General features: G+C 43.0%; 9 protein-coding genes and 1 pseudogene across 19 annotated transcripts in view; 2 read left to right on the top strand and 8 right to left on the bottom strand.

Moving 5' to 3' along the window:
* Positions 1-929: 929 nt before the first annotated feature.
* Positions 930-12954, bottom strand: LOC134033949 (macrophage mannose receptor 1-like). Its single transcript, XM_062478236.1, has 12 exons — positions 12510-12954; positions 12245-12364; positions 10489-10893; positions 9024-9169; positions 8477-8580; positions 7971-8133; positions 4491-4704; positions 3995-4090; positions 3649-3885; positions 2344-2480; positions 1863-1966; positions 930-1513 (listed from the first exon to the last, which is right to left on the bottom strand). The coding sequence occupies exons 1-12, from the start codon at positions 12820-12822 to the stop codon at positions 1348-1350; spliced, it is 2205 nt and encodes a 734-aa protein (XP_062334220.1). The 5' UTR covers positions 12823-12954; the 3' UTR covers positions 930-1347.
* A 2130-nt stretch (positions 12955-15084) lies between these two features.
* Positions 15085-19650, bottom strand: LOC134034159 (4-galactosyl-N-acetylglucosaminide 3-alpha-L-fucosyltransferase 9-like). 5 transcript variants are annotated; one of them, XM_062478527.1, is made up of 4 exons: positions 19441-19650; positions 19187-19240; positions 18347-18450; positions 15085-17562 (listed from the first exon to the last, which is right to left on the bottom strand). In XM_062478527.1, exons 3-4 carry the CDS (start codon positions 18390-18392, stop codon positions 16475-16477), a joined length of 1134 nt encoding a protein of 377 aa, XP_062334511.1. In that variant the 5' UTR covers positions 18393-18450; positions 19187-19240; positions 19441-19650; the 3' UTR covers positions 15085-16474. The 5 variants fall into 5 exon arrangements, with proteins under 5 accessions (XP_062334511.1, XP_062334510.1, XP_062334512.1 ...); XM_062478526.1 differs by having other exon boundaries at positions 19187-19650; XM_062478528.1 differs by lacking the exons at positions 19187-19240; positions 19441-19650 and adding an exon at positions 18811-19107 and having other exon boundaries at positions 18347-18468.
* A 419-nt stretch (positions 19651-20069) lies between these two features.
* LOC134033951 (4-galactosyl-N-acetylglucosaminide 3-alpha-L-fucosyltransferase 9-like) lies at positions 20070-22420 on the bottom strand (annotated as a pseudogene).
* On the bottom strand, positions 21841-30983 carry LOC134033422 (4-galactosyl-N-acetylglucosaminide 3-alpha-L-fucosyltransferase 9-like). 4 transcript variants are annotated; one of them, XM_062477565.1, is made up of 3 exons: positions 25981-26161; positions 25699-25869; positions 21841-25357 (listed from the first exon to the last, which is right to left on the bottom strand). In XM_062477565.1, the coding sequence occupies exon 3, from the start codon at positions 25311-25313 to the stop codon at positions 24216-24218; it is 1098 nt and encodes a 365-aa protein (XP_062333549.1). In that variant the 5' UTR covers positions 25314-25357; positions 25699-25869; positions 25981-26161; the 3' UTR covers positions 21841-24215. The 4 variants fall into 4 exon arrangements, with proteins under 4 accessions (XP_062333549.1, XP_062333551.1, XP_062333548.1 ...); XM_062477567.1 differs by lacking the exons at positions 25699-25869; positions 25981-26161 and adding an exon at positions 30968-30983 and having other exon boundaries at positions 21841-25468; XM_062477564.1 differs by lacking the exon at positions 25699-25869.
* Positions 29160-31591, bottom strand: LOC134033420 (4-galactosyl-N-acetylglucosaminide 3-alpha-L-fucosyltransferase 9-like). 2 transcript variants are annotated; one of them, XM_062477562.1, is made up of 3 exons: positions 31477-31531; positions 31018-31224; positions 29160-30708 (listed from the first exon to the last, which is right to left on the bottom strand). In XM_062477562.1, the coding sequence occupies exon 3, from the start codon at positions 30662-30664 to the stop codon at positions 29567-29569; it is 1098 nt and encodes a 365-aa protein (XP_062333546.1). In that variant the 5' UTR covers positions 30665-30708; positions 31018-31224; positions 31477-31531; the 3' UTR covers positions 29160-29566. The 2 variants fall into 2 exon arrangements, with proteins under 2 accessions (XP_062333546.1, XP_062333547.1); XM_062477563.1 differs by lacking the exon at positions 31018-31224 and having other exon boundaries at positions 31477-31591.
* Positions 31592-37832: 6241 nt separating this feature from the next.
* Positions 37833-41831, top strand: LOC134034353 (CD209 antigen-like protein B). Of its 2 annotated transcripts, XM_062478873.1 has the most exons (6): positions 37833-38357; positions 38569-38670; positions 38821-39183; positions 40350-40486; positions 40925-41028; positions 41378-41831. In XM_062478873.1, exons 1-6 carry the CDS (start codon positions 37946-37948, stop codon positions 41541-41543), a joined length of 1284 nt encoding a protein of 427 aa, XP_062334857.1. In that variant the 5' UTR covers positions 37833-37945; the 3' UTR covers positions 41544-41831. The 2 variants fall into 2 exon arrangements, 1 of the variants encoding a protein (XP_062334857.1); XR_009932223.1 differs by lacking the exon at positions 40350-40486 and having other exon boundaries at positions 41378-41516.
* A 1279-nt stretch (positions 41832-43110) lies between these two features.
* Positions 43111-51720, bottom strand: LOC134034325 (von Willebrand factor A domain-containing protein 7-like). Its single transcript, XM_062478812.1, has 17 exons — positions 51626-51720; positions 50297-50513; positions 49989-50190; positions 49661-49746; positions 49441-49534; positions 48891-49019; positions 48404-48590; positions 47845-48014; positions 47079-47191; positions 46818-46934; positions 46375-46581; positions 46101-46233; positions 45827-45976; positions 45560-45652; positions 45160-45434; positions 44734-45033; positions 43111-44605 (listed from the first exon to the last, which is right to left on the bottom strand). Exons 2-17 carry the CDS (start codon positions 50486-50488, stop codon positions 44141-44143), a joined length of 2913 nt encoding a protein of 970 aa, XP_062334796.1. The 5' UTR covers positions 50489-50513; positions 51626-51720; the 3' UTR covers positions 43111-44140.
* Positions 51721-56635: 4915 nt separating this feature from the next.
* On the top strand, positions 56636-57829 carry LOC134033952 (erythroblast NAD(P)(+)--arginine ADP-ribosyltransferase-like). Its single transcript, XM_062478239.1, has 2 exons — positions 56636-56737; positions 56925-57829. The coding sequence occupies exons 1-2, from the start codon at positions 56636-56638 to the stop codon at positions 57732-57734; spliced, it is 912 nt and encodes a 303-aa protein (XP_062334223.1). The 3' UTR covers positions 57735-57829.
* Positions 57830-57934: 105 nt separating this feature from the next.
* Positions 57935-59966, bottom strand: xpa (xeroderma pigmentosum, complementation group A). The gene is made up of 5 exons (XM_062478922.1): positions 59448-59966; positions 59058-59163; positions 58730-58895; positions 58422-58539; positions 57935-58237 (listed from the first exon to the last, which is right to left on the bottom strand). Exons 1-5 carry the CDS (start codon positions 59734-59736, stop codon positions 58083-58085), a joined length of 834 nt encoding a protein of 277 aa, XP_062334906.1. The 5' UTR covers positions 59737-59966; the 3' UTR covers positions 57935-58082.
* Positions 59967-61227: 1261 nt separating this feature from the next.
* The window catches only part of slc24a2 (solute carrier family 24 member 2), a 17409-nt gene continuing 10734 nt past the window's right edge, over positions 61228-67902 (bottom strand). The window contains exons 3-10 of one of the 2 annotated variants that reach the window (XM_062478843.1): positions 67550-67585; positions 66960-67068; positions 66543-66623; positions 66233-66306; positions 65944-66078; positions 65192-65281; positions 63950-64116; positions 61228-63774 (exon numbers count right to left, since the gene is read on the bottom strand). In XM_062478843.1, coding sequence (XP_062334827.1) covers positions 63525-63774; positions 63950-64116; positions 65192-65281; positions 65944-66078; positions 66233-66306; positions 66543-66623; positions 66960-67068; positions 67550-67585 — 942 coding nt within the window. In that variant the 3' untranslated portion in view covers positions 61228-63524. Of the gene's footprint in view, positions 63775-63949; positions 64117-65191; positions 65282-65943; positions 66079-66232; positions 66307-66542; positions 66624-66950; positions 67069-67549; positions 67586-67902 lie in introns of both variants that reach the window. The other variant, XM_062478842.1, reaches the window with a different exon arrangement.

The raw sequence follows: 67902 nt of genomic DNA on the forward strand, positions 1-67902 counted from the left end.
TTGTTGTGGTTGTGCAAAGACGTGTTACTGTACCAAAATCAGAACAAAAGATATTAAAGAATCATATTGAAGCTGGATCTCGGTTTAGTTTTAAAAAGACGTATGACGCAGTATCCAGACGAAGAGGCCTAAAGCACGTGACTTCAACGTAGATGAGTGACACTTAACCAAACCTGGAACTTTGTAGTGAGTTCACACAAAGTGCACAGCAAGAATGTTTCACCAAATTAAGAGTGAGTGAATCCCGCCCCCACAATAAATAAGTGTCAATGTTTGTTGTCTGAGTTCATCTGTGTCAGAGTAGAGCTCACAAATATTGGATCTTAAGAAGCATGTAGAGGGAGAGGACCTGGTGATCATAAACAGCATGGAGGAACAGGTGAGAGCTGGAGAGAGGGAGCGAGAGGGAGAGGGAGGGATAGAGGGAGGGAGCAAAAGGTAGAGGGAGAGAGAGGGAGAGGGAACAGGAAGAGAGAATGTTTCACAAACTCATCTTCTTTGATGTCACTGCTTTAGGGCTCTTCGTCTTGATACTAGAACTCAGTCTGCAGACAAGTGTTTCCTCATGTTTCATGTGCAGGTAAATGAAAACACCACTCTCACTGTCCCTAAACCTATACAAATGGCACCTGGTGAGGTTCCATAACAGGAGAGGTTTAAACATATAAAAAATGTACAGTAGATCTCAGCTCAGTCCTCATCAATCAGCCAGTTAAAACGACTGCTACCGTGATCCATAGCTAGCACTAAGCTCAGTAGCAGCAGTGTAACAAGCTAATGCTGGTGTGCTACCTCAGAGCTGGATGACTTGCAGTCAGGTAGTCAGTATTTCCCACATTGCCCCAGAGTCACTGAGCAGGGTCTGGTACACGACTGATGTCATAGAGACACACTGAAATGCAGGGTCAATGATGAGTCCAGACAACATGACCAAAGGACTCTTTTATTTTATAAATGAATGTTGCTGGGAAGCTACAAACAGTTTAAGCCTATGCAACTCATTATTACATCATCTACTCTGTTAGCCAATAGGGAGTGAAAGCTCATTATCACAGTTAATTCACTCATACGGCTATGACAGGTATTATAGACCTGACAATAATGTACCAGGAGCATTACTGTAAATGCATGAATAGATAGATTAGATAGATGGTTAGATTAGATAGTCAGTCAGACAGACGGACGGATAGACAGATGGTTCACTATATAAAATCCTGGGAGGAAAATGTAAGATTAATTCCAGCCAGATACATGAATTACAGAAGACAGCAGGTACATAAACACACGTTATATATAGTGTAAGTATAGTTAAATAACAATACAAAACCCCACTGTGAATCTCCACTATTAGATCCCTTTCTCACAGACCCAGAACATTTTAAATTCACATTTGTAATCATTCCATGTTCTAGGAGGAGGAACATCAGAAGGTGAGTAGTATATCTCAGCACAGTCCTCACCAACACTGCCTGGTGTGTTAGCGTCATTATCAGGCTGAGAGGGCCACCAGTACCTACAGGGTTAAATAACAACACACAACCAGACAGTCACACACTGAGGTCCACATCTGGGTCATACAGTATTGGAAACCATTCTAAATCTGTTCAATTAGAGCTGTATATGTAAATACTATAGACTGTATACAGCCAATAGTGTGTGGACACCCATCAGCATGCTGACAGCCAGACGTTGTGTCCTTGGGCAATGCACTTCACCCTACTTGCCTCGGGGGAATGTCCCTGTACTTACTGTAAGTTGCTCTGGATAAGAGCGTCTGCTAAATGACTAAATGTAAATGTAATTTCAATCCAAAAAAATGTTTTCTGTTAATCCAGAAACTACAGAAAGAGTAGTTCTCTTACGTGGGTGTGGTCAGTGGAGTTCCGTCCACCCAGATAAAGTTCCCTTCTGTTACTGTGTCAGTCAGACCGATCCACACTCTCTTGTTGAGTTTATTGAGGAAATCCTGTCATGGAAGAGGATTAAGGAGCAGTTTTATTACCTTAATTTTGAATTTGACCTCATCCTGTACATTTCTGTTGTTCTCAGTCTTTCTTATTTTCCATTCCCCTCTTCCCCTCTTCCCCTCTTCCCCTCTTCCCCTCTTCCCCTCTTCCCCTCTTTCCCTCTTTCCCTCTTCCCCTCTCTCTCTCTCTCTCTCTCTCTCTCTCTCTCTCTCTCTCTCTCTCTCTCTCTCTCTCTCTCTCTCTCCCTCTCCCTCTCCCTCTCCCTCTCCCTCTCTCTCTCTCTCTCTCTCTCTCTCTCTCTCTCTCTCTCTCTCTCTCTCTCTCTCTCTCTCTCTCTCTCTCTCTCTCTCTCTCTCTCTCTCTCTCTCTCTCTCACCTGTTCCTCTAGGCTGTTTATGATCACCAGGTCTGCTCCTCTCCCTCTACAGTCCTGTCTGCTGTCAGACCAGGTTTTCTGCTCAGTAGAGACGTAGTAAAAGCTGCAGCCAAACCTGCTCCATCCATCTTGGCCCTCTGTTTGATGTCATTACAACACAGAATTGATATTTAGTTTTCATTATTTACAGTAGTAACAGCTACAACCAATCTTCAACCAATCTTCTGTGAGCCATCAAGAGAGTGCAGAACGTGTTTGTCCGTGTAATTTAACATGTGTTTGAACATCTTCTCAAAATTGCCATTATAGTAACAACAGCTTGCAGGCTACTCACAAACCCAAGGCGACAGGTGAACGATGCATGGCAGTTTATTAGCAACTCCTCAATCTTGTAATAATAACTCTTTCTTGTAAGTCGCTTTGGATAAAAGCGTCTGCTAAATGACAAAATGTAAATGTGAGTACTAATCCAAAAAGAATGTTCAAAGAAATCCTTTTTTAGTTGTTGACAAAAACTAATTTAAACCTCTGCGTTCAGGATGTTATTCCCAACAGAATAAACGTTTTAGTTCCAAACTAAAACAGATTCCTTTAGCACTATAACCTTTCACTAATCATGTTGTTATGATACTAATGCAAATGCGCAGTAACCAATTACAGACACTTTGAAATCCACAAATCAAATCATGTGTAGAATATAAACACCTTACCTTAAATAGCCTACACAATTATTACTGAATTATTTGTTACCTATCGAAATAGAATAATCAATATAAAAATACCAATATTCTTAACCAAAACTATGAACCAAATATGGTTCATAGATCAATTACCTGAAACATTATTCAGATGAATCTGGCTCTTACACATTCACTCTCTCTCTCTTATTTATTCTGTCACTCGCTCTGCACTAAACCTGACCGGCTCAGCGTGGCAGCTGTGATTTGGAGTGCGGTTTTGACATTCACTTTGTTGCACCTTCCAACACATCTACACACACACGTCTCACACACACACGTCTCACACACACACATCTCACACACTCACACACACATCTCTCACACACTCCCAAACACTTGCTTTTGGTTAATCATTTCTGTCAGTAACAAAATACTTTTTCCTTTGAAATCCACTTTTGTGACAACCTAGAGCCAGATGTGACAAACACAAAGAGTTATAAAATCATTACAATAGCAATTGTTATATAGTTCACCGTATCACATTAACAACAACATTTATTTCATACAGCTTACAATTATACAGTATAAATTAAACATTTGTGTAAAATTGTGCTTATGGACTTACCGCACAGCCTCCTCTTAAGGTCATCTCTCTCTCTGGTCAGGTTGGTGTTAATGGTGTTCAGCCGGTCTCTCTCTCTGGTCAGGATGGTGTTACTCGTCTGTAACTGGTCTCTCACTCTGGTCAGGTTGGTGTAACTGGTGTTCAGTTGGTCTCTCTCTCTGGTCAGGTTGGTGTTACTGGTCTGTAGTTGGTCTCTCTCCATTGTCTTTATAGTTTTGTCTTCATTAACTCTGGTGTCTGTTATGGAATGAGAGAGAATCATTCCTAATGTTACAGTCATCTACAAATATATAAATATATAATTACAATTAATAATGTTTGTATTTTATTTACTAGAAGCACTCACAGATGACTCCCAGTGCTATGATCCCAGCCAGTAGGAGAGCACACAGCAGCCCCAGACACACTGCTGCAGCTCTCCACGATGAACTCAAAGGAACAACTGAAAACCACAAGGTTCATGTTTTGCTATAAAAAAGTAGGATGCAGCTGATTCATTTATGTTCACAATCAAAATGTCACCTTATATATAATGTCCACCAGTGACTAACCTGTACTGCACTATAAGCTACAGAGGAGGGTAAGTTAGTGCCACTAGTAGACTAGGCATCTGACCTTAACAACTATTGCGTTAAAAACTGTTAGCGGGGAAATGTAAAAACAGCTATGTAATGATAAAGAGTTGTCAATGTAAAACAAAGGACTTATTTAAAAACATGTGATGTGGAAAGATGTAGATGGTTTGTGAGTGTGTTTTTACGTTGAAGTTAATAATAACAAACAAAACTTAGATCTTAGCTATACTGGTATGTGAGTATTTGTTAGGAGTGTGTGTGTGTTACCTGGTCCTGGTCCTTTTTGGATGGTCATGATCGCTACTTTATCATTAGGGTCATTAAAGCTTTCATTTACATAAATATCTTCTCCCATATTGTCTTCTCCCCCAATGCTAAATGGGTTTTCATACACAGAGTCTTCATTGGCGTACGTAGCGTTTCCAGACGTGTCCATGCTGTGAGTGTCTGATGGAACCTGTCTGAAAGACAAGTCGTTTTTCTAAGAGTCTTCTTCCCTATGGTAATGTCACCTGCTTGTTAGTTAGAGCCCTTTAGAATGAAAAATGTTCAGCACATCTTTCCGTGTTAAAAATAGGTATTGGTTCACCAGGAAATGTGCAGCATGTTTTTGACGACGCCAGAGATTTGACTACTGGTCTGTTATGTGGAGTTGTAGTCTGTTAGGTGTGGGAGGGAAGTGGAAAAAGAGGAATATAATGTTTGGTATTCATCCTTTGTCAACTGTGTCGTTTGACCAGTATGCAAAGCCAGATGTGAACAAATTTATGTAACTAACCATGTAAGTCTCTTACAGTGACTATGTAAGAGGCGCATGACGAAAGAATAGTATGATTAGAAGTATATTAGACAAGACTATACATATATACGAGTATAATACACATTTTTCTTTAATTTAGTTGGAGCTGCTCTAACATAGCTGTCCCACCCACATTTGAAAACAAACCTTTACCCCTTCATGAATCCATGTACCGATGAAAAGGTAGTCTTTTGAACGATTGGATTTCCCTACTTCAAGGATAAAGAAATATTGCATGGTGTATTATACCAGACTTTGGGGCCTTCTCTTGAGCCTGGGTAGGGTGTTTGTGTGAACCACCTTGTTGTGGTTATTTTACAGTGAAAACAGCCTTGACACAGTCCCAGGCCTAAGTCTCACTCACTCAGAGTGACATCATTATTCTTGGCCTCCTGTTCTTCACGTTTATCAGATTATCAGTTTGCCCGTAGTTTTCTCATTCTTTATATTTGTTTTCAAAAATGGGAAAATATCTTTAAAAGATATCTGAATGTGGAGTGACAACACTTGTGCTGTGTAGACTCCATATTCCTCTTGATTTATCAGGTTACCGAGCCCTGTTTCCCTGTTCTGCAAAATATGTAAAATAAGTAGCAGCTTTGTGACAAAGGTTTGTACGTGACACTTTTGTTTACTCCTCAGTGGATATAAGGGTGTCCAGAGTAAATGCTGCAGCAATAACAACCATCACTTCACCTATACATTACCATAGAGAGTTAAACCTACATGAGCAGGAATATAAAGATGCTTTATTTCTACAACATGCTGCACTGAGCTCTGAGATAGTCAGCTAGCTGCTAATCAGAAAACTCATGAAATGCATGAGGAAGTGATTTGACATGTATTGGGTTGCTGGTCTGAGATCAAATTTGATTAAGGGAAATACCCCCAGCACGCAGGACTGACTGTGGTGACACTGAGTATTTAGGATTGTTTGTGCAACCTACGAACCAAGTACAGAACTTTACTTTACAAGCTTCAATCATGTCGCTCATAGAGACAGTAATGACAAACACTTGCAGTTGCCTTTGTTGTGTGAAAGAAATGTTGGTACAATGAATGTGTTTTAAAAGAAGTTTACAGTTGGCTAAAAAGCTTGATACAATATATGTTGATTCAACTCCATTTGGTAGAGATGCCATTTGCAGTTTTATGACACCTAACTAGGAGACGTGAAGTCTAAGAGATGGGAAGTCTGGGTGACCTGGGAGAGTTCTTGTCACCTGGGGGGAAGAGACAGTTCTGAAGACAATGTGGATTCAACTGTATTGTTCTTAGGGAGTTAACCAATAACAAAAGAGATTTGGTATAGCTGCATGTCTGTAGGATGGACCAATGACTTTTGAGAACTGTCGTATCTATAAAATGGTCTGTTGAAGAATGTTTTTGGGGGGTTCAGGGCCATCCGCTGGGTAGTGCTGGTGGGCTGGATTCTTCCGGTTCCATTCTAGAATGCTAGATGGAGCTGTGGAATTGTCTTTGTGATATTGTCTTAAGTTTGTGTGTCGATGATGTTATGTTGGTAACGTTATTATGTTTACATCATACGTCAAATACACATTAACTCTGTACTTCACCCGACTTCATCTTCATCTTTAAAACTTCCACGACAGTTTAAGTCATTTCTGGGTCATGACTGAGACCAGGTATAAGCTGCAACTATTTACATGAAGATCCTTTGTTTTCATCAGGTAATTGCTAATGACGTGATGCTGTTATGGGGATAGATCTGTTGTATGGGAAACAGTCTACTTTTCGAAACATAGAGCTACTTTTCGATTAGAATTAGCACTCATCATTACACAATATAGGCCTAGGCTTCTGTGGGGTAGGCTACAGTAGGAAGTAGGAACACATATGAATGAACAATACACGAGAAAACATAATAAGGCAATAGCTGATGTACTGATTGTGATTAGCATAAAAATACAAAATCTCTGATTTCTCCCACAATCAATGAGACAAACAGTTTAAGCCACTGTAACTCATTATATAATCTATTCTGTTAGCCATTAGGAAGTCAAAAGTAATTATTAAGTAAACCATCTGGTCAAGCCTAGGGTCAGATAATTTGTCTCCTTGCCGGAAAGCATTAAACTATTGTACTTTCTTTGAATCCAACGACTCCATGCATTACTTGATAAAGAAATTATCTTAACTGCTGAAATAGGCAGCAAGATCAGGGCACCTCTCCCATGGACCGGCCCATCTCTGTAAGAAGGGGCAGGTAAGTTTGTACTGTAAACAGGTGAGCTACAACGTACTAACTAAGCAGGTTAGCAGTCCAATGCAAGCAATAAGAAACTTAACATTGTATTTGATACTTTAGGCTATTAAACTTTTAAAGGTCTTTTAATTGACCTCAATGTACGATCACAGACTTTGTGACGTCACCTCAACCTTTAGGTGTGTTTGACTTCATGCAGCGCCGGCGGCGGCAACAGCCGGCTGACTTGAAGTAGCCAATCGCATTCCCTGCTTCAAGTCAGCCGGCTGCCGGTGCCGCCGGGCGCTGCATGAAGTCAAACACACCTATTGTCTCCAACTGGTGTCTCGCCGTGAGTTTGAACTCCCGAGAGTTGAACCAGGAAATATCGGCAAATGTTTTGAATGTTTGGAACGCACTGATAGTGGTGTATGATAGACCAAAAGACTCTTTTATTTTATAAATGAATGTTGCTGGGAAGCTACAAACAGTTTAAGCCTATACAACTCATTATTACATCATCTACTCTGTTAGCCAATAGGGAGTGAAAGCTCATTATCACAGTTAATTCACTCATACGGCTATGACAGGTATTATAGACCTGACAATAATGTACCAGGAGCATTACTGTAAATGCATGAATAGAGAGATTACATAGATGGACGGATTAGTCAGACAGATGGATGGATAGACAGTGTAGTTAAATAACAATACAAAACCCCACCGTGAATCTCCATTATTAGATCCCTTTCTCACAGACCCAGTAATTACGAAATTCACATTTGTTATCATTCCATGTTCTAGGAGGAGGAACTTCCGAAGGTGCGTAGTATATCTCAGCACAGTCCTCACCAACACTGCCTGGTGTGTTAGCGTAATTATCAGGCTGAGAGGCCCACCAGTACCTACAGGGTTAAATAACAACACACAACCAGACAGTCACACACTGAGGTCCACATCTAGGTCATACAGTATTGGAAACCATTCTAAATCTGTTCAATTAGAGCTGTATATGTAAATACTATAGACTGTATACAGCCAATAGTGTGTGGACACCCATCAGCATGCTGACAGCCAGACGTTGTGTCCTTGGGCAAGGCACTTCACCCTACTTGCCTCGGGGGAATGTCCCTGTACTTACTGTAAGTTGCTCTGGATAAGAGCGTCTGCTAAATGACTAAATGTAATTTCAATCCAAAAAAATGTTTTCTGTTAATCCAGAAACTACAGAAAGAGTTGTTCTCTTACGTGGGTGTGGTCAGTGGAGTTCCGTCCACCCAGATAAAGTTCCCTTCTGTTACTGTGTCAGTCAGACCGATCCACACGTTCTTGTTGAGGTTATTGAGGAAATCCTGTCATGGAAGAGGATTAAGGAGCAGTTTTATTACCTTAATTTTGAATTTGACCTCATCCTGTACATTTCTGTTGTTCTCAGTCTTTCTTATTTTCCATTCCCCTCTTCCCCTCTTCCCCTCTTCCCCTCTTCCCCTCTTCCCCTCTTCCCCTCTCTCTCTCTCTCTCTCTCTCTCTCTCTCTCTCTCTCTCTCTCTCTCTCTCTCTCTCTCTCTCTCTCTCTCTCTCCCTCCCTCTTCCTCTCCCCCTCTCTCTCTCTCTCTCTCTCTCTCTCTCTCTCTCTCTCTCTCTCTCTCTCTCTCTCTCTCTCTCTCTCTCTCTCTCTCTCCCTCCCTCTTCCTCTTCCTCTCTCTCTCTCTCTCTCTCTCTCTCTCTCTCTCTCTCTCTCTCTCTCTCTCTCTCTCTCTCTCTCACTGTCACTCTCACTCTCTCACTCTCTCACCTGTTCCTCTGGGCTGTTAATGATCACCAGGTCTGCTCCTCTGTCTCTACAGTCCTGTCTGCTGTCAGCCCAGTTATTTTTCCCAGTAGAGACGTAGTAACAGCTGCAGCCAAACTTCTGCCAGCCAGCAGTACAGGAAGTGACATCTGAAAACACAACAGTAAGAGAACATTTAGACATTTAAACACTGTTTAGACAGTACTAGTTCATACTTTCCAACCTAAAGTTTAAACGGACGCAAATGAAATGTAACATAGTAACAGCTGCAGCCAAACCTGCTCCATCCATCTTGGCCCTCTGTTTGATGTCATTACAACACAGAATTGATATTTAGTTTTCAATATTTACAGTAGTAACAGCTACAACCAATCTTCAACCAATCTTCTGTGAGCCATCAAGAGAGTGCAGAACGCGTTTGTCCGTGTAATTTAACATGTGTTTGAACATCTTCTCAAAATTGCCATTATAGTAACAACAGCTTGCAGGCTACTCACAAACCCAAGGCGACAGGTGAACGATGCATGGCAGTTTATTAGCAACTCCTCAATCTTGTAATAATAACTGTTTCTTGTAAGTCGCTTTGGATAAAAGCGTCTGCTAAATGACTAAATGTAAATGTGAGTACTAATCCAAAAAGAATGTTCAAAGAAATCCTTTTTTAGTTGTTGACAAAAACTAATTTAAACCTCTGCGTTCAGGATGTTATTCCCAACAGAATAAACGTTTTAGTTCCAAACTAAAACAGATTCCTTTAGCACTATAACCTTTCACTAATCATGTTGTTATGATACTAATGCAAATGCGCAGTAACCAATTACAGACACTTTGAAATCCACAAATCAAATCATGTGTAGAATATAAACACCTTACCTTAAATAGCCTACACAATTATTACTGAATTATTTGTTACCTATCGAAATAGAATAATCAATATAAAAATACCAATATTCTTAACCAAAACTATGAACCAAATATGGTTCATAGATCAATTACCTGAAACATTATTCAGATGAATCTGGCTCTTACACATTCACTCTCTCTCTCTTATTTATTCTGTCACTCGCTCTGCACTAAACCTGACCGGCTCAGCGTGGCAGCTGTGATTTGGAGTGCGGTTTTGACATTCACTTTGTTGCACCTTCCAACACATCTACACACACACGTCTCACACACACACGTCTCACACACACACATCTCACACACTCACACACACATCTCTCACACACTCCCAAACACTTGCTTTTGGTTAATCATTTCTGTCAGTAACAAAATACTTTTTCCTTTGAAATCCACTTTTGTGACAACCTAGAGCCAGATGTGACAAACACAAAGAGTTATAAAATCATTACAATAGCAATTGTTCTATAGTTCACCGCATCACATTAACAACAACATTTATTTCATACAGCTTACAATTATACAGTATAAATTAAACATTTGTGTAAAATTGTGCTTATGGACTTACCGCACAGCCTCCTCTTAAGGTCATCTCTCTCTCTGGTCAGGATGGTGTTACTGGTGTTCAGCTGGTCTCTCTCTCTGGTCAGGTTGGTGTTACTGGCGTTCAGCTGGTCTCTCACTCTGGTCAGGTTCGCGTAACTGGTGTTCAGCTGGTCTCTCTCTCTGGTCAGGATGGTGTTACTGGCGTTCAGCTGGTCTCTCACTCTGGTCAGGTTCGCGTAACTGGTGTTCAGCTGGTCTCTCTCTCTGGTCAGGATGGTGTTACTGGTCTGTAGTTGGTCTCTCTCTCTGGTCAGGTTGGTGTTACTGGCGTTCAGCTGGTCTCTCTCTCTGGTCAGGATAGTGTTACTGGTCTGTAGTTTCTTACTCTTCATAGTCTGTATGATGTTCTCATCACTAAAACTGGTGTCTGTTATGGAATGAGAGAGAATAACGCTGAATGTTACAGTCATCTGCAGAAACGATTGACATGATTTGTTGAACAGTGCCACAAACATAGTACATACATTTACAATACAGTTTTTCTCGATTGCTAAAACACTAAACCCCATTCTCTGAATCAAATGTTCAGCGAACTAAACCAATTTGTCAAATCAGACACTCTTTTGGCAAAACTCTAAACACATTCTCATTCACTAAACACATTTTGCACTGTGATGCACTTGTGCCGCAAAATGGTAAACACAAGCGGCAAACAGTAAACATAACTACAACACAGTTGTCATCTGTAAAACACAATGACTCAAAATTGTTCACACTTGTTTCTAATGGTGGTTTGGGACAATGTCAGCTTTCACCATGGTGTCCGTATTCGAGAATAGTTCAACATCAACCAGCATTTTCTACTGTAAATGTTTGCCTTCCATCATACAGCCCTTTTCTCAACCCAATTGAAGAGTTTTTCTCTGTGTGGCGGTTAAAGGTCTATGACCGAAACCCATATACCAGGGTAAATCTCCTACAGGAAATGGAATTGGCCTGTGGTGACATAGGTGTGGAGTGTTTTCAAGGCTGGATCCAGCACACCAGAGGGGTTTTACCACGTTTTCTTTGTTCCTTGTTGACAGTAGTAAGTTGTGATGGTTACTGTAATATTTTCAAATCAAATCAAATGTACAGTATTTGTATGGCCCTTTTTACAAGCAATGTCACAGAGGGTTTTACATACGCCGATAGAACTGCCCCTCAGCCAACCTAAACCCTCAAGGAAGACAAGGAGAAACTCCCAGAAAAACTCACTAGAGGAAATAAAATGTAAGAAACCTTGGGAGGAGCAATTCAGTGAGGGATCCCCTCCTCCAGAGACAGTTGGTGAAAGAGATGTGCAGAACATAGGCTAAACATTAGTGTCAATGGGTGTTGAAACACCAAAATCCAGTGTTTCAAAATCCAAAATCCATTTTCTTTATTGCTACGTGAATGCATTTACTGCGTATACATAAACAAATTTGTCTTTACATGGCCTGGATGCTGTGTTCTCCATTTTTTTGTGTTGTTGTGTCTAATTATTGCTCCATAGTCTTTATATTTTGATTTGCTGTGTTTATGATCTGAATGCCTTGTTTGATTTTGAGCACAAGTGAAATGGTTTAGGGGCGAGTGTTTGATTTTGCCAGAAGAGTCAGAGGTTTTGGAAATCGAGTTTGAATATTTGGTTTTGTGTTTACAGTTTTGAGAAAATGGTTGACTGTTTCAAAAAATGTGTTTTCGCAATCGAGAGAAAAACTGTAAATGATGTATGTTTACTTAAACGTACTCACTCTTGACTCCCAGTGCTATGACCCCAGCCAGTATGAAAAGACACAGCAGCCCCAGACACACTGCTGCAACTCTGTAGATTCTCTTCTCTGGACGCTCAGCATCTGAACACAGTGGGGACACTGTGTGTGTGTGTGTTTGTGAAAGGATGAGAGAAATAAATGTGAGGTAATCCTAAAGGCTACAGTTGTATATGACTATACAGTACGTGTTTGTGATCATATATGTATGTCATTTGTGTGTGTGTGTGTTTGGTGTGTGTTTTACCTGAGAGCTGATCTTCTGCTGTGTTCTCTGCTGTAGGGTTGTCAGCCTTTGAGCAGAGGTTGTGACCTCTGAGGGTGTCAGCACTAACGTAGATGTCCACCATCCTCTCCTCCATCTCCCCCCTGTCTGACATCACCTTCTGGGTCATGTCTATATTAGCATACATGTCATCCGACTTCACCTTCTGGGTCATGTCTGGTGTAGCGTAGATGTCCTCTGACTTCACCTTCTGGGTCATGTCTGGTTTGGCGTAGATGTCCTCTGACTTCACCTTCTGGGTCATGTCTGGTTTGGCGTAGATGTCATCCGACATGTTTGCTGTATTCCTGTCTTCCCTGATTATATATTTTAGGCAGGTTGTAGTTTAGATTATTATCTAGAAACCCTACAACTACAGTATCAGAGCTGCAGTTTAATGTCCACTGTCACAGACAGACTTGTCATCTGTGCCGTCAGTCTGTATGTGTGTGTGAGGAACCTAGAGAGACTATTTGGTTACCGTATTATATTTTCACCTTGCATGCAAGCAGAGGGATATTTTGAAGAGGAAGGCGAGTGCATGTTTTGCATGTATATGTAAATATATGTATATTCAATGCTCAAAAAAATGTAAGGAACAGTTTTTTTTATCAGGGTATGAATTGCAGTTCTCTGATAATTATCTGGTCAGTTAAGTAGCAGAGGGGGTTGTTAATCAGTTTCTGCTGCATTGGTGTTGATGGAATTAACAAAAAGTGCACTAAATGAGACGACCCCCAAAACAGGACTGGTTTCGCATGTGGAGGCCATTTCAAGTTTCTCCCTCTTGATCTCTTTGACTGGTTTTCCACTAGTGTTGGCTTTAGCTAGAGTCATTATCACTACTGGGAGCATGAGGCGATTTCTTAACCCTACAGAAGTTGCACAGATTGTCCAACTCCTCCAGGATGGCACATCCATGCGTGCCGTTGCAAGGAGATGTGATGTGTCTCCCAGCACAATCTCCAGAACATGGAAGAGATTCCAGGAGACAGGCAGTTACTCTAGGAGAGCTGGAAAGGGCCGTAGAAGGTCCTCAACCCATCAGCAGGGCCGATATCTGCTGCTTTGTGCAAGGAGGAACAGGTTGAGCACTGCCCGAGCCCTACAGAATGACCTCCAGCTGGCCACTGGTGTGAATGTCTCTGCCCAAACAATCAGAAACAGACTTCATGAGGGTGGCTTCAGGGCGCGACGTCCTGTAGTGTGCCCTGTGCTCACTGCCCAGCACCGTGGAGCTCACTTGGCATTTGCTATAGAACACCAGAACTGGCATGTCCGCCACTGGCGACCTGTGCTTTTCACAGATGAGAGCAGGTTCACCCTGAGCACCTGTGATAGACGTGAAAGGGTCTGGAGAAGCCAAGGAGAATGCTCTGCTGCCTGCAACATCTTTCAGCATGACCGGTTTGGTGGTGGGTCAGTGATGGTCTGGGGATGCATATCCATGGAGGGACGTACAGACCCCTACAGGCTAGAGAACGGCAGTCTGACTGCCATTAGGTATCTGGATGAAATCCTTGAACCCAGACCCTACGCTGGTGCAGTAGGTCCTGGGTTCCCCCTGATGCACGACAATGCCCGGCTTCATGTGGCAAGAGTATGCAGGCAGAACCTGGAGGATGAAGGAATCGATACAATTGAATGGCTGTCACGATCACCTGACCTAAACCCGATAGAACACCTCTGGGACATTATGTTTCGGTCCTCAGACGCCGCCAGATTGCTCCTCAGACTTTACAGGAGCTCACTGATGCCCTTCGACAGATCTGGGAGGACATCCCACAAGACACCATCCGTCGTCTCATTAGGAGCATGCCGCAAAGTTGGCAAGCATGCATACAAGTACGCGGGGGCCCATAGGCAGAAATCCCGGGGGGGACAGGGGGGACACGACCCCCCCCATCCTGGGAAAAATATAAATTGTCCCCCCCAATAAATCACTTTAAACATAACTATGTAATTTCAATAATATTAATAATACGCAATGAAAGCGCTTTGCTGATTATGGACACAATGGCGCTTTTGTATGTGCTGTGTTACAGCAGTAATTTTGATGTCCCCCTCAGGAATCTTGAGAAAATGTCATATAAATGACATAAATGTCATAATTGTCCCCCCCAAAGTTGATAGCAGATTTTCGCCAATGTGGGGGCCACACAAGATATTGAGAAGCATTTTGAGTTGCAGAAATGGAATTTTGGCAAAATGGACTAGCCTGCCACCTAATCTTTTCACTGATTTTCGGAGTGTCTGTAAAATTAAGCCCTCTCTAGGCTGAAAACTTGTATTTCTATCAAAGATGTGGCATCCTTTCATTCCTAAGACATTCAACTGTCAATATCAGTATAGATATCCAACATAATTTTTTTTCACATAGAGATCTGATGTGTTTTCAAAGTGTTCCTTAAATTTTTTTGAGCAGTGTATGTAAGCACTCACGTTATTTTCTGTTTTAAGATAGCCAGTCATCTATTCTCCTCCACAGTTGTATTCATTGTAAGGATATTACATACAAGATCAATCCAAGGTTTAAATATAATTTTATTGTGGGTAAAAATGGTTGCAATTCCTAAACGTATCACATGATATACAATTTTGTTCAGCCCCTTGAATAAAAGCTGAATGTCTGCACTTCAATTGCATCTTGGCTGTTTAATTTCAAATCCGTTACTGTGGCATACAGAGCCAAAATTATGAAAATTACGTCACTGTCCAAATATACTCCAGACTTAACTGTATGCCCACAGTGACCTTACAATGTTATGACAGCAGTTTTTATTTCGCTTGTCGTTGCTGTGTGCGTGTGCGTCTGTGGGTGCGTGCATGTGCGTCTTGTGTCCTAGTTTGTGAAGAGCCAGACATCCCTCCCTCACAGAGACCTGGACGGTGTCCTGCTCATGGCTGAGGAGAACGACAAGCAAAACGAACACTGCTGTCACAACATTGTAAGGTCACTGTGAGCAATCACCATTATCTTTTCAAAACATGGATGTGGATGTTAAACTGCAGCTCTGATACTGTAGTTGTTGTGCTGTAGTGTTCCAACCCGTTTTCCAATTTCCAACACTGAGAATCCATCTTGGTGCAAATTTGGCCCCTTAAACAGCTCTGTTCCTGCATCCTAGGTCAGGGGACGGTTATGACTGGAACAATCCTCCAGGGGGCGCTAGTGGTCAATGCCACCATGGAGATCCTTGCACTCAAGTTAAAGCCAATCAGAATCAGAATCAGAATGAGTTTTATTCGCCATGAAAGTTTGCACAGACAAGGAATTTGCTTTGGCAGGAAGGTGCAAACATTAAACATATAGGAATCAAAAATGTAAATGAGGACTAACTATACTAAGGGTACATAACTAGAAAACTAAGGGTACATCACTAGCAATGGAATTAGATTAAAATAAACTATACAATAAAATATAAGTTGCAGTAATTTACAATATAAAAATACAAATATTACAAAAAATACAAATGGTACAGGTTTCAGTTTTTTCACATCTATTCATTTAGCAGACACTTTTATCCAAAGCGACTTCCAAGAGAGAGCTTTACAAAAGTGCATAGGTCACTGATCATAACAACAAGATAGCCCAAAACATTGCGGGTAGCCAAAACATGAAGCATACATTGTGAAAAAAACAAAAAAGACCAAAGGGAAGAACCATAAGAGCATGCAGTTAAACAAGTTACAATTAAACAACATAAACCACAAAAGTGCAAGAGTGTACCTGTAGAAATGCAAGAAATAATAATATAGTTCACAGCGAGTACAATAATTTAAATCAGTTACAACTAACCAACAAGAGCAACAAGTCCCTCCATAAGAGTCATTGTGTTCCTAGAGGAAACTAACATCAGGTCCAGCAAATCCTTCTTAAGTACTGTTGTACTCCCGGAACAAGTGCGTCTTGAGCGTTTTTCCTTGCTAGGGATGAAAGTAACAGTTTAACCGAAATACCACTTGTAAATATCGGGAACAACCCTGTACTCTCTGTGTCTTCCCACATGGTCACAGGCATAGCAGATGGCCTGGAGGAATTTTCGGTTCTGTTTAATCAGGTGAGGCCTAGCAGAGTAATACTGACGCCAATTGAAATAGCGCATATAGGCCTCATCATTCTTGTCCAACTGCAGGAGGAAGTCAGCCAAAGCTTTTGCCTCAGGAAAGTCATTTACATGGATGAAGGAATCCCCTGGTATAAAGCTCTCATAGTTCTGTCGGGAGGGACCCAATACAACAGGTACTGTTCCTGCTGCTAGTGGTCCATTCAGCTTCTCTGTGATGTAGTCTTTGTCAACAGAGTTCTCAAAGGAAAGGTAGAATTTGCAGCTTGCGATGGTTGAGAAATAATCTTTATATTTTAAGAAACTACCAAACACCTTGCCAAACACATCCACCTTAATGTGTTTCACAAGCTCCCTGTAGTAACTATACATCATCTTTGTCCCAGTGTGAGAGTCATTGTTGCTCACAATCCAGCAGATCATTCGTTCTTTCTTGGGCAGCGCAAAGTCATCTCTGGTCTTTTTAGACAACTTCCAGTGAACAGGGATGTCTGCATCCTGTCGGTAGTTTAAAGTCTCATTAAAAAGGTTCTCGATACCTGGAACTTTCTGTGTGTTTGTTGGTGATTCCACATGAAACCAAATCCACTTTTGAAATGAGGGTCTCGGTGAGGGGGGAAGATTTGATGCATTGTGGTTTATGGCTCTGTGAAAGATGAGCACTGCATCAGCTTCACTGTACAGGGTCCTATTGTCTGTAAGGTTGCAACCGTCAATGTTGAAGAACGTTTTGCAGTCCTTAAAATCAAACCTATCATTTTCAGGCCAGAACCAAAGCAGCAAGATCGGTTTATTTGCCATTGAGTAAGCTGTGTTCTTAACTGAGTAAGAAGGCTGGCGCTGACAAGGTAACATTGGAGACGTCTTATAGTACATGGAAAACAGTGTTATGAACCCTCCAATAATTAATAACACATAAACTATGTTGCTTGAAATTCCAGAGGTGGCAGTATTCAGCATTTTGAGATCTGCAAAAAGATAAACATGTTTTAAGTTTCCCGACATTAAAGATGAAAAATAACATGTACATCTCATTTGATGGGTGCATTAATAAATGTATTGTATACTGTATACAGCATGCAAACAAACAAGTTATCTATAGGCTTTGTTTGTGATACAGCAGTCAAGGAGTCTGCGTTTTGGGATGAAAGTGCACGAGAACTTTACTTGGAAATAAACAAGATACAGAACAAAGGGCAAACGCAACACGGCCATGGATAACAAAACAAAGAATAAGAGACTTCACAACGAGGTCAGAGACAACTCAGCTTATATAGCCATCCTAATAAGTAAACACAAACAGGTGCGTCTAATATTCTGGTGACGCAGATCGGCGCTCAGACGCATTTTACACTGTTCAGGTTATTCAGGTTACACTTGCTGTTTTAACATTTTTACTTCATCCCCACCTCGCACGTGATCCTCTCCCCACACATTTCCTCTCCTCGCCATGGACATGGACAGGAAACATGGACATTACCCTTGTAATTCTCTGACTAAATTATAACCCCATTTGACCCATAATTTAATGGTTTAACTGATTTTAATGGGTTATGATTTAGTTGGAGAATAACATTTTTGGAAGTAGGCTACACTCTTTTTTTAAACTTTTCAATTTTAGGCTATAGTCTTTTGCCAGTGTGTTGTAATTTCTCTAAGCATAACGTTCTTTCAATCAACAAATCAGGGTCTTTGGTTAAGATAAAAATGGAAGGAGAAATAAATTAAATGGGGGGAAAAAAATTGAAATACCGTTCGTACTCCAACAAATTAGTTGAGTGTACTTCCTGTCAACCATGTGCAATGTGCCGCGATCCTCACTTCATTAGCGTGTCCCCTCAGTGAAATCAATATGCGTTTTCTCTGGCACGTCTCTGTGTTGGTTACACAAAATAAGACGAACAGGTTACCCTACCTAACTTCATTTACCGTATTTCTTCGATTAAACGGCGCCCTCAAATAAACGCAAACGTTATTTAATTGGTTAACTTAAAACACTGTATTTATTACACAAGTAGGCCTAAATCACAAGTGTAGGCCTACTATAATTCCCTCTTGCTACAGGTTTATTTGAAGCTTCTTCTCCACCGTGAAAATTAACCCACAGTATAAGTAGAAAATAAAGACCACATTAGCTTAATATGAACATACAATGACATGCGCAGCATGTAAATAACGTTCACCAAAGTAAAATACAGACACAAACATAGGCCTACCTCGTTGGCTACATGCTGTACACAAGGGAATAGAGGTTTCCTTAGATCGCTAACTTCTACACAATGTAGACACACGCGGCTTCAATTTTACACTATAAGCTTTGTGTTTGACCTATTCTTTGTTTGTCTATGGCCGCACTGCAGCTACAATGAACAAAATCTATCTTACTAATTAAACACCGCCTTCGAATAAACACCGCCCTCGAATAAACGCCGCACCAAAAATTATCATCGTGTAATAAACGCCGCGCCGTTTAATCGAAGAAATACGGTACTTTCAAATTACGCTTCACATAGGCTACCTTGTCGTTTCAAGCGCTGCACCAGAAGAACAAATAATTGTTTAAGTAGCCTACAAATTTCAATTAGGCCAAAGAAAACATTCAAAACCGGTAACCATTGAGCTCCAAGTGAAAAGCTCCGAGGTGAACTGTGAAAATAAAGATTTTTGAATAAAACTTAATTTAGCCTATACTTTTTATAATTTACAGATGAAACGATATTACGGACCTATGTAAGAGTTTGTCAATACGGATTGAAATACAAAACAAAGCTGGTACGAATACAAAACGAATGGCCACAAGGTAGACTACACGGACCCTAAACCCGATGCGAAATCTCAAAATGTACTTCAATGTGATGCTTTCTTTCGCTGCTTTCTTTTCCCGATGTAGCCTTGCTTGCGTCTTGACTCGTGAGTTGAAATATTCTCTCCTTGTTCTCGATTAGAAAAATGCGATAAAGGATGTCTTAAATGACCCGAAGCAGCACAAGGGTTAATAAACGCTTCTTTGAACAAGAATAATTAAATGTCAATCTGTGTCAAACTGCAAAGGATAGTGAATCATATTTTAGGGTGGCACCCGGGGTGGCCAATCATCAGAGGTGTCCATTGCCAACCAGACTCCCCTGTACGTAGCCCAAGTAACCTGCATCTATTTAAATTGTGACAAGGCCGTAATCAATATATATTGGGGGGGACACATCTCTGGTCAAATCTGGTCAAAATGTCCCCCCCAATATAGTGATATAAAAATATAAATACAAATGTAAATGTACGACAGGCAACCACGCACGATGTCCGAAATTATCATTACAAAATTAATTCGTCCCCCCCAATGTTGACTCCATGGCTACGGCCTTGAATTGTGATATCTAGGAACACAACAGTCTTTCTAATTCTAAAGGAATAACCATACACCTTATATCATCACACATGACACAGAAATTGTATCACATGCAGCTTATTTTTAGATTAATTTTTTATTTACATGTAAGTAGGTTAAGTTTTTAATTCCATAAAAAAAACTTTGTATTTATACATTTTGTAAACATTTGAATACATGTTATATTCAACATTAAATGACAGTTCATGGGATTTCATTAATGTAAATTTCATAAAATGTAAACAATTTCAAAACTGCAGTAGTGGAAGAACAAAACAGTGTTATTTTGTGAAATTATGTTATTACAAATGAATTTGTCACATGTAAAACAGCAATTATTAAATCATTGAAAGTACCACTTGTACAGATCATTACTAACACTGTAATGTTTGTCTCTTAGCATGTAATCACAGGCTAAACAAATGGGTCGGATGAACTCCTCATGTGGAGATAAGAGGTGAGGTTTTGCACTGAGGTACCTCCTCCATTGGAAGTAACGCATGTACATCTCATCATTCTTATCTAACTGGGTAAGGAAGTCAGCAAGACCCTTCACATCAGGAAAGTCATTAACGTGTATGAATGAATCAGCAGGAATAAACTCCTCATAGTTCTGTCTGGGTGGGCCTAGTACTACTGGTACAGTGCCTGCTACCAGAGGTCCATTCACCTTCTCTGTGATGTAGTCCTTGTGAACTGAGTTTTCAAATGACAGATAAAACTTACAGCTAGCAATGGTCGAGTAATAGTCCTCATTTCCCAAATGAACCCCTGTGAAAGCAGCACCATAAACATTCACATTTATATGTTTAACAAGCTCCTGGTAAAAGCTTGCTCTTGTACCTGTTCCGGTACTTGGATTATTGTTAGTCACGATCCAGCAAACCAGTTTATTTTTCTCAGGCAGCTTAAAATCCTTTTGTGACTCATTTCGCACAGTGATGTCAGCATCTCGTCTGTAGCTCAATGTCAGGTTGAACAGGTTGAACAAGCCTGGAATCCTTTTTGTATTTGTTGGTGATTCAACGTGAAACCAGATCCATTTCTGAAAAGGGGGACGTGGAGATGGGGGAAGGTTTTTCAAGTCCCAACTAATATGTTTGTGATACACAATAACCCCATCTGCTCTGCTGTACAGGGATCTGTCGGCCGTCAACTCAACTCACAGCTATCAATGTTAAAGTATTTCTTACAGCCCTTAAAGTCAGGGAGTCAGGTGGCTGAGCGGTTAGGGAATCGGGCTAGTAATCTGAAGGTTGCCGGTTCGATTCCAGGCCGTGCAAAATGACGTTGTGTCCTTGGGCAAGGCACTTCACCCTACTTGCCTCGGGGGAATGTCCCTGTACTTACTGTAAGTCGCTCTGGATAAGAGCGTGTGTGACTAAATGACTAAATGTAAATATAAATGTAAAGTCAAACGTTATTCCCTCGGGCCAGAACCACAGAAGCACAAGAGGTTTGACTTCCTCCTCAGGGTGCCAGACACCTTCGTCCTGTTGCAAGTCAAGCTGTCTGGATGCACATTCAGAATGTCCAGGCTCAAAGTAAATGTGTCATTATGTCAAATAATAATTTTTTTGAATTGAAATAAAACATGAAACAAATTATATTCAAGCCAAAGTCACTTTATAAATGAATTTTATTTCTGTCAGATATGGAATGGGATTGTATGTCAAGTAGGCCAACCACAGGGCTAAATATTTATTTTATGAGACCAGTCAGTGATGCATTGTAAAGACTGACATTTTCGTCATCAAAGATTAACATGAATTATATTTACCAATCAAAACATGTTGTAAAGAGATACTTTGATACATTTACTTCACCAACCTTCCAGAAAATTGCAAATATACTTTTTAAATATATTTACATGATGAAAAACAGTAAAATATTGTGTGCTACATTTAGTCATTTAGCAGACGCTCTTATCCAGAGCGACTTACATTAAGTACAGGGACATTCCCCCGAGGCAAGTAGGGTGAAGTGTCTTGCCCAAGGACACAACGTCAGTTGGCATGACCGGGAATCGAACTGGCAACCTTCGGATTACTAGCCCGATTCCCTCACCGCTCAGCCACCTGACTCCCTCAGGTGCTGATCAATTGATAAAAGCAAACATCTTACTTACCACTGGAAACTGTTAAGGAGTAGCGTCACACATATGTGATTCTGAACATTCCAACCGACTATTTTCCGATAGACAAAAACTATATGACAAACGCTATAGTATGGCTTCAAAATGTACAATTAGGAGGCTAACAAGTAACACTAGCAGGTAGTAGCATTGCTACGAGTATTATGCTAGGTTGCTAGGTAACGGAAGCTAACTAAAACTAGCTAGCTTCCGTTTTGGAAAAATACCTCACTCCTTAAAAGGTTAAGGATGACCGCTTGGTTCCTTGTACGGAGTTTGAATTACAGAACACAAGCACCTCCTCAAACATGCTAGGACCGGTCGTACTCGTAAAACAGTTAGTGAAACCTGACACTCAAGGAGCAAAACAGAAGCGAGGCATTTTGCATTTTGTGTGTGCAATTGTTGGATTTGTGTGTTACCGTAAGTTTTGGAAAGAAGAGCACACGTAAAAAAAATGTGTGTAAGCTTGTGTAAGCTCTACTTTCCCTCTTTCCTAAGTCGGGCTGTCATATGGTTTCAGTTCGATTAGCACTGAGTCCCCCACTCAAGGGCTCACACTGACTTTACTGTAATGACTTTAATCACAATCTGCACAATGACACCATTGCCACATTGCAATTTGCATTATTTGTATCTTTTGTACTATTTGTATTTTTTGTACTATCTGTATTTTTAGATTGTAAATTATGGCTACTTTATATTTTATTCTAAATCCCCTTAGTATTAGCTAGACTTTGTTCCTTTTGTATAGTTAGACCACATATTTAAGTTTTAAGATTCGTATATGTTTAATGTATGCACCTTCCTGCCAAAGTAAATTCCTTGTCTGTGCAAACTTTCATGGCGATTAAAACCCTTTCTGATTCTTATTCTGATCCTGTTCTCTAAGAAACCTGGAGCTTCCTGGGGTGTCCCCTATGCAAGCCGTTTCTAACCACATCCTATGCAGGCAGTTTCTAGTAAATCCTATGCAAACAGTTTCTAGCTGTCATACCTCTGTATGACATAGGCCACCTGTCTAAACATTTATTCAAGGCATTTCCTAACACATCTTAACTGCATATGCAAGCAATTTCTAAACACACCCTATGCAAATGCATATATTATTTGTAAGCATTTCCTTTAATCATTTCTCCAAGGTTCATTCAAACGAAGGCTTCTTATGGATCCTTCGACAGCTGGAGAGACAGAGTCCGGCCCAGCTGCTTTGCGGGGGTTCTGCCTCTTGAAAAGTCTGTTAACTTCTCTCTCTTGAATGGAGAGAGTCATCACTGTGGTGGTGGTGGTGGTGGGGGCTCTAGGGTGGGGAGGTGCAGTTCAGGACAGTCCAATTGTCTTTCAAATCTGCAGTAGAACTCGTTCAGGTTGTTGGACAGGCGAGAGTCGTTAACGGTGTGGGGGGCTCTGGGCTTGTAGTTGGTCTGCCTGAGCCCTCTCCAGACATAAGCAGAGTCGTTAGCAGAGAATTTGTGTTTTAGTCTCTGAGTACAGCCGTTTAGCCTCTCTCACCGCCTTGCTAAACCTGTTCTTCGACTCCTTGAATCTGTCTCTATCCCCACTCCTAAATGCTTGCTCCTTCACCAACCTCAACTTTCTAAGTTTAGCAGAGAACCAGGGTTTGTCGTTGTTGTAGCTCACCCTGGTGCGTGTTGGAATACAGCAGTCCTCACAGAAGCTGATGTACGACGTCACAGTCTCTGTGAGTTCATCCAGACTATTGGTAGCAGTCCTGAACATATCCCAGTCAGTACAGTCCAAGCACGCCCGCAGATCCTCCATAGCCTCACTGGTCCACTGTTTTGATGTCCTCACAGCAGGTTTGAAAATTGTATCACATTAATTATATCACATGCAGCTTCTTTTTTTATTTGCTTTTATTTAAGTAGGTTAGGTTTTTAATTCCATAAAAAAACTTTGTATTTATACCTTTTGTTAAAATTTGAATACATGTTATATTCAACATTTAAGGACAGTTCATGTTATTTCATATTTCATAAAATGTCAACAAAACAACTGCAGTAGCGGAACAACAAAACAGTATTATTTTGTGAAATTATGTTATTCCAAACAAATTTGTCACATGTAAAACAACAATTATTAAATCATTTAAAGTACCACTTGTACAGATCATTAACAACATTGTAGTGTTTGTCTCTTAGCATGTAATCACAGGCTAAACAAATGGGTTGTATGAACTCATCATGTGGAGATAAGAGGTGAGGTTTTGCACTGAGGTACCTCCTCCATTGGAAGTAACGCATGTACATCTCATCATTCTTATCTAACTGGGTAAGGAAGTCAGCAAGACCCTTCACATCAGGGAAGTCATTAACGTGTATGAATGAATCAGCAGGAATAAACTCCTCATAGTTCTGTCTGGGTGGGCCTAGTACTACTGGTACAGTGCCTGCTACCAGAGGTCCATTCACCTTCTCTGTGATGTAGTCCTTGTGAACTGAGTTTTCAAATGACAGATAAAACTTACAGCTAGCAATGGTCGAGTAATAGTCCTCAATTCCTAAATGAACCCCTGTGAAAGCAGCACCATAAACATTCACCTTTATATGTTTAACAAGCTCCTGGTAAAAGCTTGCTCTTGTACCTGTTCCGGTACTTGGATTATTGTTAGTCACGATCCAGCAAACCAGTTTATTTTTCTCAGGCAGCTTAAAATCCTTTTGTGACTCTGATTTTACAGGCAGTAACTCATTTCTCACAGTGATGTCAGCATCTCGTCTGTAGCTCAATGTCAGGTTGAACAGGTTTTCCAAGCCTGGAATCCTTTGTGTATTTGTTGGTGATTCAACGTGAAACCAGATCCATTTCTGAAAAGGGGGACGTGGAGATGGGGGAAGGTTTTTCAAGTCCCAACTAATATGTTTGTGAAACACAATAACCCCATCTGCTCTGCTGTACAGGGATCTGTCGGCCGTCAACTCACAGCTATCAATGTTAAAGTATTTCTTACAGTCCCTAAAGTCAAACGTTATTCCAAGGGGCCAGAACCACAGAAGCACAAGAGGTTTGACTTCCTCCTCAGGGTGCCAGACACCTTCGTCCTGTTGCAAGTCAAGCTGTCTGGATGCACATTCAGAATGTCCAGGCTCAAAGTAAATGAAAAATGCTACTATTGAACACAGAAGACCGAAAACAACAATGCTCATTGCAAAAAAGGTTCTGTTTGGTGGTGTGTGTGACATTGTTGTGTTTTCAATCTGTTTCCCAGAAAGTTGCACGGATTGTCCTGGATGCAAAATAAAAATACAGAAATAGGAATAAATCAGTTACTATGTCAAATAATCACATTTTTGACTTTAAACAAAACATGAAACAAATTATATTCAATCCAAAGTCACTTTATAAATGAATTTTATTTCTGTCAGATATGGAATGGGATTGTATGTCAAGTAGGCCAACCGCAGGGCTAAATATTTATTTTATGAGACCAGTCAGTGATTGCATTGTAAAGACTGACATTTTCTTCATCAAAGATTAACGTGAATTATATTTCCCAATCAAAACATGTTGTAAAGAGATACTTTACATTTAGTCATTTAGCAGATGCTCTTATCCAGAGCGACTTACAGTAAGTTACAGGGACATTCTCCCCATGGCAAGTAGGGTGAAGTGCCTTGCCCAAGGACACGTCATTTGGCACGGCCGGGAATAGAAACAACAATCTGCTGATTAATAGCCCGACTCCCTAACTGCTCAGCCATCTGACTCTCCATACTTTGATACATTTACTTCACCAACCTTCCAGAAAATTACAAATATACTTTTTAAATATATTTACATGATTAAAAACAGTACAATATTGTGTGCTGCTCAATTGATAAAAGATCAGAAAACATCTTTCTTACTTACCACTGGAAACTGTTTCTGTAAGGATGACCGCTTGGTTCCTTGTACGGAGTTTGACTTACGCAAGACAAGCACCACACCTGTGTCTCACTGTCCCTCTTCCTCTCCCATTTCCTAACCAATGGGTTTACTGGATTATATTTCCTGGAACAAAGTCTCCTCTTTCTTAACCGCCAGGCCACACCCCTTTTTGAGCTCTATCACAACATAATCACAGGAGTAAAAAGAACACTCCTCTCGTTAAACCTTTTGAACACTGTCACAATAAAGACAATGACATACTAAAGAACATTTACAGAAATTGAAACACACAATGCATTAACATTACATATTGAAGAGATGAAAGCAATATTCAAACCAAATACCGGTTTTGAACAAAACTATTATTGTTTGTCTCTTGGCATGTAACTAAAGGCAGACATTTTTTTTAAAAGTATCTCATCGATGAAACTCAGGGAATCAGATGTGAGGTCTGCCACTTCCTCCATTTCATCATTCTCATCTGACGAAGGACATTAGTGAGCTGTCATCAGGCAAGTTCATTAACGTGTATAAATAAATAATTCTGTCTAGGGGGTCCCATTACTACCGATGCATCCGACACCGTTGGGTGCGTCAGGGAGCCCAATGACTAGTCAGAGGTTAAAGCACCACTAGATCCTGAGAAACAATATAATTAGGATTTCTCGATCTGGAGGAAATCTATTGTTATAATTATGGTAATATTATTATTATTATTAATATTATTCTCCCCTTAAACTTCCCGATTACTCAAGATCGCCACAAATCTTTTTGTCATGAGCCATAGGTTGGCGAATTGACACACATTGCATGTGTTAGAGTCGAGTACACGGGTGATGTCATAGAGACACGTTGAAATTATATATTGTTTTTATTATTGTTGCTTGTTTTTTCCACAGGTACACTTGCACTTATAGCGGTTCATGTTGTTTAATTGTAACTTGTTTAACTACATGCTCTTATGGTTCTTCCCTTTGGCACTTACTTTGGTTGTTCACAATGTGTGCTTCATGTTTTGGCTACTCGCAATGTTTTGTGGCTATCTTGTTGTCATGATCAGTGACCTATGCACTTTGTAAAGCTCTCTCTTGGAAGTCGCTTTGGATAAAAGCGTCTGCTAAATGAATAAATGTAAATGTAAATGCAGGGTCGATGAGGAGTGCAGACAACATAAGATAAGATATACCTTTATTCGTCCCACAATTTGGAAATTCGGGCATTGCAGCAGCAAAGTGGACAGAAGTATACATACAATTTACAAAGTAAGTACGAGATATAATAAAAAATAACACCAGTTGCTTATGGAGACCAAATATAAATAAACAAATATAAATATTGCACAGTAGTTTTAAGTGTGTCCATGAGTTATTTGGAGTGGTTGAGTCCTGTGTGTGTTTGTGTGTAGAGCAGTGCTGGTTGTACAGTCTCACTGCAGCAGGAAGGAAGGACCTGCGGTACCGCTCCTTCACGCACTTAGGGTGAAGGAGCCGGTCGATGAAGGAGCTGCTCAGTGCAGAGACAGTGTCCTGGAGCTGCTCAGTGCAGAGACAGTGTCCTGGAGCTGCTCAGTGCAGAGACAGTGTCCTGGAGCCGCTCAGTGCAGAGACAGTGTCCTGGAGCTGCTCAGTGCAGAGACAGTGTCCTGGAGCTGCTCAGTGCAGAGACAGTGTCCTGGAGCCGCTCAGTGCAGAGACAGTGTCCTGGAGCCGCTCAGTGCAGAGACAGTGTCCTGGAGCTTCTCAGTGCAGAGACAGTGTCCTGGAGCTGCTCAGTGCAGAGACAGTGTCCTGGAGCTTCTCAGTGCAGAGACAGTGTCCTGGAGCTTCTCAGTGCAGAGACAGTGTCCTGGAGCCGCCCAGTGCAGAGACAGTGTCCTGGAGCCGCTCAGTGCAGAGACAGTGTCCTGGAGCTGCTCAGTGCAGAGACAGTGTCCTGGAGCCGCTCAGTGCAGAGACAGTGTCCTGGAGCCGCCCAGTGCAGAGACAGTGTCCTGGAGCCGCTCAGTGCAGAGACAGTGTCCTGGAGCCGCCCAGTGCAGAGACAGTGTCCTGGAGCCGCTCAGTGCAGAGACAGTGTCCTGGAGCTGCCCAGTGCAGAGACAGTGTCCTGGAGCTGCTCAGTGCAGAGACAGTGTCCTGGAGCCGCTCAGTGCAGAGACAGAGTCCTGGAGATGCTCAGTGCAGAGACAGTGTCCTGGAGCTGCCCAGTGCAGAGATAGTGTCCTGGAGCTGCTCAGTGCAGAGACAGTGTCCTGGAGATGCTCAGTGCAGAGACAGTGTCCTGGAGATGCTCAGTGCAGAGACAGTGTCCTGGAGATGCTCAGCGCAGAGACAGAGTCCTGGAGCTGCTCAGTGCAGAGACAGAGTCCTGCATAAGGTAGGATTCATTGTCCATCATTGATGATAGCTTTACTACCATCCTCCTCTCTCCCACCACCTGCACTGTGTCCAAGGGGCGTCCTAGGACAGCGCTGGCCTTCCTGATCAGTCTGTCTAGTCTCCTTTAATGGGATTCTTTGGGGCTTTTTTCCCCTTACTCAGGACATTGAGGATACAAAATCAGATAAGTTTGCTTCTGTTGCAATTTGTCCTACCTTTTTTCATAAAATGACTGGACTACAAGTACATGAACCTGCTTTGCTGTCTGAACCTGGTATGGGGCCTGATACCGATATGTTATGGGTTTAGTAGTACAACTTTAGTTAGAATTACTAAAGAAACAAAGAAAATAAACAAAGAATGGTTTAAAAGTGGTGGTGGTCTTTTGCAACTAGGACGGGGGTGTAGTGACAGAACTAACAATTGTTAGATTTCTTGCAGTTTATTATAATGTATTATTTATTAACAATATAAACTCAACTTCATGCCAATGTCACAAGAAAGAAATATAGCGGCAGTCGTATTTGTGATTTATCTCGTTGGCATTGACACCTGGGGCACGGTTCTTTTTGTTTCCCTCACCTCCAAACTGTTCTCTCTGCACCAGTGTTTCTCACCTGGTTTAACCCCTCTTATCAATAACAAACTCACATAAGACACATAACTAGGCTACTACTACGTCTGTACTTTAGTGACCTTTCTACAGAGTTATTTTATCCCTTATCCATTAATCATTTTGAAACCTCAGGTCACATACTGTAAGTCAATAATTAGCCTACTCTGACCATATGCAATGCAAATTTATTTGTAAAGCACATTTCAACAACAAGGCAATTCAAAGTGCTTCACATTATAACTCTAAAGGTGGATTATAAATTAGGTGTATGGTTACAACCATACACCTAATAATATAACATGACATTTGAAATTATATCACATGCAGCTTCTTTTTTTATTTGTTTTTATTTAAGTAGGTTAGGTTTTTAATTCCATAAAAAAACTTTGTATTTATACCTTTTGTTAAAATTTGAATACATGTTATATTCAACATTTAAGGACAGTTCATGTTATTTCATATTTCATAAAATGTCAACAAAACAACTGCAGTAGTGGAACAACAAAACAGTGTTATTTTGTGAAATTATGTTATTCCAAACAAATTTGTCACATGTAAAACAGCAATTATTAAATCATTGAAAGTACCACTTGTACAGTTCATTAACAACATCGTAGTGTTTGTCTCTTAGCATGTAATCACAGGCTAAACAAATGGGTTGTATGAACTCATCATGTGGAGATAAGAGGTGAGGTTTTGCACTGAGGTACCTCCTCCATTGGAAGTAACGCATGTACATCTCATCATTCTTATCTAACTGGGTAAGGAAGTCAGCAAGACCCTTCACATCAGGAAAGTCATTAACGTGTATGAATGAATCAGCAGGAATAAACTCCTCATAGTTCTGTCTGGGTGGGCCTAGTACTACTGGTACAGTGCCTGCTACCAGAGGTCCATTCACCTTCTCTGTGATGTAGTCCTTGTAAAGTGAGTTTTCAAATGACAGATAAAACTTACAGCTAGCAATGGTCGAGTAATAGTCCTCAATTCCTAAATGAACCCCTGTGAAAGCAGCACCATAAACATTCACCTTTATATGTTTAACAAGCTCCTGGTAAAAGCTTGCTCTTGTACCTGTTCCGGTACTTGGATTATTGTTAGTCACGATCCAGCAAACCAGTTTATTTTTCTCAGGCAGCTTAAAATCCTTTTGTGACTCTGATTTTACAGGCAGTAACTCATTTCGCACAGTGATGTCAGCATCTCGTCTGTAGCTCAATGTCAGGTTGAACAGGTTTTCCAAGCCTGGAATCCTTTGTGTATTTGTTGGTGATTCAACGTGAAACCAGATCCATTTCTGAAAAGGGGGACGTGGAGATGGGGGAAGGTTTTTCAAGTCCCAACTAATATGTTTGTGAAACACAATAACCCCATCTGCTCTGCTGTACAGGGATCTGTCGGCCGTCAACTCACAGCTATCAATGTTAAAGTATTTCTTACAGTCCCTAAAGTCAAACGTTATTCCAAGGGGCCAGAACCACAGAAGCACAAGAGGTTTGACTTCCTCCTCAGGGTGCCAGACACCTTCGTCCTGTTGCAAGTCAAGCTGTCTGGATGCACATTCAGAATGTCCAGGCTCAAAGTAAATGAAAAATGCTACTATTGAACACAGAAGACCGAAAACAACAATGCTCATTGCAAAAAAGGTTCTGTTTGGTGGTGTGTGTGACATTGTTGTGTTTTCAATCTGTTTTCCATAAAGTTGCGTGGATTGTCCTGGATGCAAAATAAAAATACAGAAATAGGAATAAATCAGTTACTATGTCAAATAATTAAATTTTTGAATTGAAAAAAATTCTATTCAATCCACAGTCACCTTATAAATGAATTTTATTTCTGTCAGATATGGAATGGGATTGTATGTCAAGTAGGCCAACCGCAGGGCTAAATATTTATTTTATGAGACCAGTCAGTGATGCATTGTAAAGACTGACATTTTCGTCATCAAAGATTAACATGAATGAATTATATTTACCAATCAAAACATGTTGTAAAGAGATATTTTGATACATTTACTTCACCAACCTTCCAGAAAATTATAAATATACTCTTGAAAGATCCCTTGACATGCTGTTTTTGGATGCTTTTATATAGGCCTTAGCGGTCCCCTAATACTGTATCTGAAGTCTCTTTCCCGAAATTCAGCCTTGGTGCAGAATCACAGCCACTACGAGCAGTCCCACAATGAGCTTTCCTCAGGACGTGCCGTTTCTGTGTCTGTAGCTTTAAATGCTATGAGGAAGAAAGAGGCGAGGCTCGGGGCTCAAATTTTCCAAACCGAGCGTTTCAGCTTTCATTTTCTCAAAGGCAGAGAAGAATACCCAGGGCTTGGTTTACACCTATCGAAATTTCTAGCCACTGGGGGACCAAATAACCTCCTAAAGTGAACATTTCATATCTTGGGACCTTTAAATATATTTACATGATGAAAAACAGTACAATATTGTGTGCTGCTCAATTGATAAAAGCGAACATCTTTCTTACCACTGGAAACTGTTGCTGTAATGATCGCTTGGTTCCTTGTATGGAGTTTGACACACAACACAAGCACCACACCTGTCTCACTCTCCCCTCCTCCTCTCCCATTTCCTAACCAATGGGTTTACTGGATTATATTTCCTGGAATCTGAACAAATAAAGGCCGGGTTTCCCAGATTCGTTAAGATGCTCTTAACGCTAGATTTGTTAAGATGCTCTTAACGCTAGATTCGTTAAGATGCTCTTAACGCTAAGAAGCTCATAGCGTTAAGAGCATCTTAACGAATCTGGGAAACCCGGCCAAAGTCTCATCTTTCTTGACCGCCAGGCCACACCACTTCCTCCAATTCATCATTCTCATCTGACGAAGGAAATTTACGTTTACCTGTACATGTACATTTATGCATTTAGCAGACGCTTTTATCTAAAGCGACTTCCAAAAGAGAGTTTTACAAAAGTGCATAGGTCACTGATCATACATTCATTGTGGTATCATGTGAGGCTAGACCACGGTGCGGGGTGTAGGGCAGTGCGTCACAACCGGACAGAGCAGGCAAAAGTGTGTTCAAACAAAGAAACCGGGTTATTCCCCAACAAAACACATAGTTCTGGAAGCAAAACAAATTACTTTGAAGCAAAACAAAGGCTTCATAAAGTTGCTCCTCACATTGGATCCTACCAATGGTATCCTCAAATCAAAGTTCCTCTGGCATCGAACTCTGTTTGTGCCAGGTACGCTCAGGGAACCCGACGAAGGCAAGTAGAGTGGAGATGTTTCTGAAAACATTTTTCTTTCAGCTGTCCAATGGGAGGCGGTTTGATCGAGGTGAGACAGACACAGAATGCAAAAAGATACTGTCTGATAAGTTGGAATTCAAAGAAGATATTTTTTTGCTACGGATTTTGGTGGCATATGAGTTTTTATTAAATAAACGGTATCAAGTGAAGCTCAACCTCATTGGTTGGTTGCCTCTACACCCAAATCAACAATTCAAGTGATCTGAAGGCCGGTGACACACTAAAACAGCATCAGTGTGTTATCTTAAATCTTATCAAGGTTATCTTATCGAGGGAGAGAACTGTCAAGCCTTGATAAGTACATTTACATTACATTTAGTCATTACGCTCTTATCCAGAGCGACTTACAGTAAGTACAGGGACATTCCCCCGAGGCAAGTAGGGTGAAGTGCATTGCCCAAGGACACAACGTCAGTTGGCATGACCGGGAATCGAACTGGCAACCTTCGGATTACTAGCCCGATTCCCTAACCGCTCAGCCACCTGACTCCCTCCCCCTAAGTATGTCAGTATTCTTCATTTCCTTTCCAGCTGAGAAATGTAGAACGTACAGTAAGGCTCCCAGACAGCAGAGAGAAAGAGTTGACTGAGACCATTTCAAAAGGATTCAAGCAGGGTGTAATCCTCGAGATAGACCTTATGTTTGCACATTCAAAGAACATGCAGCTTGTGATTACATGCAGCCAAGTGGTGCCTCCTGAGGGGTTGTCAGTTGTTCATTGGATTTCACCTGTATGCAATTCCAATAGATGGGTAGATCCTCCTATTTAATTATCGTCTCAGCGGGTCATTATGAAAATGTGATGTAAATATGAAGTGCTTTCCTTGCGCATTTTCCACTAATCACAACAATACTTGACTGTGTAATGTATGTAAAAGTGCAGCTTCAATTTTTATCCTGCGCTCAAGCTGTATAATATTACCCCTGAAGGTTCCTCAAGTTCAAATGCATAGTTGATTTATTCATCCACGAAAAATAGGTGTAAAACGAATTGCCACGAAATTTGAATGAAATGTATGTAAACTGACATGTTCTTCAATGTACTATTGTTCCCAGACGTTCTGTCGCCCCCATTGTTATGTATATGATGTTGAATAGGGGCTTTTGCCTGTTTAGTAAGCAGCGTGCAAACAGAGGATTGTAGAATAATAATGGTACAATTTGCACACAGCATGAACCTGTGCTGACTGGAAATGCTTGACTTGAACCTCTGGTCTGATGCAGCAGTGAATGAGAGGAACCGAAGCAAACTGTCAATAATTCTACTTCAGCATGCTCCCGTTGAGATATTATGGTAAAATAAGATTCATGTTGTTCAGCAACCATGGTATTTAGTCCTGCACACATGCTGACAGGCTAGTTTTAAATATTTTTCCCATGTCACGGTGTAATAAGACCACTTCTTGCATATATGTTTACATATTTCTCACATGTTGCAAAATTTCAACTGTGGATATAGAGGAATCCCATGGGGCAGGACCAAAATATTTGATGAGTTCCACAGTGTTCCATTTTCCTGTGAGATGAAGGATTGTGCACACATGGTAAACGTTTGGCTATATTAAGCAGAGCAAAAGCAGATTTTGATTCACAAAGGCAGAGGGAGGAGGAGTCGGCAGATAGGGAGGCCAGGAAGAAAGGGAGAAGAGGGGGGGGGGATGAGAGACAGGGAAAATATATCAGACACGTCACTCAAGAGACAGAGGGAGGAAAGGAACACGAGGAGGAGAGGAACCCAGAGAGCCTGGTTGAGCCGTGAGGGGGTCCATGGCTGGAGATGGGAATGAGAATGCTTTTCAAATAAAAAGGAAAAAAACAGACAGTTTAAGGAGAGACATCCACGGTTAAAAGGGTTGCCAAGACGACTCTGAGAGTTACAAACAGGAAGCACACAACAAAAGGATGATAAAAATGTGTATAACATCTAATATAGTTGGAATATAATTAGATGGGCATAGAATTAGACTGCTTCCTTCCATCTCAGATCTGGAACACACTGTCTTAGATCTGACCTACTAGCATCTTCTGATGATTGCTGACTTGAATAGCCAAGACACAGACACTGATTAATATATATATGTATATATACATATATATGTACACATGTATATCAATTTTATATCAATCTCTTAGAAGAAGCAATTATGCTGAAATTCACTTCTAAACCCAAATCATCTCCACTTCCTTGGAAATGTTAAGTGCATGGCGAGGTGGGCTTTCTATAGCGGAAATTGAAAGTCACGCTGATGCGGCCCAAGGGCTGTTGAATGGTTCTTCATTGAGGACCGTAAAAGTTTGCCTCCACGCTAACGTGCAGATTCTTACTGCGACGTGGTGAAATCCCCGCAACATTCACAACTTCGCCACTCTAAATGTCACACAGCTGTGTGATGCCCATCTCAGAAAGTCTAGCGAGCAGGATCTGATGGTTAACCGTATCAAACGCTGCAGAAAGGTCCAGCAGAATGATGATGGATGACCTTGAAGCCGCTCTGGCAGACTGGAGGGCAGTGGTGACTGACAGGAGGGCAGTTTCTGTGGAGTGGCCAGACTTGAAGCCTGAAATTCGTGAGCTGTCATCAGGCAAGTTCATTAATGTGTATAAATAAATAATTCTAGTGGTCCCATTACTACCAGTGCATCATTGGATATGAACGTTCTTTACTTACCTTGATATAATTTTGTAATTTGTTGTTGTTTTATGTTGGGCCTTTTTGTTGCTACGGTAAATTATTCTATAAACCAGTGGCACCGTCCCACTCTCTAATAATAACAAAAACCATGGTTGACCTTCACACATTGATATAATTGATCGAATGACTAGTCAGAGGTTAAAGCACCACTAGATCCTGAGAAAAAGTATCTCCATCTGGAGGAAATCCATCTGGAGGAAATCTATTGTTATGATAGTATTATTCATATTATTCATATTATTATTCTCTCTTTAAACTGCCCGATTACTCAAGATCGCCACAAATCTTTTTGTCATGAGCCATAGGTTGGCGAATTGACACATGTTGCATGTGTCAGAGTCTGGTACACGGGTGATGTCATAGAGACACGTTGAAATGCAGGGTCGATGAGGAGTGCAGACAACATGGCCGAAGGACTCTTTTATTTCGTAAATGAATGTTTCTGGAAAGCTACAAACAGTTTAAGCCTATGCAACTCATTATTACATCATCTACTTTGTTAGCCAATAGGAATGAAAGCTCATTATCACAGTTATTTCACTCATACGGCTATGACAGGTATTATTGACGTGACAATAATGTACCTGGAGCATTACTGTAAATGTATGAATAGATAGATTAGGGAGATGGATCGATTAGATAGTCAGTCAGTTAGACGGATAGACAGATAGTTCACTATATAAAATCCCAGGACAATTTTTTTAATCTGTATTCCAGCCAGATACATGAATTACAGAATGTCATCTGACTTCACCTTCTGGGTCATGTCTGGTTTGGCATAGATGTCTTCCGACGTGTTTGCTGCCATTCCTGTCTTACCTAATACTTTAGGTAGGTTATAGTTTCGATTATCATCTAGTAACACTACAACTGCAGTATCAGAGCTGCGTTTCAACGTCCACCATTCCAGACAGGCTTGTCCTCTGTGCTGTCAGTATGAGGGAGCTGGACAGTAAGAACTGACTGGAGCTGTTTGTTTCCCTCTAAGCAAAGGGAAGTTATTTGCAAAGAGGAAGATCAGGAGGCGTGTAACTAATAAGCATGGACAGGTACAGAGGTAGCGTGACTGTGTTCTGCTGTCCGAGATCCTCTATGTTTCTACACAGTTCTACTGTGTGTCACTTTTAGTTAGGATAATATTACACATGCAGTAAATATATGGTATTGTAATGTATGTATAAATGTGTTCAAGCAAATATGCACGCAGACACACACATTTATACATTAATAAATGTGTGTCTCTGCGTGCATATTTGCTTGAACTGTGCTCCATGCATATGTATATGGACTATTTTCAGAGTTTCTCTGTAGAGAATTATTGTAATTTTCATATGAGGCACTGCATTCATGACAGTTAATTTGATACACACAGTATCAAATTGATTTACACACAGAGCAGAAGCATCAGTCCTCAACAGGTTAAATTCTGCCAATCTATACTTCTTCATTATTTAAATGTTCTTAATGTAACTGCCGCTTTTTCCAAATTAACATACAAACAGTGCACATGGTAACAACAAAACAAAAGTTTACCAGAAGTAATGCAAAGTAACCACATTCTCAGCTATTGGGCACGGTGAACAATAATTATATAAATGAATCAACCCCAAATGTAATTAGATTTCATTTAAAATAATAATAAGAAGCATGTCAATTATTGTTTAACACAAGTTGAATAACTGTTTTAATTGTACAAGTGCTTTAAATGTATACGGTTTAATTGTGTTGAGGTGTACAGTTTTTGCTTTTGGACCAAGAGCTATAGGCGGGAGGTCAGGTTGTTTAGGGTGGAACGCATTAGCCAAGAGACCCAACATTTAAGGGTTCATTTAGTACTAAGCTAATTAGACTAGCCAGCGATTCCCAACCTGTGGGCTGCGCCCATTAGTGGTCCATTAGGCTAATGCAGGTGGGCCGCCATACCAATGAAAAATAAAATATGAAAAATAAATATCCAAAATATTTATATATACTGTTGGTAAATCATAAAAATTCTTACTAATTTTTAAATTATATTTTGCCTTTAGTTCATCATGACCGAAACGCCAATAGTAGCCCCCACCTCCTTCAAATAACGTTGATGGTGTCTCAACTGACATTTCCGCTTGCATACGCCCATTGCATAATCCAGGTCAACAACTTCTGGTAGCGAGCAGTTACGTTAGTTCTCGCTCACTCGCTCACCGTTTTTTACGGAAGTACGGGTTGTCTTCCCAAAATGACAATAAATGATGTACATAGGATTTTATGTTGTTTCCCTTCCAGCAAGAGGGAAAAGCACATCAGAAATCCCACATTTCTCCAACACTGGGATGATACGAACAGTCTAAGCCGCTGTAACTTGTCACAGTCTACTTTATCTTAGCCAATAAGAAGTGAAAGCTAATGATCTCAGTTCTTTCAATCACACTGTATGATTGAAATGACAATAATGTCACAGGAGAATTAAATGCTTAGAAAACCCACAGTAGATCTCCACTGTTAGATCCCTCTCTCACAGACCCAGTTACTGTCCGACCGACTTCAAGTAGCTTTCTTGTTCTATAGCATTCACACCTCTGTGATCCTCCACATGTCTACATGACAACATGCTGCAAAGGGGCAAAGCCGGATTCAAACCCAGGTAGTGGTAAGAACTCAGCCTGCACAGTACGCGCACTTAACTGGTGAACAACCGAGGTTCCCCTAATGTGGTTTTAATAATAACTGGAAATATGATGAGGGATTGAACAGTAACTCTTTCTTCCCCAACGTTATAGTGAATGAAAACCTAATCTTCCTCTTTCTAAAAACCTGTTTGAAAGAGGGGAAACAAACAGCTCCAGTCAGTTCTTACTGTCCAGCTCCCTCATACTGACAGCACAGAGGACAAGCCTGTCTGGCATGGTGGACGTTGAAACGCAGCTCTGATACTGCAGTTGTAGTATTACTAGATGATAATCTAAACTATAACCTACCTAAAGTATTACCAGGAAAGACAGGAATGGCAGCCAACATGTCGGAAGACATCTACGCCAAACCAGACATGACGCAGAAGGTGAAGTCAGAGGACATCTATGATAATGCAGACATGATACAGAAGGTGAAGTCAGAGGACATCTATGATAATGCAGACATGACACAGAAGGTGGAGTCGGATGACATCTACGCTAAACCAGACATGACCCAGAAGGTGAAGTCAGAGGACATCTATGATAATGCAGACATGACCCAGAAGGTGAAGTCAGAGGACATCTATGATAATGCAGACATGACCCAGAAGGTGAAGTCTGACGGGGGGGAGATGGAGGAGAGGATGGTGGACATCTACGTTAGTGATGACACCCTCAGAGGTCACGACCCCTGCTCAGAGGCTGAGGATACACCAGAGAACACAGCAGGAGATCAGCTCTCAGGTAAAGCACACACACAAATTACATACACACATATATTAACATAAACACACTGAACATACTAATACGAGCGTCTGCTAAATGACTAAATGTAAATGTAATACACAACTGTAGCCTTTTGGGTTACCTCTACCTTCCACTTTATGCTCCTTTTAAATCACATCACACACACACACACACACACACAGATCATAACTGTCCCCACTGTGTCCAGGTGCTGGGGGTCCAGAGAGGAGTCTCTCCAGAGCTGCAGCAGTGTGTCTGGGGCTGCTGTGTGCTCTCCTACTGGCTGGGATCATAGCACTGGGAGTCATCTGTGAGTGCTTCTAATTAAACATACATAATTTCATATATATATATATACATATATATATATATATTTGTGGCACTATTAGACATTATGTTAATGATTTCTGTAGATCATTGTAACATTAGGCATCATTCTCTCTTCCTTCTTCCTTAACAGTCACCAGAGTAAATTATGACAAAACCATAAAGACTATGGAGAGAGACCAACTACAGACCAGTTACACCATCCTAACCAGAGAGAGAGACCAGCTGAACACCAGTAACACCAACCTGACCAGAGAGAGAGACCAGCTGAACACCAGTAACACCAACCTGACCAGAGTGAGAGACCAGCTGAACGCCAGTAACACCATCCTGACCAGAGAGAGAGACCAGCTGAACGCCAGTAACACCATCCTGACCAGAGAGAGAGACCAGTTACAGACGAGTAACACCAACCTGAGCAGAGTGAGAGACCAGTTACAGACGAGTAACACCAACCTGACCAGAGTGAGAGATGACCTTAGGAGGAGGCTGTGCGGTAAGTCCATAAGGACAATTTTAATTAATATACTTTATAATTGTAAGCTGTATGAAATAAAAGTTATTGTTAATATGATGCGTTGAACTCTAGAACAATTGCTATTGTAATGACTTAATGACTCATTGTGTTTGTCACATCTGGCTCTAGGTTGTGACAAAAGTGGGTGTCAAAGGAAAAACGATGTTGTTACTGACAGAAATGGTTAACCAAAACCAAGTGTTTGGGAGTGTGTGTGTGAGATGTGTGTGTGTGAGATGTGTGTGTGTGAGTGAGACGTGTTTGTGAGATGTGTGTGTGTGTGAACGTGTGTGTGTAGGTGTGTTGGAAGGTGCAACAAAGGGAATGTCAAAACTGCACTCCAAATCACAGCTGCCGGTCAGGTTTAGTGCAGAGCGAGTGACAGAAAGAGAAAAAAAAGAAAAAAGAAAGAGAGAGTGAGTGTGTAAGAGCCAGATTCATCTGAATAATGTTTCAGGTAATTGGTAATATTTGGTTCATAGTTTTGGTTAAGAATATTGGTATTTTTATATTGATTATTCTATTTCGATAGGTAACAAATAATTCAGTAATAATTGTGTAGGCTATTTAAGGTAAGGTGTTTATATTCTACACATGATTTGATTTGTGGATTTCAAAGTGTCTGTAATTGGTTACTGCGCATTTGCATTAGTATCATAACAACATGATTAGTGAAAGGTTATAGTGCTAAAGGAATCTGTTTTAGTTTGGAACTAAAACGTTTATTCTGTTGGGAATAACATCCTGAACGCAGAGGTTTAAATTAGTTTTTGTCAACAACTAAAAAAGGATTTCTTTGAACATTCTTTTTGGATTAGTACTCACATTTACATTTAGTCATTTAGCAGACGCTTTTATCCAAAGCGACTTACAAGAAAGAGTTATTATTACAAGATTGAGGAGTTGCTAATAAACTGCCATGCATCGTTCACCTGTCGCCTTGGGTTTGTGAGTAGCCTGCAAGCTGTTGTTACTATAATGGCAATTTTGAGAAGATGTTCAAACACATGTTAAATTACACGGACAAACGCGTTCTGCACTCTCTTGATGGCTCACAGAAGATTGGTTGAAGATTGGTTGTAGCTGTTACTACTGTAAATATTGAAAACTAAATATCAATTCTGTGTTGTAATGACATCAAACAGAGGGCCAAGATGGATGGAGCAGGTTTGGCTGCAGCTGTTACTACGTCTCTACTGAGCAGAAAACCTGGTCTGACAGCAGACAGGACTGTAGAGGGAGAGGAGCAGACCTGGTGATCATAAACAGCCTAGAGGAACAGGTGAGAGAGAGAGAGAGAGAGAGAGAGAGAGAGAGAGGGAGGGAGAGAGAGAGAGAGAGAGAGAGAGAGAGAGAGGAGAGAGAGAGAGAGAGAGGGAGGGAGAGGGAGAGGGAGAGGGAGAGGGAGAGAGAGAGAGAGAGAGAGAGAGAGAGAGAGAGAGAGAGAGAGAGAGAGAGAGAGAGAGAGAGAGAGAGAGAGAGAGAGAGAGAGAGGGAGAGGGAGAGGGAGAGAGAGAGAGAGAGAGAGAGAGAGAGAGAGAGAGAGAGAGAGAGAGAGAGAGGAAGAGGGAAAGAGGGAAAGAGGGGAAGAGGGGAAGAGGGGAAGAGGGGAAGAAGGGAATGGAAAATAAGAAAGACTGAGAACAACAGAAATGTACAGGATGAGGTCAAATTCAAAATTAAGGTAATAAAACTGCTCCTTAATCCTCTTCCATGACAGGATTTCCTCAATAACCTCAACAAGAACGTGTGGATCGGTCTGACTGACACAGTAACAGAAGGGAACTTTATCTGGGTGGACGGAACTCCACTGACCACACCCACGTAAGAGAACTACTCTTTCTGTAGTTTCTGTATTAACAGAAAACATTTTTTTGGATTGAAATTACATTTACATTTAGTCATTTAGCAGACGCTCTTATCCAGAGCAATTTACAGTAAGTACAGGGACATTCCCCCGAGGCAAGTAGGGTGAAGTGCATTGCCCAAGGACACAACGTCTGGCTGTCAGCATGCTGATGGGTGTCCACACACTATTGGCTGTATACAGTCTATAGTATTTACATATACAGCTCTAATTGAACAGATTTAGAATGGTTTCCAATACTGTATGACCCAGATGTGGACCTCAGTGTGTGACTGTCTGGTTGTGTGTTGTTATTTAACCCTGTAGGTACTGGTACAGAAATCAGCCTGATAATTACCCTAACACACCAGGCAGTGTTGGTGAGGACTGTGCTGAGATATACTACTCACCTTCTGATGTTCCTCCTCCTAAAACATGGAATGATAAAACATGTGAATTGGGTAATTACTGGGTCTGTGAGAAAGGGATCTAATAATGGAGATTCAGGGTGGGGTTTTGTATTGTTATTTAACTACACTGTCTATCCATCCATCTGTCTGACTAATCCATCCATCTATGTAATCTCTCTATTCATGCATTTACAGTAATGCTCCTGGTACATTATTGTCAGGTCTATAATACCTGTCATAGCCGTATGAGTGAATTAACTGTGATAATGAGCTTTCACTCCCTATTGGCTAACAGAGTAGATGATGTAATAATGAGTTGTATAGGCTTAAACTGTTTGTAGCTTCCCAGCAACATTCATTTATAAAATAAAAGAGTCCTTTGGTCATGTTGTCTGGACTCCTCATTGACCCTGCATTTCAGTGTGTCTCTACGACATCAGCCGTGTACCAGACCCTGCTCAGTGACTCTGGGACAGTGTGGGAAATACTGACTACCTGACTGCAAGTCATCCAGCTCTGAGGTAGCACACCAGCATTAGCTTGTTACACTGCTGCTACTGAGCTTAGTGCTAGCTATGGATCACAGTAGCAGTCGTTCTACACGTGTAAAGGCCTTTAATCTATCATACACCACTATCAGTGCGTTCCAAACATTCAAAACATTTGCCGATATTTCCTGGTTCAACTCTCGGGAGTTCAAACTCACGGCGAGACACCAGTTGGAGACAATAGGTGTGTTCAACTTCATGCAGCGCCCGGCGGCGCCGGCAGACTTGAAGCATGGAATGCGATTGGCTACTTCAAGTCAGCCGGCTGTTGCCGCCGCCGGCGCTGCATGAAGTCAAACACACCTAAAGGTTGAGGTGACGTCACAAAGTCTGTGATCGTACATTGAGGTCAATTAAAAGACCTTTAAAAGTTTAATAGCCTAAAGTATCAAATACAATGTTAAGTTTCTTATTGCTTGCATTGGACTGCTAACCTGCTTAGTTAGTACAGGTTTCGTTGTAGCTTCCTAATGGCTAACAGAGTAGATTATATAATGAGTTACAGTGGCTGTTTGTGTCATTGATTGTGGGAGAAATCAGAGATTTTGTATTTGTGTATGCTAATCACAATCAGTACATCAGCTATTGCCTTATTATGTTTTCTCGTGTATTGTTCATTCATACTTATGTGTTCCTACTGCCTACCCCACAGAAGCATATATTGTGTAATGATGAGTGCTAATTCTAATCGAAAAGTAGCTCTGTTTCGAAAAGTAGACAGTTTCCCATACATCAGATCTATCCCCATAACAGCATCACGTCATTAGCAATTACCTGATGAAAACGAAGGATCTTCATGAAAATAGTTGCAGCTTATACCTGGTCACCAAGACTTTCCGTCTCTTAGACTTCACGTCTCCTAGTTAGTTGTTATAAAACTGCAAATTGCATCTCTACCAAATGGAGTTGAATCAACATTCATTGTATCAAGCTTCTTAACCAACTGTAAACTTATTTTAAAACACATTCATTGTACATAGGCCCAAAATGTCTTTCACAAAACCCACACACAAAACGGCAGCATAGCCCAACGACCGTCTCAGACTGTAACAGACTTAAACGCAGATTATATACTTTTATTGGTAAACTGTTAAACAAACTGTTAAAAATCTTTCTTTCATTTAATATATTTCAAATTGCTTTGATTAATAAAATCCAAAAGACATGACAGCCAAAATGAAAATAGAACCAGATCACTTCCTAGCTACGGTTGCTGTGCTGAGTGGAGATGTGAGGACCTCTAGTGGTTGAAGTGAGTAGTGACCCTGCTAACAGTTCCGAAAAAGAGGAAGAACAACAGAGGCAGAAAAAAAAGAAGTCACATAGACATAGTGATACGCGGTACATATTTTGAATATATATATATACATAATGACCCACGTTTTACAGCTTAGTTCGATCGTGCTTACAGTAATAGCTTTTTTCGCTTTGTGAACTGTATCAATATGCTACATCACATCCACAATATTAATTTTACACCAAGAACAGACAGTTGTATGTAAAAGAAAAAGATGCGTACACCACAGTTACCTCTTTACTGATTTGTACCCAAATCCATTATTCCTTCAAAACGTTGCTTTACACATAACAAGCTCAATATTCTTGTCACATCTTCGCATGGGGCCAGTATGACGACTTAGACGGTGGCAACATTTTATGCATATTAATTTTAACCACTATCTGTACAATAACACCTTTCCATATTCAAATTTGCACTATTTGTATTTTTAGCACTATTTGTATTTTTATATTGTATATTATGGCCATTTAATATTTCATATTTTTATTCAACATTTTACATACTAGCCCCTTAGGATTAGTGAGACTTTGTACCTTTAGTATAAGTAGACATATTTATTAAGTTAAGATTCCTGTGAATGTTGAATGTATACACCTTCCTGTCAAAGTAAATTCCTTGTCTGTGCAAACTTTCATGGCGATTAAAACCCTTTCTGATTCTGATTCAACAAAAAGCGGAGCCAGAATTATATTTTTGGGAGGTCCCATCTTAAAATGATATTTATATAAACATTGTAAGAAATCTGAAATCTGTGGGTGCTGGACATGTAAACTCCCCTGGTCACTACCCTGATTTCAACAGCAACAGAGACGAGCTCTTCTCTAAGTCTTCTTTATAGTAGACCACCCAGGAGCAGACATAACGCAACACCCAGCCCCAGGGACAGAGAGGCGCAGCGCCCCCCAGAGGATGTTGTCGCAACTACAGGGCTGCCTGTGACATTGGCGCCGGGAGCCGGAGTTGTGGCGAGCGTCGTCGCGGTAACGGCTTTGCCGATTGAGGCCGCACACCTGCCGACGTTCCCTGCCCGGTCGATGACCACGAGCTCCACCGCGTCGGAGCAGCAGGGGGCGGTGTAGGACACCACCGTGACGTTCTCCCCCCCGGCCCCGGTCGCCGTGCTGGTATTGAGGGTCCCGTTGCCGAGGCGGAGGGTGACCCGGTCCACACCGGTGCCGTTGCCATCGGTGACGTTAGCGGAGAGCTCCCAGATGGCGTCGCCATGGCTACAGACAACAGGGCAGTTGGAAGCCGATACCGTAACTGCCTGGCACTGGGGAGGGGTAAAATCTGTAATCTGGAGAGAGATAATGGAAGAGGATTGAAAGACAAGGAGGGTGAGAAGAGATGAGGAGAGGAATAGACGAAAAGGATATGATAGAATTCCTCCTTCGCTCATCCTCACATCCCTCCATTCCACGTTACCTTGGTGACCACGGAGAGTTGTAGGACGGCGTAGTTGGTGTCTGACGTTCCAGTGTTCTCCACCTCAATCGTCACGGTGATGTCCGTTCCCGAGGCGGTTGACGCGGGTGCCGTCAGGGTCACCGTGCCCTCGGCCGTTCCCCCGATTGTCGTGGAGATGGTGGCCAGGGAGGCGGAGACGAAGCCGCGATCGTTGGTGGCACGGACGGCAAACGTTCCACTGGTTCCGTTGGCGGCTGTCACCGTGAAGCGGAGGGAGACGGTGGAACCAGGTTCTAGAACCGTGGAGTTGGACAGAGCCTTGGGGAGGAGGAGGAAGAGGAGGAGGAGGAAGATGAGGAGGTAGGGAGTAGATGGGTAGTGTAGACCTCTACTAGAATCCTAACTAAAAGGTGGGTGTGGTGAACTTTGACCCTGGGTACTCACAGTGACAGAGAAGCTGGAGGTCTTGACTTGTGTGGAGGCCTGTCTCTGGAAGCCACTTCCTGGCTGTGACCTGGAGGGGGCGCTGTCTTCCCCCCTCAGGCGCACCGCAAACTCCCCCTCCGGAACTTCTGCCAGCGTTACCAGGAAGCTGCCTCCCCCTAGCGACCTCAGGGTTCCGTTGACCTCTCGTGACCCTGAGGCATCCACCAGGGAGACCTCTGACACCGTGACCGTGTCACTTCCTGTCACCGTCACCAACAGGCTGACATTGGCGCCTTGGTAAGGGAGGAGAGAAATCGAAAAAAGACAAACAAAAGACTCAAAAACTTGATCATTTACAAACTGTGCTACTCTGCTAGTAGGTGACCATGATTGGGATGACTGTTGATGATGATCTTACCTGAGAGAGGACGTCCCTCTTTCAGACTGAAGTCTCCATGAGCTCCAGTGTTTTCCTCCACAAAATTGTAAATGAAATTAAAAGAGCTCTGGCCTGGAAAAACACACACACACACACACACACACACACACACACACACACACACACACACACACACACACACACACACACACACACACACACACACACAGTGACACACAGCCTGTGAATTGTGCTGGAGGACCTCTCAGGAAGAAAACAGTTACCTAACATTGGGATATTGCTGACCTATGACCTTCAGTGTATAGGATTCCGTTGAGATGATACAGATTTCCCATGATCCTGTCTGGTTGGCGCTGTTGAGCCTGATGCGGCGAAGGTTTCCCACGGTTGCCATGGTACCCAAAGGACCGCTGGTCTGGCTGTTCTGAGACACACCTGGAAGGTTGGTTACACACACATGCACTTGGTTACACACCCACACACACAAACACACTGTGCAGTAATACACAGCCCCTGGCCTGAACAGTCTTCAGACACACACACACACACACACACACACCTGTTGGGCTGCTCATGGTGAAGGACAGGGATCCTCCAGTGATGTAGATGGTCAGGTTCTGAATGGAGCTGTCCACACTGAAGGTGAAGTTCTCAGGCTTTCCTGGTGTTCTGGAGACCTGGAATACTGTCACCTGTGGTATCAAGTACAAAGTACAGACCAGAGTATAGTAAGAATGTGGTGCCGGAACATAGTAAGTATAGACCAGAACATATTAAGTATAGACCAGAGTGTATTGAGTATATATGAGTATTGTCAGTAGGCACCAGAGTACCAGAGCGTTGCCGGAGGCGTCCTGGATGACGCTGGTGGCCTGGGGGAGTTCGGCCTTGGTGACCTCGATGGCCTGCCCTCCTGAGGCCCGGGCCAGGTCCCGGTACAGCTGGGCGTCCGATTCGGCCAGACGGTTGGAAGTCCCGCCCACCGTGTCCCTACGACGCCGGCGGCTGGAGCGGAGATTGTCAGTCAACATGAAGGTCACCTTGAGGAGGGAGAGGAGAGGAAGGGAGGAATGAGTTGTGGAGAAGAAGAGAGAGGAGTTTGGCAAAGAACAGACAGAGAGACAGAGAGAGAGAGAGAGAGAGAGAGAGCGAGAGAGAGAGAGAGAGAGAGAGAGAGAGAGAGAGAGAGAGAGAGAGAGAAAGAGGAGAGATTGGAGAGAAAGTGAGAAAGGACAGAGAGAGAGAGAGAGAGAGAGAGGGGAGGTGGAGAGCTCACCACAGACTTGGTGCTCTCTATGAGGGCAGTGACTGTGCTCTTCAAGGCGACGTCTTTGGCCGGAGCATCCGTGAACACAAAGATCTCAGAAGACGGAGGTGCCCCTGTGAGGGCAAGCTGGGAATCACACACAGTGAGTCGTTACATACACACAAATGCACACACAAATTACAAATAGTCATCTAAAACAGAACAAATTACACACACACACACCTAAGGTCAAGACGCACACAAACCTAAAGTCCAGACAAACACACACACCTGTAGTCCAGACAGACATAATTCTGGTATGTCCCCGCCGCCTTTTGCTTGCAGCTCATTGATCTTCTGCTTGAAAATGTTGGCATCTGTGGTCATTAATAAAGGGCCAAAACCTACGCACACACAACGAGATTACAAAACCCAAGTGAACAAACACAACCTTAAAAACCTCAGTTGTGTCTTTTGAGTTGAATGACAGAATAATCGAGAATGGTCGGTCCGATCCACACAGGCGCACACACAGGCGCACACACACAGGCACACACAGGCACACACAGGCAGGCACACACAGGCACACACAGGCACACACACAGGCACACATAGGCACACACACAGGCACACACACAGGCGCACACACACACAGGCGCACACACAGGCACACACACACAGGCACACACACACAGGCACACACAGGCGCACACACACAGGCGCACACACAGGCACACACACACAGGCGCACACACAGGCGCACACACAGGCGCACACACAGGCACACACACAGGCACACCCACACAGGCACACACACAGGCACACACACACACACACAGGCGCACACACACACAGGCACACACACAGGCGCACACACACACACACAGGCGCACACACAGGCGTACACACACAGGTGCACACACAGGCGCACACACACAGGCGTACACACACAGGTGCACACACAGGCGCACACACACAGGCGCACACACATAGGTGCACACACAGGCGCACACACATAGGTGCACACACAGGCGCACACACATACTCTCAGCCCTACCAGGGTCGTTGAAGGGCACCAGGATGTAGGCGGAGGGCTCCTGCTGGCTTCCTCTCCTGCTGTCGATGATGGAGAAGGAGACACGCTTGGCCTCTGCAATGTCATCCTTCATGCTGCCTGTGGTGTCGATGACGAAACACAACACCGAGGACTGGGATAGGCCCATCAGACTGCGGGGGAGACAGACAGACAGAAACTGTGTGAGCCTCACCAACAAGAGAACACTTCCTCATCCTGTAGAGAATTCTAAACTCTCTATTCTAAACTCTCTATTCTAAACTCTCTATTCTAAACTCTCTATTCTAAACTCTCAGTTCTTAAACTCTCAGTTCTTCCGTTTCAATTCTAAACTCTCAGTTCCAAATTCTAAATTCTAAACTCTCAGTTCCAAATTCTAAATTCTAGACTCTCAGTTCCAAATTCTAAATTCTAAACTCTCAGTTCCAAATTCTAAATTCTAGACTCTCAGTTCCAAATTCTAAATTCTAAACTCTCAGTTCCAAATTCTAAATTCTAGACTCTCAGTTCCAAACTCTTAACTGTGTCCTCTTCAGGTTACCGTAGGAAGTCTCGGTCACCAGCGAAGGCCCTGAGGTCCTCTAGCAGCTCTGTCGTAGCGTCAACCGCCACCTCCGCCGCCACATGGTGCATGTGACCATGACTTGCACCCACGTCATCCTTGTTGATCCCTCCCACCGCATCCTGACCACTGGTCTGGTCGAACAAGCCCCCGTGACTGCATTTACCTGCAGGGGGAACGTGCGTGTGAGGTATGTGTGTGTGTGAGTATCAGTGTGTGTGTGTTTGAGTGTAGGTGTGGGTGTGAGTGTGTATGAGTATGTATATGAGAGTGTGTGTGTGTGTGTGTATGAGTATGTATATGAGGGTGTGTGTGTCTGTCTGTCTGTGTGTGTGTGTGTGTGTGTGTGTGAATGAGTATGTGTATTTGAGTGTGTGAGTGTGTGTGTGAGTGTGTATGAGTATGTATATGAGAGTGTGTGTGTGTGAATGAGTATGTGTATTTGAGTGTGTGTGTGTGTGTGTACCTGCAGGCTTGGCGGAGGACAAAAGGTTGAAGTACCCTGATGTGAGCAGGCCCTGCTGTAGAACCTCAGACAGGATGTTGTCACTACAGTTTCCTGCCACACAGTTCCTACAAGTCGGAGTACTGGGGTCTGGGAACAGGGAGCAGCTAATCAAAACTATATTTGTGTATTTGTGTGTGTGAACTCAAGGATAACCATTGTAAATTCTGTTAGCGGAAAAACTGGTTCATCAGTAGAGGGAGAGTGTGAGTGTGTACGTGCGTGTGTGTGTGTGTCTGTCCTATGAGCAGGTTTTGTGTGCTGAGTGACAGGAATGTGTGTTGGGGAGGTTAGTGGACATCCAAACAACTGAACTCCGATCTGATAGGTGAATCGATGAATGGCAGGTGGGGAAAAATGTTGACACTGACACACTGACTCAACCTTCTTTCATTTCGAACAGAAACACTGTTGTCTATGAGTAGATTGTTTCTCAATCGCTCGCACACTCAATCACTCATTTGCTTTGTCAGAAACATACAGAAATATGCATTCCGTATCACACACACACCTGCCAGGTTGGAGAGAGGAAGGTCAGGTCGTATGAGGGTTGTGTAAGGGACCCTGTTTCCCAGCTCCACCCAGTTACTGTGACTGTAAAAATCCTACATACACACACACACATGTCATCATGATCATCAACATAATCCGAATTCATCACTGTATTCATAATCTATATAGTTATCACAGACTGTCTTCCTCCTCTTCTTCCTCCTCCTCCTCTTCCTCACCTGCAGTGTGTGACAGACGCGTCCCAGAACCAGTCTGCCTGAGAGGAAGCGCTGAGCTTTCACACTCTCCTTCACGGCAGATACTCCTAGAACAGAGTAGAGCACAGTAGCATCAGGAGGAGAGCAGAGTAGCATGGAGTAGAACAGAGTCGAGTAGAGTAGAGCAGATAGTACATATAGATCTGCAGCTAATTAATTGCCACCCCCCTCCCCATCTCCATCCCCCTCTCTCTGCTCCCCCTCTTTCCTCCCTCCCTCTTCCCTCCTCCCTCCCCCCGCCTCCCTCTCTCTACTCCCACTCCTCCCTCCTTCCCTCCCTCCTCCCTACCTGAGGTTATGACATCACGGCCTCCCGAGAACGCCTCGTCATCAAAGTGATGCTTCTCACTCAGCGCCATGGCGACGTCCACAAGCGCGTTGCTAAAATACAGTTTGGCAACGGCGGTGTGGAACGCGATGAAGGAAAGGAGGGCTGAGCCGTCGGAGGAACACGCCCTCTGAACCTTAGTCACCGTCAGGCTGTCATCAATCTGGAGGCCAGGAGGGTTTTGATTGGTTAATTACTTAATTGAAAGTATTTAATTGATCGGTTGATTGATGGCATTAAATGATCTACCCTCCAACCGGACCGCTCACCGTCAAGCTGAAGCCCCGCCCCTCGGCCGTGGCGAGGGATTGGCAGGCCTCGGCTGTCTTCCGCAGGACGGCCCTCACCGTGATCTGGCGGTGGGTGAGGGAGTCCCCGTCCAGGGAGAAGAGGGGTTTGAAGGCCCTGAAGGGGCTTGGGAGGAGAAGACACAGCGCCACCCAGAGGAGGGAGGAAGTCATGGCAGCAGACAGGAGCTCTGCACACCTACGGGGGAGGAGATCCCAGGACCAGGAGGTGATGAATTGTCTAATACAGGCTCTATCAACCTGTTTTATTTCTCCCTCTTTCTCTATCTCTCTCTTCCCTTCCTCTTTGCCTCCCTCTCTTCTCTCTCCCTCTCTTCTCTCTCCTCCTCTCCCACTCCCTCTTTCGATCTACTAAACAAGATTAAATCCAGAGCTGTAATCGATGGTACTACACAGAGATATACCCACATTTGTTTTCACAGACACACAGTGCAGTTGTGTCAACTTCCACTAAACTGTTTTAGGAATTTAAGGAAATTCACTATTAGAATATAGTAAAGTATGCAAGAATATGCTAGAGCAGGAGTGTTCAATCCTGGTCCTTGAGGTCCGCTGTCCTGTATGTTTTAGATGTTTTACCTGCTCCAACACACCTGATTCAAATGTACAATCATTATCAGGCTTCCACAGAGCTTAATAACGACCCATTCATCAGGTGTGTCGGAGCAGGGAAACGTTTTAAACATAAAGGGCAGGAGGACCAGGTTTGATATCCACTGTACTAGAGTATTCCCCTATCTCCAGACCTCACTACACCATGGGTATCAGGAGGTCTTATCTGGGCAAACAAGCCCAGTCAGACCAACTGCCAACACCTGGCATCACCTGTCTCAGCCTACCTTTAAACATCTACATTCCTTCTACATTGCACCAGCACTTTGCCTACATTGCACCTGCACTTTGCATACTTATTTACACTTCTTATTCATTGCTGCTATTCTTGTCCCAATTGCTGTTTGTATTTACTGTCTATTTGTGTCTATTTGTTCACTTATTGCACTTTACACATGCCATGCTCTGCACTTTTTGCTGTTTTTCCACTTCTGGTTAGATGCTAAACTGCATTTCGTTGCCTCACTACTGTACTCTGTGCAATGACAATAAAGTTGAATCTAATCTAATCTAATCTAAAGTGTCACTCGTACAGTACAATCGGCTAAAGTAAAACTATTATACTTGGAAACAGCAACACTGTTATAAAAATTTAAAAATCACAGCAATCCAAAAGTGAATCTAAAACAAAGACTAAACACATTGTTGTATCATATTTGAGTTAAAACAGAGGCATACCTGTGAGAAGAGGTGGGGTCCAGACCTTGACTAAGAGTTCAAGTATGTGCGAATGTGCTTCAGTCAGAGTGTGTGCGATTGTGCTTCAGTCAGAGTGTGTGCGAATGTGCTTCAGTCAGAGTGTGTGCGATTGTGCTTCAGTCAGAGTGTGTGCGAATGTGCTTCAGACAGAGTGTGTGTATTTATTGAGCAGGTGTATTTGCCTCCCCTTCTCGCGAGGCTGTGTATTCTAGCGTTGTCTGATTTTTAAGTGTGTATATGTGTGTGTGTGTGTGTGTGTGTGTGTGTGTGTGTGTGTGTGTGTGTGAGAGAGAGAGAGAGAGAGAGAGAGAATATGTGTGTGTGTTTGTGTGAGAGTGTGTGTGTGTGTGTGTGTGAGAGAGAATATGTGTGTGTGTTTGTGTGAGAGTGTGTGTGTGTGTGTGTGTGTGTGTGTGTGTGTGAGAGTGTGTGTGTGTGTGTGTGTGTGTGTGTGAGAGAGTGTGTGTGTGTGTGTGTGAGAGAGAATATGTGTGTGTGTTTGTGTGAAAGTGTGTATATGTGTGTGTGTGAGTGTGTGAGAGAGAATGTGTGTGTGTGTGTTTGTGTGAGAGTGTGTGTGTGTGTGTGTGTGTGTGTGTGTGTGTGTGTGTGTGTGTGTGTGTGTGTGTGTGTGAGAGAGAATGTGTGTGTGTGTTTGTGTGAGAGTGTGTGTGTGTGTTTGTGTGAGAGTGTGTATTCTCACTGTCCGCTCTTTTGTTGTCAGTCACTCCTGGTTGCGATGATAAGAGAAAGTTACATATCACTTATCTAGGGTTTTTTACATTGGCCAAACAACCAAAACCATGCCTCTTGGCATAGTTAGAGTATTGAGAGAGACAAGTAGAGAGAGACAGGAACAAAGAGACAGGTAGAGATAGAGTCAGGCCGGAAAGAGGCACGACAATTGGAAAAGGGTTGACTTGGTTTTATTAGCTCGACGTCGGATCATGAAACCAATCCACAACAGAGTGGCTAGCATGAGTGAAGACTCTCTCTCTCAAGAGTGCTTAAATACAGTAGTTGGACATGTTTAAACATAAAATGCACAGAATCGTTTCCTTAAAGGGTCTCAGTGCAACACACACACACAGTAATAGGTGAGTATCTTGGTGTGAGCAGTTCTCTATAAATATGACTCACCAACCCACAGAGCAGACCACACACAGGCACACAAATGTGTGTCGGCCCACACAAACACATGCATGATTGACACACATGCAAAAGTGAGATACACACACATTTGTGACATTGAGGTAACAAAGGACACAGAAAATTGCACTTTTTGTCACGGCCACAGCCGTGCCCCCCCCAGTTTCAGTTTTTTGTCCTGCCCTAGTGTTTCCCTGTCATTGTCTTCACCTGTCTCGTTAGCGTCATTGTGTCCACCTGTGTGTCGTTTGGGTGTGTATTTAGGTTCCTGTTTTGTGTCCAGTCTTTGTCTTGTCCTTACCATACCTGTCCGTGTGAGTACCCTATCTGTTCCCAGTTTTGAGAATAAAACCCTTGTTTCTGCCATGCTTGCCGACTCCCCTGCGTTTGGGTCCAACACCACCTCACGTCGTGACAGAAGGACCACAAATGGACCCAGCAGAGAGTTCCCCGAACCCTTTCCTAGGGACCCGACTTGCTTTTGGTGGACCCCGAAGCCTGCAGCGGAGGGCCCACCCCAAGTCCTGGTTCCTACCCCGGCTCCAGCCCCAGCCTGAACCCCGACTCCAGCCTCGGTCCTGCCCTGGGCCCCTGCCTCGATCCTGCCCTGTGCCCCTGCCTCATTCTGAGGTTGTGCCGCCCTGCGCCCGGACGAACAAGGTTGTGCCGCCCAGCACCCGGAGCACCGAGGCTGTTCCTGCCGGGGGGTCTCGGCCGCCTGCCGCCGGTACCCGGCCTCGGTCCTGCCCTGTGCCCCAGCCTCGGTCCTGCCCTGTGCCCCTGCCTCGGTCCTTCCCTGTGCCCCTGCCTCGGTCCTGCCCTGTGCCCCTGCCTCGGTCCTGCCCTGTGCCCCCTCCTCCTCCGCCCGAGGACTCCTGGCCCCCCCCTCCTCCTCCGCCCGAGGACTCCTGGCCGGAGCCTGCCACCGTGCCCGCGCTCCCAGGCGCCCCCTCGTCCGCGCTCCCAGGCGCCCCCTCGTCCGCGCTCCCAGGCGCCCCCTCGTCCGCGCCCCCTCGTCCGCGCTCCCAGGCGCCCCCTCGTCCGCGCTCCCAGGCGTCTCCTGTGCCCGTCCCCTGTGCCCGTCCTGCCCCCGGGTGGTTCCCTGGACCTGCTCCGGGCCGCCGGCCTTCTGCCCTGCGTCCGGGTCGACCCCCGGACCTGCCCCGACCCTCTGCCCAGCCTCCGGGCCGGTCCCTGGACCTGCCCCGACCCTCTGCCCTGCCTCCGGGCCGACCCCCGGACCTGCTCCGGCCTTGTGGGACGTCCGGTGACGTCCCTTGAGAGGGGGGTACTGTCACGGCCACAGCCGTGCCCCCCCCAGTTTCAGTTTTTTGTCCTGCCCTAGTGTTTCCCTGTCATTGTCTTCACCTGTCCCGTTAGCGTCAGTGTCCACCTGTGTCATTTGGGTGTGTATTTAGGTTCCTGTTTTGTGTCCAGTCTTTGTCTTGTCCTTACCATACCTGTCCGTGTGAGTACCCTATCTGTTCCCAGTTTTGAGAATAAAACCCTTGTTTCTGCCATGCCTGCCGACTCCCCTGCGTTTGGGTCCAACACCACCTCACGTCGTGACACTTGTCTTCTTGAGGGGTTTTAATCTCAGTTTGCTAAACGAGCCAAAATGCTCTTGACACAAACACACACACGCTGTATGGCGTCAATTGTTCCACAAGATAAGTTGCAACCTAAAGGGATGTTGGGTGTCTTCATTCCAAATGTGTTTGTTTGTGTGGCCTTGTTTAACTACCCTTGTGGGCTAGGTCTGAACACACACACACCTTAGTTTGCACAACAAATGAATAAAAGGTCATTCAAATGTATTTGTTTATACCGGGGGTACTCAATAGGCGCAATACAATTTGGACCGATGCCAAAATCAACATTCTAATTTAGTCATGATCCAAGTTAGTTTTCATTGGTGCGTGATTTTTCCTACTAGATGTGGTTTCTATCTTCCGTGTCCAATCCAAAGATCCAATCAGGAGCTGTAATAACTTATCACCACGTATACCCCCCTTTAACACACTAGTCATACCGTGAGAAACATACCACCCTTTAACACACTACAGTCACACCTTGAGAAACATACCCCCCTTTAACACACTACAGTCACACCATGAGAAACATACCCCCCTTTAACACACTACAGTCACACCGTGAGAAACATACCCCCCTTTAACACACTACAGTCACACCGTGAGAAACATACCCCCCTTTAACACACTACAGTCACACTGTGAGAAACATACCCCCCTTTAACCACTTCCTGTCTTTCTCGTCACAATAAAAACTCAATGTTTTCTGTAACTTCCTCTTAACATTCAACTGAGAGGTTACACAATAAAATACCTTACATATATGTTAGTGCATGTAGACCAGCAGATACTATTTTAAAAGAAAATGTGTTTGTGTCAAGAGCATTTTGGCTCGTTTAGCAGAGTAAACTGAGATTAAAACCCCTCAAGAAGACAAAAGTGCAATTTTCTGTGTCCTTTGTTACCTCAATGTCACAAATGTGTGTGTATCTCACTTTTGCATGTGTGTCAATCATGCATGTGTTTGTGTGTGCCGACACACATTTGTGTGCAGACTGCTATGTGGGTTGGTGAGTCATATTTCGGAGAACTGCTCTCACCAAGATACTCTCCTATTCACCTGTGTGTGTGTGTGTGTTGCATGTTAGGATTGTAATGATGTGAACCAGACGAAAGAACTTCTGACAGAGTGTGTGTGTGTGTCTCTTGTGGGCTTTCTTGGACAAGTACATAAGTAGAGCCCGATGACAGTTTGCTAAAGACCCCGATACTCTGTCACCCTGGTAAGTTCACCTTCAAAATCAAAGTTAAATTAAATGATGTGTGTGTATGGTGTTGGATGGGGGTTTAAGGCATAAGTAAAGGGAATACTTTCTATTTGACTGCAATGAGAAGGGGTCCGAGTTTGCAAACATTTCTGAAGAGGTTCCTGTCTTGTTGGAAGCACAGCCGTGGTGACAGGAGTCTTCAGAGCCCCGTGTGGAAGCTTTCAGAAGGCTGGTTCTCCATAGTAGGGGTGCAGGTGGTGTGGAACCTTCCAGAAGGCTGGTTCTCCATAGCGGGGGTGCGGGTGGTGTGGAACCTTCCAGAAGGCTGGTTCTCCATTGTGGGGGTGTGGGTGGTTTGGAAGCTTCCAGAAGGCTGGTTCTCCATAGCGGGGGTGCAGGTGGTGTGGAACCTTCCAGAAGGCTGGTTCCCCATTGTGGGGGTGTGGGTGGTGTGGAACCTTCCAGAAGGCTGGTTCCCCATTGTGGGGGTGTGGGTGGTGTGGAACCTTCCAGAAGGCTGGTTCTCCATAGCGGGGGTGCGGGTGGTGTGGAACCTTCCAGAAGGCTGGTTCTCCATAGCGGGGGTGCGGGTGGTGTGGAACCTTCCAGAAGGCTGGTTCTCCATAGCGGGGGTGCGGGTGGTGTGGAACCTTCCAGAAGGCTGGTTCTCCATAGCGGGAGTGCGGGTGGTGTGGACGCTTCCAGAAGGCTGGTTCTCCATAGTGGGGGTGCGGGTGGTGTGGAACCTTCCAGAAGGCTGGTTCTCCATAGTGGGGATGCGGGTGGTGTGGGTTGTGATGGCCAGCTTCTGTGTTTATCTGGAGCTGCACAGGCCTGTTCTTATACGCTGCTTTCTGCCTGCCTGCATGGCCAGGACTCCCTTGAAAATTAAGCGTAGTACAACTAAGCAAGTTACACAAACAAATATTTAATTAAAAGTATGGACATAATTGGACACAGAAAAAATAATTTGCGGCTTATAGTTGTCTATATTATTTTCTTTATTTTCTCAGTCCCACATACTTTTTGGCGGTGTACCGATGTTGATGGATACCTGTACTTCAACCGTCACACCTGGAGACAAGATGATCTTTACCCTGCTGATCCTCCTCCATGTCTGCATCCTGACTGTGGACTCTAAGGTAAGATGCTGTTGTAGTCACGTCATGATTAAGAATGAGTGTGTGTGTGTGTATGCTTGTGTGTTAAAGTTTGTTTGTAAAAATTTGAGTGAAGGAGAGATGACCAACAGAAAGACAGATGAACACAAAGAGGTAGATAAAAGATATAACCTGTTATCAGTGCTCTGTTTTTGTCCCCTCTGTGTAGATCTCTCCACACTCTGAAGGGTCCGGGGTCATACAGCAGAACGTCTTCCCTTTAGACAATGCCCCTGAATCTGTCGATGACATGTACTACGGCTGCACCCCAAAAATGCATGAGAAAGTAAATAATTATTTAAGAAGTGAATTAAAAAACGAAATATTCAAAAACATATGGACCAAGTCTGAAAAGTGGGCCGAAGATAAGCTAAAGTGCAATTGCAACAAATTAGATCTCAAATTAGATCATTTCAAGGCTTTATATTGTTACACATATAATAAAAATCATTTTTATCATAATTTCATGACCGCAGTAAGAACCAAAGGGCCAGTGTACAAAAGTGGCTTCAGTTACCACGCTATCCACTTCCTGTTGTCCGACGCGATCCGTCTCCTCAAAAAGAGACAACCAGAATGCGTCACAACATACCGAAGAACCAAAGACACTTTTAACGTTAAAGATGATACTGAAATTCGTTTTGGATCCTTCACTTCCAGTTCACTCAAAAGTAATCTGGTTAAATATGGAGAGCAGGATTGCTTTGAGATTATGACGTGCTACGGCGCTAACCTCACGTGTAATGAAGTTACAGTTGATCAGGAAGAGGTGTTGATTCCGCCGTATGAGAAGTTCAAAATAATGCCAATTGAAGACCCCAAAAAAGTTTTAAATTGTAAGAAACTGTACAAACTGACGAGCTCTGGAATTGAAAGCAATTTAAACTGTTTAGCAGTACGCACAGCAAATTCTGGAGGGCAAAATCTGAATTTGAAAGCTGCAGATGTAAACGCAATTGTTCAACCAAATGCATTTTAATCTTTTTTCTTTTCTACTTTCTTTGGGAACTTTTGCAAATGACAAATTTCCAGTTGCTTGCAATAAACAATGATGCATTTTATAAAGACAACGTTTTAATAAGTGTTAATTTTTGTGTCGTTTTTGTTATTTTTCTTCAAACATGTTCAATTAATTTATCATTCAAAATGACACACACATTTTACAAAAAAAATAAAAAAAATAATATAAGTTCATTTACAGTCATTTTTACATTTCAAGACAAGGTGGTGTGGTACTGCATGTGTATGTATCATAATGTCTGTCTGTCCATCTTTCACTCCTGTATCCGTCTGTGTGTCCGTGCGTCAGTGAGCGTGTGCGCGTCCTCTACATCTTCTCGTAGGTGAGCTCATGTCCACAGGAGGTGCAGGTCTTCTTGTAGAGATCCTCTTCCTCGTCCAGCACTTCCTCAGGCCCGTACTCATGCTTGTGGACGCTGGTGTCCTTAGTCCACATACTGCTGCGCACTGCCCTGCGTAGCTCTACACACACACACAGACACACACACGCACACACATACACACACACGCACGCGCGCACACACACACAGACACGCACGCGCACACGTATGAAGCCTACAGTGACGCATGAGCAACAGAAGATAAACTAGAACTTTTCTCCAACCAGATCTAATCAAACTGTATTAACCAACCCTAACGAGCTGACCTTTGACTTTCTTGTTGAAGCGTTTCTGTTTCTGGACCTCTCTGTTCTCCTCGCGTGACTCTTTAGCTTCATCCAGGGCCTCCTCCGAACCCCACACCTCCATACACCTCTTCTCTACCTGTACACACACACACACACACACACACATACAGGAGAACAGGAATGAACACACACACACACAGAGGAGAACGGGAACAAACACATACATACACACACACACACCGGAGAACAGGAACACAGAACTGAGTGAAAGGAATTTAAGTCCGAAAGGATGCAGCAGGCTGTCTGTGAGATCCTACAACACACACCTGCAGCTGGAGGTAGAGCTTCATGTCTCCCCAGTGGGGGTTGTGGGGGTTCTTCCTCAGCACAAACCTGAGGGGGGGCTCCCTCTGGTCCAGGTCACAGTCCTTCAGCAGGTACTGCTGCTTGGCCTCCGTACGGGACACCAACTTGTGCTTCACCTCGTTGTCTCTGGGGGGGGGGCGGGGGGGGGGGGTGATAGAGATGGAGAGCAGAGGAAGAGAAAAAGGAGTGTGGAGAGATACGTGATGGTAAACACAAACAAATCAAATTAGAAGGGTGCCAGGTTTGGTCAGGAGACGTTTTGACGCTTTTCAAAATTTCGGACATTACCGGCACTTGTCACAGACAGACAGGTCAAAGCTGTTGCTAAGGTAGGAGTCCATGAAGGGTTTGTCACAGTTGTCACACACCAGGTAGTCTGCCTCTATCACAGGAGCTAGGGGGAGAAGCGCACATACTTATCGTTGTCAAAGCTCTAGGAATCACATTTTGCAAGACTGGATACGCTTATTGCTAAGCACCGCAGGTGCACCTTATTGTGTAGTGTGCTATGCCAGACACATGTAACAATTTTGTGAAATAAACCATTCGTTTGCACCGGCAACGTGAGTGGTCGCGCCCGGATAATTATTTGGGGGTATATCTGTATTGCCTTTAGAACAACCTTGAACAAAACAACACGTCCTGAAGAATATCACTCTCTTCTATTCCGGTAAGTACCTGGTTGGTGAACTACTTTAATAACTCTCTGCTCTTGTTCACCGTCGTCTTCTTCGTCAATGAAAAACCCCGCACCAGTATCAATAGTTTTTGCCACTTTCGCCGAAGTTGCCCCTTTAACGACAGCGGAGCCTCGACTTGCCAATCGGGCTTGTCTGAGCATCAGTGCCCGTTGACGGTTCCGTTCAATTTTTGCTCTCACAGCGGCGGACAACTCCATGGTCTTGGTCACATCTTTGGGTTCCGACGTAGCAGCAGCAGCATCCACCGAAGGCTCAGGCAGATCCATTCTGTTAGCTACAATAGACAGCTAGCTAGGCTAGCTAGCGTTAGCGTCTTGAGCGTCTAACGTTTTCAGAAAACGTTGTTTATTGATTCAGGATTTACAGGTTCCAAGACCCTGATAATTTATTTTTGACAGTTCTATACAAAGTCCTGGCCGTGGGGTTCTGTTAGTTAGCCTAGCAATAACGGTACTAGATTTACTGGTTGTACAACAGCTTGCTTCCGGTTTTACTTTGTTTTTATTCTTCAAAATAAAAGCCCCAACAATGTGATTTTCTTTGTTTTTATCAGTGACAACGATTATAAATGACTAGCTCAAGATAAGATTTCATCTGACTGATAAAAATGGTTGTGTAAAAAGAAAATTATTTTAAAAACATTCATATGAACGGAGTGGTTTGTTTCCACGAAAGTTTCATTGTAAAAAAGCTTAACATTGTTTTTATTATATTGAAGGGGATCCCGACACACGTTAACCAATATACCACTAAATGGCGTCTATCTCTTCCGATTGCACACCCTTCACTTGTAACAGCAGCGCTAAATAATTAAACAAGCACATTTTATTCCACACCACACCAGTACGGACACAGACTGATTCAGTCGATAATTTTTGTTCACATAGATATGAACAAAGGGCTGGGTAAGAGCTAAAAGCTTTCACTGCTGGTAGCTTCCTACTACCTGTTTGGGGTCAATAGATGACTTGTCTCAACCATAAATTTAGCTGCCTGTAGCTTAGATCCCCACTGAATGTAGCTTCATAAACCATTGGAGTTGAATCTCACAGCTCTGGGAGTACAATAGCAATCACTGTCGGGTTAGAATGTTGTTTTGTAATTTTCATTGTCATATAAAACTACATTTTATGGGAGAAAATCAGTGACATAATGTTTTGAATTTTCAAAGAAATTGAATACTTAATATTGAAATGTAAACACCACCGAGTTTGTTGGTTTTGAATCCACCTCTTTAAAATTGAAATATGAATTTATTTCAATGTAAAAAAAAGAAATCTGATCCAAAAATTAAAGGTTCGGAAATTCAGGTTGCTTAATTTCGAACAGTAAAATTCAGATCCCAAAAATGTAATAAAAAAAATTCAAACCTTAGAAATTCAAATCGAACAATATTCCGGCTGCTCATATTCGAATTCTGAAATTCAGATCCAAAAGGTTTGATCCCCCAAAAATTTGAGCCGAAAGAATTCATATTGCAACATCCGGGATACCAAGGATAAATAAAGCAATTAAGCCTGAATGCAATTGAACCATCTCACTTATCATCCAGCCAGGGACCAGGTGCAGCTGCAGGCAGTCATACATACATGCAGATCAGCCATATAATCACAGCCTGGGGTCTGAGGAGAGAGGTCCAGTCTGAGGCAAGCAATACTGTTTATATTGCCCAAACAATAATATTGTTTGGGCTTTCATGTTTTTGGCTAGGATATTGGCCTATTGCCCAAGAAATCAGACACCCAATCAGATTTAAAATTGTAATTTTTATTTATTAGCATATGACACTTTATACAGAAGGACTGATATAATGTTGCAGGATTTAGGGGGGTTTGTTTTTACAGTTTTATTCATGATTAAAGTAGTAAATGATTATGATTATATACAGTATCTTTACGGGAGATACAAAAGTATTGACCTCTATTGTGACCTGAAACATATTGCTGACATGTTCTCTATATTCATTCATACTTTAATATTAGCACTCGCATAGGAAACCATGGAAACCATACGAAAACAGCTTGGAGTTTGAAGTGTATGTGTGGCTCCCCTAGCTGTGGTTGCTGTTTGAAATAAAGGAAAATCCAACCTTTTTGATTATGTCCTCTAAAATGGTTGCACATATTCTACAGCATTGGTAAAATTATTATAAAACGTATTGAGCCCCAGAGTTTTATAAATATGTAATGCGATGAGTATATTTCTCATACCACCTTTCATAAAATAGCTTTTTTCTATTTGGAAACTGAATTTGGGCTGGTAACTCATCCATCAGTCTGATCAAAGGTTTACAACAGTGTTATGTCATATATTAAATCTGAAATGAAATTCTGCCCACAACTCAAGCTCCTGAAAAATATTATTCTATAGAAATATTGGAAACAAAAAAAAGTTGCAATTGGATTTAATTGTTGATCCCTTATAAATCAGAAAGCAAAGTTTCTTATTTTGTATATTTGATAAGTTTTCAAGTTTGAAAAATAATATAGAATATCAGGTCTCAATCTACTTGTGAGCTACGCTAGAAAGTGGTCTTTTCTGGTTGTTCTGACATCATTATTGTGTGTTTTACAAAGGGTAAAGCTTAGGGTAAAGTAGGGAAGGATGTATTGCATTTATCTCATACAGTGCTGTGTGAAGGGCACCATAGATAAAAAAGACAAAGTGTTATAAACAATACAAGTAGTAACATAAATGGATGCACCTTAGTTGTCGATGTTGACACGTCTGTGAAGATAGGGTTGAGGACTTGGGGAGGGATTCTTATGACATGTTATGTCTATCTAAAATTAGAAATACAACATTTATAATTATTTAATTACGAATAGATAATCTGTCCCACAACAGCACAGACGATTTTTGTTTTGTTGAAACTTTTGCAAAGGAAGACCTGAGAAAATGACATAATAGGAAAATAGTAAATCATCGTGGGACACAAATACAATACAATCAAAGCAAAAAAATAAGTATTAATCATGGAATGATGTTTCAGAATAGATTCTCCTATAAGTTAACATTTGCAAATCGCAACAATACTAATGATTGGAAAACAAAACGATTGTCGAAATCCTTTCCTGTCACATGGTATACTTTGCAAGAAGCCCCCATAGTGACAAACCATGAAAAAATGACCCTCCATTTAAACGAAGTGGAAACACCCTAACCTGCACCCTCTGACACAAAGTATAGGTTCATATCGACAGAACTAAACTACTTGAGGACAGAACAGAACATGGCGTCCACAGAAACGCACCGCGTCACTGGACGCCGCTGAACTAGCATTCTACGATAGTTCGTGTCACTGAACCATCGTAGAACATGCAGTTATAAACATCTCGTTGTCTGCACCAGTTCTCCTCTCTGCCTACTCCTCAATTCCCCGCTCATTCTCCTGTCCCCCCCCCCCCCTCTTTTGTGTCTTTGTTTCTCTCACACAGGAAGCACAGGAGAAAACCCAAATACCTCTTGTCAACGTTTTCAAAGCCTCACCATGGTTTAGACTCAGTGTTGCACTAATCTGGGTGTCTGGCTGGGGTTGCTACATAATAACCAGTTAGTCCTCTGTCCCCATTCATGCCACCAGACACAGGTCTTCCAATCCCCATCACAGCCTGGACTATCGTGTCACCAACAGCTTTCAAAAATAAAAATACACGACGGAAGGAGCTCTTCTCATTGGGTAGAGTGAGGGCGTGTCATGAGGCTCCGCCCACCCTGCCGGGCCTTTGTGACATCATAATAACTTGTGCTTCTCTGAGGGAGGGCCTCAGGTTGTCCTTCTGTCCAATTGTCTCTCCCTGTCCCTCTGCAGAGGGCGCTGTGTGTGTGTGTGTGTGTGTGTATCTTTGCTTTTCTCTGTGAGTGTAAGTGCTGGTTTTTCTGCATCGGTGTCTTCCTTTCCTGTGTGTTTCTATTTGTGCATACAGTTCATACATGTTTGTGCACCTACCTTTTATTCACATGATACATATATATATATATATACATATACGTGTGTGTGTGTGTAAATATGTATACGTGTGTATGTGCGTGCGTGCCTGCCTGCGTGTCGTCCTCAGATGGACACAGGGCAGACGATGATCTTGTCCTCCAGCATCACGCTGATGATGAGGAAGACAAAGTACAGCAGGAACATGAGCATGCCCAGAAGCTTGCTCATCCTCCACTTGCACGCCGCGATGGAGATGATGACGAACAGGAGCATGAGGAAGAGCAGCACGATGGCGCAGAACAGGCCGTTGCTGCTCACTATCACCGGGCTCATGTCGTTCAACAGACTCCACAGCAGCCAGGGGAACGGCAGGCTGGAGGCAGGGAGGAAGGGAGAGAGGAAGAACAAAGAGAGGTGTCACATGTTAGATATCACCCTACTGGGACAAAGACAGCAAACTGACTGTCACTGGGCACCAGACTTGTATCAATGAATGTATGAAGTGAGGGTGCATTTGATTCGCCTCGGTGTGAGGCTGGGGGACATACCCTACGGTAATGTCGAAGATGTTTGAGCCCACGGAGCTGGACACGGCCATGTCGCCCAGCCCCTTCCTGGCCACGATCACACTGGTGATGAGGTCAGGGATGGAGGTCCCTGCTGCAAGGATGGTCAAACCCATGATCTCCTCTGTGACCCAGAACGTTTCTCCAACCTGCACGTGGATGAGAGAGAGAAAGAGAGAGGGAGGGAGAGAGATTGAGTTAGAAAGAGAGAGAAAGGGAAGAGAAAGGGGAAGAGAGAGAGAGGGAAGAGAGAGATAGAGGAATAGAGAGAGATGGAGTTAGAGAGAGAAAGGGAAGAGAAAGGGGGAGAGAGAGAGAGAAAGAGAGGGAAGGAAGGAAGGGAAACGGGAAGAGAGAGATAGAGGAATAGAGAAAGATGGAGTTAGAGTAGAGTGGAATTTGATAAAGGTGTGGGTCGTATTCCAGACGGCGAGGAGTCAGTTAGGCTATGGCTGCTTTTGCAGACTTGTTGCTCTGTTTATTAGCAACACCAGATTAAGTCACAGGCTGTACTGACGGCGGATCTGATGAGATTACAGGGAATAGAGGGAAAGACAGAGGGAGGGAGAGAGAGAGAGAGAGAGAAGGAGAGAGACAGAGAGAGAGAGAGAGAGAGAGGGGGGGGGGGAGAGAGAGAGACAGAGAGACGGAGAGAGGGGGAGAGAGAGAGAGAGAGAGAGGGGGGGGGGGAGAGAGAGAGACAGAGAGACGGAGAGAGGGGGAGAGAGAGAGAGAGAGAGAGAGGAGGGGGGGGGGGAGAGAGAGAGACAGAGAGACGGAGAGAGGGGGAGAGAGAGAGAGAGAGAGAGAGAGGGGGGGGAGAGAGAGAGAGGGAGTGGGTGAGAGAGAGAGAGAGAGAGGGAGTGGGTGAGAGAGAGAGAGAGGGAGTGGGTGAGAGAGAAAGAAGGAAACAGAGAGAGAAGGAGAGAGAGAAAGAGAGAGAGTGGGTGAGAGAGAGAGTAATAGAGAGAGAGTAAGAGAGAGGGGGAGAGAGAAAGAAGGAAACAGAGAGAGAAAGAGAGAGAGAAAGAGAGAGAGTGGGTGAGAGAGAGAGTAATAGAGAGAGAGTAAGAGAGAGGGGGAGAGAGAGAGAGTAATAGAGAGAGAGTGTAAGAGAGAGGGGGAGAGAGAGAGAGTAATAGAGAGAGTGTAAGAGAGAGGGGGAGAGAGAGAGAGTAATAGAGAGAGAGAGTAAGAGAGAGGGGGAGAGAGAGAGACACACACCTGGTGAGCCCACCACACCATGAGGTAAGAGAAGATTGCGATCCAGGAGATGGAGCCCAGGAAGGTGATGGGGAAAAACTTCTTTGACGTCTGAATGAGAGAGAAGAAGAAAGAAGAGATGAACGAAGACAAGGCGAGAAAAAGTCTGAATTTGAAGCTTGTTCCGAGAGTAGTTATGTCTACAGCAGACCTGGTTCCTGTGTGTATAAAGTGTATTGAAGGTGGGAGTTTTTTTGTCTTCTGGGACTGCTCTAATGGTCTGATAGTATAGGTCAAAATCAAAATCAAACCCATTATTCAACTGTGTGAGTGTGTGTGTGTGTCCAGTAGTCCTCACAAGGATAATAAACTTGCAAAATATTGACCATGTCTTGTTCTTGAGCCACACAACTTCAAGTGCTCTTTCTTTGGGGTGTTAGGGGGTGTATGGTGTGTTAGTGTTAGAAGGGATAGAATCATATCAAGGGCTAAGATCAGGATTAGGGGTTAAGAACACAATTTTGAATGGGAGTGAACAGTTGGTCCTCAAAGGTAAACAAATATGTGTGTTTGTATGTAACCAGTGTGTGTGTGTGTAACCAGAGAGTGTGTGTAACCAGAGAGTGTGTGTAACCAGTGTGTGTGTGTGTGTAACCAGAGAGTGTGTGTAACCAGAGAGTGTGTGTGTGTGTAACCAGAGAGTGTGTGTAACCAGAGAGTGTGTGTGTGTGTAACCAGAGAGTGTGTGTAACCAGAGAGGCCGGTAAACGTACGTCTCTCCTGACGTCGGGCAGAGTGAGCCAGAGTGGTATGATGATGGGCAGGATGAGGAGATACGTCACACGTTTGCGGTTGGTCTCTGGCCACGCCAGACTCAGAGGCTGGTCCTCATCTTCCTCCTCTTCCTCCTTCCAGAGGAGAGGGGAAGGGGGAGGAGGGGGGAGGAGGAGAAGAGACAAATAATGCTTACTGAAATAATGCTTATTACTGGTAAGTGCTGGATGTTAACTATGACGCGAATGATGGATGGATGGATGGATGAAAGAAGGGTAGTTGTCGTACTTCTCCTCCTACGGTGCCGTTCATGGGAGGAGTGACTTCCACCGCTACGTTGGAGCTGTTAGGGATGTTCCTCTCTGGAAGGTGGGAGAGGAAGAGATGGATGGGAGGGAGGGAGGGTAAGACATGGGCGGATGGAGACAAAAGAGGTAGAGTTGTTAGAGTTGTGGGTTTTGTGATGAGGTGGATGAGTAGTGTGAGCATGCTTTTCTCTTTAGCTACACAACTGTGTGTGTGTGGGGGTGTGTGTGTGTCTGTGTGTGTGTGAAAGAGAAGGCTAGTTGAATTTGACCGTCTGAATAACCTGAATTACCTGAAATACCGTTGGCACCATCATCTTTGCATTTCTGCTTGGCCATCTTGTGGAGAATGGAGGCTTTCTCCTTGAACCGACCTTGGAGGACAACCAGTACAGCAAAGTTAAGTGTTTATGTCTAGTAGTGTAGACAAGTCAGTGCATGTGTTTGTGTTTCGTAAGAATCTCTGTGTATGTTAGTGTGTGTGTGTGTGTGTGTGTGTGTAAGCGTCACTGTTTCAAAATGTGTTTTACACACAAATCTGAGCAGGTGTCAAATCAAATCATTGTATGGTGTGTGTGTGTGTGTGTGTGTGAGAGAGAACGATCGTCACTGTGTCGGAAAGTGCTTTTCCATACAAATCCGGGCCGGTTTTGTATGCGTGACACATACTAGCTAGTACAGTACAAGTCCTTAGCGTGTACCGTCATTACCCTCGTGGAGGGGGTCCAGGGTATGGATCATCAGCTGGAAGATGCTGTTCCTCATCAGGGTATTGTGCAGCGAGGCACAGCTTCCTTCTCTCTGCAGTCTGGGCTTAGCCTGACAGATGGGAACCATGAGTTACCCATCGCCTGTCATCCACTCATACTAGTTGCTTGTAAAAAGGGCTATACAGATACATTTGATTTGGTTAACTAGCTTTAGTCTGTGTCACTCATTCACCGGAATGGAAATTACCCAAACTACTAGGTGACCATCGCCAGTTAGGGTCTCTGTTTTTGTTACCATCTTTTTATTGTTTAACCTCTATAAAAATAAATACAACTTTTAACTTTGCAACAGCATTATTTGTCACAAACCGTACATCAAGACAATATGAGTGTAATGTCCTCTCCTGCACAGATTTATTTTCAATTACGAAAAATATTTTGTAATTATATTATAATAAAATCAAGTTCAATCTTTTTGTTATACATACCACTCGTGCACACATGCATACACTCGGACATACAAGCAGACGCACACAAACACAAACACAAACACACACACATACAAACACACAAACGCACACAGAACCTACCGTCAACTTGTTCTCATCATCACTGGGTGTGATTGCCTTCAATGAAAAGACAGAGAAAGACAGAGAAAGACAGAGAAAGACAGAGAAAGACAGAGAAAGACAGAGCAAGACAGAGAAAGACAGACAGCATCTGAATGTGAAGCACGCAGTCTTGCTTGCGCTCACAACAAACAGCTGTTTCAACTGTCAACTGTTAAATCTCCACATGGAAGTTACAAATTAAGTGTTTTTTGTTTAACACTATGATTTAACACTACTGTTAAATCATACCATTTCAATACTCGATGGAGCATATAAACTTAAATTTACTTAAATAATCAAATTAAATTAAATAAATGTCCCAAAATGTATGT

The sequence above is a fragment of the Osmerus eperlanus genome, chromosome 14 (assembly GCF_963692335.1).
Source record: "Osmerus eperlanus chromosome 14, fOsmEpe2.1, whole genome shotgun sequence".
Classification (NCBI taxonomy): domain Eukaryota; kingdom Metazoa; phylum Chordata; class Actinopteri; order Osmeriformes; family Osmeridae; genus Osmerus; species Osmerus eperlanus.

Coding starts and splice junctions, on each gene's coding strand:
- LOC134033420 (XM_062477563.1), bottom strand. CDS start 30,664: ATGTCACACACACCACCAAACAGAACCTTTTTTGCAATGAGCATTGTT.
- LOC134034353 (XM_062478873.1), top strand. CDS start 37,946: ATGGCAGCCAACATGTCGGAAGACATCTACGCCAAACCAGACATGACG. Junction 38,671..38,820: donor CATAGCACTGGGAGTCATCT/GTGAGTGCTTCT, acceptor CTTCCTTAACAG/TCACCAGAGTAAATTATGAC. Junction 41,029..41,377: donor ACTCCACTGACCACACCCAC/GTAAGAGAACTA, acceptor TTAACCCTGTAG/GTACTGGTACAGAAATCAGC.
- LOC134033949 (XM_062478236.1), bottom strand. CDS start 12,822: ATGTCGGATGACATCTACGCCAAACCAGACATGACCCAGAAGGTGAAG. Junction 2,481..3,648: donor CCTTAAGAGGAGGCTGTGCG/GTAAGTCCATAA, acceptor GACATCAAACAG/AGGGCCAAGATGGATGGAGC. Junction 1,967..2,343: donor TAAACAGCCTAGAGGAACAG/GTGAGAGAGAGA, acceptor CTTCCATGACAG/GATTTCCTCAATAAACTCAA.
- LOC134034159 (XM_062478527.1), bottom strand. CDS start 18,392: ATGGTTGACAGGAAGTACACTCAACTAATTTGTTGGAGTACGAACG. Junction 17,563..18,346: donor AATTTGTTGGAGTACGAACG/GTATTTCAATTT, acceptor ATCTTTTTGCAG/ATCTCAAAATGCTGAATACT.
- LOC134033952 (XM_062478239.1), top strand. CDS start 56,636: ATGTTGATGGATACCTGTACTTCAACCGTCACACCTGGAGACAAGATG. Junction 56,738..56,924: donor TCCTGACTGTGGACTCTAAG/GTAAGATGCTGT, acceptor CCCTCTGTGTAG/ATCTCTCCACACTCTGAAGG.
- LOC134033422 (XM_062477567.1), bottom strand. CDS start 25,313: ATGTCACACACACCACCAAACAGAACCTTTTTTGCAATGAGCATTGTT.
- xpa (XM_062478922.1), bottom strand. CDS start 59,736: ATGGATCTGCCTGAGCCTTCGGTGGATGCTGCTGCTGCTACGTCGGAA. Junction 59,164..59,447: donor TAAAGTAGTTCACCAACCAG/GTACTTACCGGA, acceptor TTCTCCCCCTAG/CTCCTGTGATAGAGGCAGAC. Junction 58,238..58,421: donor CTTCAACAAGAAAGTCAAAG/GTCAGCTCGTTA, acceptor GTGTGTGTGTAG/AGCTACGCAGGGCAGTGCGC.
- LOC134034325 (XM_062478812.1), bottom strand. CDS start 50,488: ATGACTTCCTCCCTCCTCTGGGTGGCGCTGTGTCTTCTCCTCCCAAGC. Junction 48,591..48,890: donor GTCCTCCGCCAAGCCTGCAG/GTACACACACAC, acceptor TTCCCCCTGCAG/GTAAATGCAGTCACGGGGGC. Junction 45,435..45,559: donor AGAGGGACGTCCTCTCTCAG/GTAAGATCATCA, acceptor TCCCTTACCAAG/GCGCCAATGTCAGCCTGTTG.